General features: G+C 44.7%; 3 protein-coding genes across 3 annotated transcripts; 2 read left to right on the forward strand and 1 right to left on the reverse strand.

Moving 5' to 3' along the window:
- Positions 1–9860: 9860 nt before the first annotated feature.
- Positions 9861–13845, forward strand: LOC123399241. Its single transcript, XM_045093663.1, has 2 exons — positions 9861–10363; positions 10496–13845. The coding sequence occupies exon 2, from the start codon at positions 10566–10568 to the stop codon at positions 13572–13574; it is 3009 nt and encodes a 1002-aa protein (XP_044949598.1). The 5' UTR covers positions 9861–10363; positions 10496–10565; the 3' UTR covers positions 13575–13845.
- An 87-nt stretch (positions 13846–13932) lies between these two features.
- Positions 13933–15125, forward strand: LOC123399242. Its single transcript, XM_045093664.1, has one exon. It carries the CDS (start codon positions 14340–14342, stop codon positions 14979–14981), a length of 642 nt encoding a protein of 213 aa, XP_044949599.1. The 5' UTR covers positions 13933–14339; the 3' UTR covers positions 14982–15125.
- Positions 15126–16820: 1695 nt separating this feature from the next.
- LOC123399243 (probable WRKY transcription factor 2) lies at positions 16821–21252 on the reverse strand. The gene is made up of 6 exons (XM_045093665.1): positions 20697–21252; positions 19491–19971; positions 18819–18959; positions 17984–18711; positions 17707–17904; positions 16821–17582 (listed from the first exon to the last, which is right to left on the reverse strand). Exons 2-6 carry the CDS (start codon positions 19947–19949, stop codon positions 17078–17080), a joined length of 2031 nt encoding a protein of 676 aa, XP_044949600.1. The 5' UTR covers positions 19950–19971; positions 20697–21252; the 3' UTR covers positions 16821–17077.
- Positions 21253–72089: the final 50837 nt, after the last annotated feature.

The following is a 72089-nucleotide window of genomic DNA, read 5'->3' on the forward strand; positions in this document are numbered from 1 at the left end:
GGATTATAGTTTATATAATCTGGTTTTCAAACATGTCCACCTAGATTATTTTTATAAACCAGATTATATAATCTATCTTCATAATCCAAATTATCATAATCTATTATGGTTCCAAACAGGGCCTTAATTAACTTCGTTTCAGCAGTGAGCCATCCATTTCTTCTTCTTCCCAAAGTGCGATCCTCTTCTTTCATCTCTAACCTCTCGCTATTTTTTTGGCTATCTCCGCCATGAGCGCTACTGCCTAATACTGGCGCTTATGTGCAACACTCATCAGCGTTGCCGGTGATGCGACGCGGCACTTGTCGGTTGATGAGTTAATTTTTTACGCTCATCACACCGTTGTTTAATCTGGTTTATTTCATAAATTTTGTTGTATTTCATAAATTTTGATGTATTTCATCTGATATTGTCATAAATAACTAAAGAATACGTGAGACTGTGAAAATCATCTCTTTATTTTGTTTTTGCGGGAAAAGGGGCTATATCCTCTATAACACTAAGTTCCTTGGTTTTAAAGAGCCCACATTTCATTGACGTTTCTAATTAAAATTGGATCACCCGATTTTGGCAGGATCAACAATTTCTCAAAAAAAAATCATTCAATTATTCAATAATGTACATTAGGTTTTTTAGTTTGTAAGGCCTTTTATTTACTTATTTTATACCATACACTATGTTTTTAAATTTGTAAGGTCTCATAATTAATTGAGGTCTTCAATTTAGAATCGTGTCACCTGATTATAACTGGGTCAACAAATTTTTCAAAGATTTCTCTCCTTCAATTCTTTTAATTCCATGTGTTCAATTTTGGATTTTGTTTATGATTTTGACCGGGCCGACGGTTTTTCAAATCAATCAACGACAACCGACCTATAAATACATACCAATACCGCACAGCCTCCTACATTTTTCGAACCCACAAACATCCACTATAGGAACATATAAATTCCTATGACATGCACTTTGTATATTTTTTTGAATTAACAATTTTGGTTGGAACTCGTGAACAAGTCTTTTGCATAGGCGAACGTTTTTAAAATTCGGCAACAGTTTTTACAGAAACAATTTTTATTTTTGACAAACATTTTTTGAATTTTGTGAACCATTTTAAAACATTTAGGAATATTGTTTGAACCCGAACATTGCTCTATATATTTTGGAACATTTTCTAAAAATTCAAGAACATTTTTTTAGTTTACAAACACCTAGTTTTGAAATCAAAATCCATTTTGAACATTTTTTTTTAAAACTTTATGCACATTTTTTGAATTCACGAACATTCTTTCAATACATGAACATTTTTTAAAATCACAAATGAACCTTTTTTAGAAAGTTAAATTTTTTAAAACAATTGAAAATAAATACGGGGTATTATTTTCTGAAAGCTCAAAATTATTTAACTTTGGCCAAGTTCACGGCAAAAAATATTGACATCCACGATATTAAACAAAAGAAGTATGGAAACTCATTTCATGATAATTTAATCATAAAGATTTGATATTATGGATATCCATATGTTTATCTATCAATTTTATCAAACTTAACAGGTTTGACTTTTTCGAAAAAGTAACACGTCTTATATTTTGAAACAGAGTGAGTGATTTCTTTAAGAAACCCAACAACACCAAAGGCACAGCAAAGCACGTCCAACTCTTCTAGTATATGATGAAAATCAATCATATACTAGGCAATCAAGTGAGACGTGCACTACGCGATCCAGAGCAAAGACGGCGTGTGGTGCGAGAACAAGCACTCGTATGAGGTGCCTACGGCATCGAGGCGTCCACCCCTAACAATTTTCATAATGGGATGGTTCCTAATTTGTGAAGAGAAAAGGCGAGAATCTCCATATTGGCACCAGAAGCAATTCACAAACCCCATTCAGTGTCCTCTCCCATCTCATCTCCATAGCCACCACCATCATCACCACTCTAGCAATCCATCTTTAAGTTAGCTATATTTATAATCGTGCATCGCATCTGGTAATCACTATAAGACATATTATTGATACAATTTTCATCTTGAGGACTTCTTCAATTATTTCTTTGTGCGATACAATCATCATGTGTGAGTAATTCAGTAAGGCAATGGCTTAAGACATAGCTTTGCAACTTGGTGTATTTATATGAGTGATCGATGGAATGACTTTGAATGAACATCATGTATAGATGAAATAGATCTACATCGTAGTTGTCTCTTGTCTCTGTCTCTGCAAATACTCGGGATGACGGAGTTTGAGTCACAAGCAGGTTAGGAGCATGGAGAATGTAAAGCGTTATTCTGAACACCACCGAAAATATTCACTATGGTAGCATGGGTCCAATCTCTGGAGATATATGAGGTGTATTCATTAAACACCCAATATTTTGTTTGATTTGTTTAATTACCGAGGTAACCCCGTGCAACGGAAATGGACTACATCTGGACAATTGATTCTTGATGTAGGGCGCTCTGGTCAAGACGTAATTTGGAAACATCCCTCACCTTGAAGCGTTGCAAGCACATCACATCTTAACGGATGTCTTCCACAGAACAATTTTAGATCACGTGGATCTGTATATCAACATATGGTTGTAAGAATCAAGTCCTCATATCCAGAGAACAATTTAAGATCATGACGATCCGGATCGCAACATATGGTTGTAAGAATCAAGTCCTCACCCATGCATGTGTGGCATTATAAGTTTTTCTGTTGTACTTTGATTATGATCCGGTGTAAAAACTAAAATTAATATTGTTGTGAAAGCTTGGTAGAAACCCTTGTCACAAGTACACATCCTATCATGTGTTTGATGACTCATGGTCACTCCTTGGGCAAAGAGGCTGGAAATCTTGCTGCTATCCGCTACCGGATCACCAAAGGGAATCATCACTCATGTTGCAATGGATGTCGGATGCATTCCTCCCAGCCGCGAGAAGTGGGTCGTCCTCACTAGAATTGTGTATTACAAAGCAACATGATGTGTGTGAGCTGCCGCAAGGTGGTCGGTGATGTGAATGATCCGCAACCTCCAGTGATGTGGACCAAGGATTGGTGTTGTGGCCATTCATGAATGGTTGCGTCTCACACTGTGACGATTGTAGGATGCAATGGAGCGTCCTCGGGGGATCGTCACTGCTAGGTTGGAGCTTTGTCACATCGTGTGGTGCTGCCATGGAACTGCAATGGAGCATCACATAGGCTCGTCCCTGTTGGTAATATGCCCTAGAGGCACTAATAAATTGCTTATTATCATATTTTCTTTTCATGATAAACATTTATTATCCATGTTAGAATTGTATTGACCGAAAACTTAAATACATGTGTGGATATATAAACAATACAGTTTCCCTAGTAAGCCTCTACCAGACTAGATTGTTGATCAAAGAGTTAAAGTTTTCTGACCATAGACACGATTTTCATTTGATAATGAGATCGCATCATTAGGAGAATGATGCGATGGACAAGACCCAATTGTAAGCTTAGCAAAGATCGTATCACTTAGTTTATTGCTACAACTTTCTTCGTGTCAAGTATGATAGAGGCAAAGTTGTCCCTGTCTTTCGATGAGATCGTGGATATCGTTTTGGTAGAGTCGACTTTGACGATCCGACTACAAACGTGTGAGGATGTCGCGCCTTATCAATCGCTAAACCAACTCCGATAGGTTATTTACCACGCCAGAGCACGATCAACCTGACCACGAAGATCTGTTTCCTGCATGCAAATGAAGAACAAGCAAGAAACTAAGATGCAATCAAGATATTGCGAATATAAGAGGAAAGCTTTATTGATGAAGGTGGAGTTCTGTGACGCATTTGTCTGGTCGTAGAACACAAACTAAGAACGCGAAGTTGCAGCTATTGCGAACTTGTAATCTAAACAAAACCCAAGTCTAAACGATGCCATAAGGGTTGTATATATGAGGGAATAGAGATGCAATTTCGTGACCCTTGGAGGAGGGGTCCGAAAACAGCCCTAAACTCGGTTTCCCCACACATACGGACTCTAAAAATAGCCTATATTATGTTATTTCCAAATTACATGTGCCTGGCCCAAAAATAAGGTGGCGCAACACCTATAATAGCCTATGGACGAAATTTATAAAGTGACGTCTTGAATATTTCATCCAAAGCCTTCATGCTCTCCTTATGGTGGCTTTAAAGTGTAAAAATCACCAGTTGAAGCTCCATTGTTCTCTCCCGCGCGTGCACCTTCTTCTCCATGCTTGATCCCGCTCCAACGGATATCCCGACAGCATCATATGTTCACGAACATTAGAAGTATTCCCAATAAACGAAAGTACATGGTAATTCAATTGGCGTGCACGAGCTCTAGTAACTGGTCCAGTATGTATAGCAGCTGGGGTTGTGGGTGTAACAATGGTGTTGGTGTCCTCATCATCCTCCCCTTCTTGAACTAAAGTCGTCCTCGACGGAAGCTCATCTTCCTCACCCATATATGGCTTTAAATCTACAATGTCAAAAGTGGGACTAACCCCAAAATCTGCAGGCAGCTCAAGTCTATATGCATTATCATTTATTTTCTCTAACACTTTGAAAGGACCATCAGCACGCGGCATTAGCTTTGACTTGTGCAAATCAGGAAACCTATCCTTATGCAAATGCAACCAAACAAGATCTCCAGGTGCAAAGACAATATGTTTTGTACCCTTATCTCCAGCAAGTTTATATTTCGCATTCATGCGCTCAATGTTTTCCTTAGTTAACTCGTGCATCTTTAATATCAAATCAACACGTTCTTTAGCATCAAAATTAACCTTCTCCGAAGATGGAAGAGGTAACAAATCAATAGGTGCACGAGGTAGGAAACCATACACAACTTCAAAAGGACACATCTTTGTAGTAGAATGCATCGAACGATTATAAGCAAATTCAATATGAGGCAAAGACTCTTCCCGCAATTTTAGATTGTTCTTCAAAACAGCCCTAAGCATAGTAGACAAAGATCTATTGACTACTTCAATTTGTCCATCAGTTTGGGGGTGACATGCAGTACTAAAAAGCAATTTTGTCCCCAACTTAGCCCATAAACATCGCCAAAAGTGGCTAAGAAATTTAGCATCATGATCTGGAACAATCGTGTTTGGCACACCATGCAAACGAATAACACGGTATCATCACTTCTATGACAGGGTATAAAGTGTGCCATTTTAGAAAATCTATTCACGACAACAAATATGCTATCCCTCCCCTTCGTTGTTCGAGGTAAACCTAAAATGAAGTTCATAGATATATCCTTCCAAGGAACACTAGGTACAGGCGAAGGCATCACTTAATTACTGTGTATCCAAACATCACTCCTTAATTACTGTGTACAAGCAAAGGAATAAAAGTATGTGTTCCTTAGACCATGAGATCATGCAACTCCCTCGCATCATAGGAATACTTAATTACTGTGTATCCAAACATCACTTCTTAACTGGGTGATCATAAAGGTGCTCTACAAGTATCTTCGATGGTGTCTATTGGGTTGGCATGGATTGAGACTGAGATTCGTTACTCCGTATGACGTAGAGATATCTCTGGGCCCTCTTGGTAATATAACATCATAAGAAGCTTGCAAGCATGGGACTAATGAGTTTAGTCACGGGATCTTGTATTACGGAATGAGTAAAGAGACTTGACGGTAACGATATTGAAATTTGTATGGAAATACATACGATCGAATCTCGGGCAATTAACATATCGCTCGAGAAAGGGAATTCTATACGGGATTAATCAAATCCTCGACATAGTGGTTCAATACATCAATATATTTGTTGAATATGTATGAGTCAATATGGACATCCCGGTCCCGCTATTGGTTATTGATCGGAGAGGAGCCTAGGTCATGTCTGCATTATTCTTGAACCTATAGGGTACACTTAACGTTCGATAATGCTAGGGTAGTATTGATATATTAATTGCACGAACCTAATATTGTTTGGTGCCTCGGATGAGATTCATACATCATGAGGAGTTTTGGAGTGGTCCGGAGGTAAAGTTTTATACATAGAAAGTTATTATCAGGGTTTCGAAAAAGGTTTGGTTTTTCGGTATTGTATCAGGAAGCTTCCGAAAGATTCTGGAGGGTTCAGGAGGAGTCCGGAATTCCACAAGTGGATTCCACTAGTCCCTAGGGCATGCATGGGTTGTAGGGGGCGTCCTAGCCTTCTTGGGCCACACGCACTAGGACCAGAGGGCCCATGCGTCTGGGAAGAAAAAACCCAAAGTGGGAGGGAGTCCACTTGCCTTGAGAGACAAGTTTCATCCCTTGGTCGCCTCCCCTCCTTGGAGGAGGAGCTAGGGCTGCGCCACCATCCCTCCCACACCCCTATATATAGTGGGGAGGGCGCACAAGGTTTGGACACGCCAAACCCAAGCCTCCTCCCTCTCCATATAAGCCTCCACCTCGTTCTTTCAGTGCTTGGCGAAGCTCTGTCGGTGTTCCGTGATATCCCACAAACATAGGGGGTCAATTGTAGCCTTTATCGATAAGTAAGAGTGTCGAACCCAACGGAGAGCTAAAGGCAAAATTAATATTCCCTTCAAGTTTAATCGACCACAAAGACAACTCTAAGCACACTTAACGTTCGCTTTACCTAAAACAAGAATAAAACTACTTTGCGGGGATAAAACTAGAACTACTTTGCAAAAATAAAACTAGGAGTACTTTCCTAGAATAAAGCTAAAAATAATTTGCAATACAATAAAAGTTAGTTGTTTAGTAGGACGCTTTTTGTAACACAAAAGAAATATTGTCCATTGACAATTGATTATAACACGATAGATACTTATCATTTGCAATGAGGGAGAGGCATACACTAACACATTTTTCATACTTGGATCATATGCACTTATGATTGAAACTCTAGAAAGCATCCACAATTACTAAAGATCATTAAGGTAAGTAACAAGTCCTCTTTACTCCCATACTATTGGGGATATTCCCCCTGATAAGTTGGCGTTATAAGGCATGTTCATTCCAGGTGTGGCCGCAGGTATAAGCGAACCCATGTAGATTGAAACACGGTCAACTCGTTCTAAAGAACCGACCCAGGAGGCGTCGAGTCAAGGTCCTGGCAGTAGAAGCCGTCGGGGTCATGACCAGCTTAGGAAGATGCTTACTTCGATTAGGAGTAGGAATCATGCAAGAATCATGTGTGTTGATGTTGATTTTGTGCATCCTAATTATGCAGAGGTAAGATGTGTGCTCTTTGGGTTTAGTCAAAAAAATCACCATTTGCCAAAAAAATTTCAAAAACTAAAACTAATTAATAAATTGCCCTTTATTTTCCCTGATATATACTATGAAACCCTAGCCCTATAACCAAAACAAAAGGCACGAAGGAGGGAAGAACTTACTAAACGAGGTCAAAGGACGAGGCCCACTACTGGCTCCCGGTTGGAGTGACCTCAAGCGCACAAACTAAAGCTGACGTCGTCGCCTATTCTAGCGACGGCGGTCGTTTGTTGGTGCGAGTGTCTAGGGTTAGAGCGCCCACATAACTCATCCCACTTAGGGTCTGTAATAACAACATTGCTCACCTGCGTCGTCGTTGTTGCCGTCGCCATCGTTGGGAGCAAGAGAGAGAAGAGCGGGAAGGGAAAAAAGAGAACGAGCGGGAGTGGGAGGTGAAAAGTGATAAGGAGATGGGAACAGACGTCTCTGTAAGCGCCATCCAATTCAGTCTACATGAGCCGTTACACCATGTCAGTAAAACTAGGAGCCAACCTATCGCAAAAGCCACTAAAACACTATAACCTGCTAGGCAGTGATATTTGCACAAAGTTTATCATAGGCGTGGTGTTTTTTGCCGAAATTTTAGAAATGTGTTTCTTGCAAACTTAACCCCAACATAGGCCATTGATATTCACTAGGACGATGCTCTGCGCCGGCGCGCCGGTCGAAAGATTCGGCCGACCGCGCGCGGGCCGCGCCGTTAGATCTCCATGCAACATTTTTTCCTCGATGCAACAAATTTCGGCGCTATGCAGCAATTTTCATCAACGGTTACAAAAAAAAATTGTAGCAAAAAAAAAATATCTGCGTGATCGTAGCAAAAAAAAACCGAAGAAGATGATGCGTGGTAGCAAAAGTCAAACGTCGGTTGTAGCAAATATCTACGTGACGTGTATGCTACTTTTTTAGTGAACGGTTGCAGCAAAAAAGATGCCGGTTGTAGCAAAAAATAACACGGTTGTAGCAAAAGTCAAAACGCCGGTTGTAGCAAAAAACCAACAAACTCGATTTACAACCAAACGTATATGCAGTTTTTTTACTGGACAAATGTAGTAAATAAAAAACGCTTATAGCAAATATGAACGCTGATTGCAACAAATTTAGACGAGGAAAAAACTGCATGAAAAACGTTTGTATCAAAATAACACATGGTTGCAGCAAATTTAACGAAAAAATATTGCATGCACCTGCCAGCGAGGCCCGTGGCCCGCGCGTGACCCACCGAACTATTCGGCCGGCGCGCCTGGTGAAAGCGTTTACCTATTCACTAGGGCTCATGACTTAGCCGGCTGAGTATAGGTGAGTTTAATGGTCGGTGCAAATTGTGATTTGGTGCGGCAACTTCTTACCGTCTTGGCAGAGTGGCTGCAAAACGGTACGTGCATCGCCGGGGGGGCGCACATCCGAGGACTGATTTGCTGCTCAAATTCGATTCAGGGGCTCTGCTACATTTCAACCTGGCTGGATAGGGATAGGAATAGGATACCCATAGCACCAATCTCAGGTTTTCACCAGAGACGAGAATCCAATCCACCCATGAGCCGATGCCGATGGCACAAGGCAGTGCGATCTCTGCACCCTCCGATACATGTGCCGGAGCAGGGCATGTGCGAGGGGTCAGTGGCCGAGCCGGTTTCCTTGTCCCGTCGTCCGTCTCCGTCGGCGTCGTCGCACTCGCTCCGGCCTGGCCTTGAATGGGGAGGTCAGTACGATACAGTGCTGAATTTCCCGCCTCGCCTGGCCGCTCCGGCCCCGCCCAAAATCTGCTGTGCTGACCGCCCCAACATTCACGAGCATCTCATGCATGATCCCCCAAAGCAGTCAAGCCAGCCGTCCGTTGGAGGATCACGAAAGAAAGCCTTGGCGCCAGTCGTAGTTACTACGGCCAGATCTCCGTCTGCAACGCTTGGGGACGGGTTACACGGCAGGGTAGTGTAGGGCCAGCAGGGCGCCATGGCAGACGTAGTACTATACTAGCACTAAAACATGAATTTGCCCTGGCTCAGGGCATGTTTGGTTTCAAATAAGTCACCAACTTATAAATTAAAAAATGTAAAAAAATGATTTGTTTTGCCAAACAGATTCAACTTATAAATCATCCCAACTTATAAGTCATAAGTTGCTTCACCTCAACTTAAAACTTATAAGTCATCCACTTTTACGTGGGCTCCATCACCTTTTCGACTTTTATAACAAAAATGCTAGACATACAGGCTTTTACAGGGGCTCTACAGGTTCCTTCCAAACCTTTAAAACATGCCTCCCTGATTTCAACGGGGGTTGGCCCATGCCTCTGCTATTGACCAATTAGAACCTGCCATGACACCCTGTAATCCCTTCATCCCGTAATCCTCCTGTATGTGTAGCAAATCTCCTTTTATAATATAAAATGGGATGAGAAGGTATGGTCTGGTGACTTATAAATCAGATGACAATCAAACAAATGTGACTTATAAGTCACTGGTTTTAAATCACCTGACTTATTAAAATCAAACAGGCCCTCGGTATACATGAAGAGGCCACTGATTAATCTATCTATCTATCTATGCACACATGGCCATCCCACCCTCACCAGTGAAAACACTAATGAGGCGCATCCCAGTACTAGGTACTCCTCCATTTAACAACCCCTGCTTCATTCAGTACATTTCCTGCTTGTGCACAGGGTACAAACCATGCCCCCACCCCCCCTCCGAGCGAGTATCATCATCGGCGTTGCTGCTGCTGCTGCAGCCGGTCTTGGTCTTCTTTCCTTCCCAGCTCTCATCCTCTGGGACGGGCCCTGCCTGCCTTTTGATGTCATCTCCCCACCCAGTCCAGTCCATTGAGACTTTTGCCATCTCCATTTCCAAGGCAGATAGCGGTGGGAGTACTTGACAGTTCAAACGGCCACCGACTCCCAAAGTTTCTTTACTTGTACTGCCACTCCTCCTAGTACCTCATCCTTGACTGGCCGCTTGCTCTGGAGCAGGGACAAGATCACATAGAGGCGTAGGAGGGGGTAGGGCTACCATCCCATGCACCTCTCTGGATTGGAGCATATCAAAAGTTGACCATGTTTTCTCCAACGTCCTACAACCTCTCCTGTCCGGCTGGTGTTCTTGGAGCCTTGCTACTAGTTGAAAGATTTCTCTGGTAATTAACCTGCTCAATCCGTGCCCGTATGGTTTGGTCAAATAAGCTGCATGTTTCCTGCAACTTCATTTTTTGTTTGCTTCGTTTCAGAATTTAACAGATTGTTCCTTTGTTATTGGGGATTTCTGACAGGCAAAGGAGGACCGAATTCCTATGAACTTCTTGCCGCCGAGATCTCCAGCTTCCCATTGATTTCCTAACCATGGAAGGGGGGGAGCAAAAAGTCGCGTCATTTACTGGTGCGCCCAAACCCGAGGACGGCGTCCCCGCCGCCGTCAAGCCCCTCACCATCAAGACCACCGCCAATGCCGGCGGCTCCGGCTGGCCGAGCCCCGCCTCGCCCTACCTCGGCTCGCCGTCGCCGCCCTCCTCCGCCTTCGTCTCCGCGCTGCAGTCGCCCTACATCTCCCCCCGGATCACCGAGCCTCCTCCTCCTCCTCCTAATCCTCCGCCGCCGCCGCACCGAGAAGCCAGGGCCTCCCGGACCCCCGCGCTGCCCTCGCCGGCGTCCTGCTACCGCGCCGCCGGGTTCCGCTCGGAGGACACGGACGCGCCGACGAGCGCCTCCCGCACGCCGCCGTCCGAGCGCGGCTACGACTCCCGGTCCCAGTCCCAGGACCCGCGCCGGCGGTCCTCCGACGGCGGGCCGGCGCCGCGCGTGTCCTTCTCCTTCCCCGTGCCGCGCGTCTCGCTCACGCGGGGCGCCGTCGCGTCGCCTATGTCCAACGGCAAGCTCCGGAGCTGCGACGTCTACATCGGGTTCCACGGCCAGGGGGGGGCCCTCGCCAGGTTCTGCAGGTGGCTCAAGGCAGAGCTCGAGCTGCAGGGGATCGCCTCCTTCACGGCCGACCGGGCCAGGTACTCCGGCGCGCACAGCCATGAGGTCGCAGACCGCATCATCTGCTCGGTGGCCTACGGCATCGTGGTGGTCACCGTGTCTGGCTTCCTCAACCCGTTCGTCCTCGAGGAGATCCGGTTCTTTGCTCAGAAGAGGAACCTGGTGCCCATCTTGTTCGACGGCCAGGCGTCGGACATCGCCGGGCTGTTCGATGGCAAGCCTGAAGATAAGGAGGGCATGGAAGCGTTCGAGGGGCTGATGCGGTGCCATGAGCTGAAGCTCGAGACAGACGAGAGCAGCTGGAGCAGGTGTGTGTCGCGGGCGGTCACCGTGCTGCAGTCGAAGCTTGGCCGGGGCACGATTGCCGAAAAGGAGAGTGAGGGAACTGAGGGTCTGCCATTTCCGCGAAACAAGCATTTCATTGGAAGGGAGAAAGAGCTTGCTGAGATCGAGGGAATGCTCTTCGGTTGCGCCGGCGAAGTCGAAGATGTGGAGTGCCCAGGAGGAGGTAGCACCATGCCTAATTGTGTGTCTAGTGGTGTTTCAGATGGAGGATTTGCTGATGAGGACAGTGATAGGGTGAGGGCAAGTAGTGGCAGGTTTAGCAGCTTGGAGGTGCACAAGTTCAAGCAGCCAATGTTGGAGGCATCCGTTGATCCGGCGATCGATCTGTCGGCTGCGAAAGAGGTCGGTCTTCAGAAGCAGAGATCAAAGCTCAGGAAGTCAAGGTTCAGGTGCAACAGCAAGGATCATGTCAATGGCAATGTGGTCTGCATCAATGGCATTTCAGGCATTGGCAAGACGGAGCTGGCCTTGGAGTTTGCGTACCGGTACTCGCAGCGGTACAAGATGGTATTGTGGATCGGAGGCGAGGCGAGGTACCTGAGGCAGAACATACTGAATTTATCAGGGTATCTGGGGCTGGATATCAGCGCCGAGGCCGAGAAGGAGCACGGCAGGATCAGGAGCTTCGAGGAGCAAGAGTTGGACGCATTTCAAAGGGTGAAGAGAGAGCTTTTCAGGGATGTGCCCTACTTGCTCATAATCGATAACCTCGAGAGCGAGAGGGACTGGTGGGAAGGGAAGGACCTGCAAGATTTCATACCTAGAAACACCGGAGCGAGCCATGTCGTCGTGACAACACGGCTGCCGCATCTCATGAACCTTGAGCCAGTGCATCTTCCTCAGCTCTCGTTTCATGAAGCTATGGTCTTGATAAAGGGGAAAAAGAAGAAGGATTACCCTCCCGAGGAGCTGGAAGTTCTGAAGAAATTCGATGAGCAGCTGGGGCGAGTGAGCTTCGGGCTGTGGCTCGTCGGTTCGCTGTTGTCCGAGTTGATGATCGATCCTGGTATCCTTTTCGAGGCTGTCGAGCGCGTGTCGCTGAACGAGAACATGATTGTGCTCTGTTCCGGTGATGACAACTTATGGCAGAACAATTTGTTCCTGATCAAGGTGTTGGTCTTCTGCTTCGCGTTGATGGACCAGGTGAAAGGAGGCGGCCTTGCCTTGAGGATGATCACAGTAGGTTCTTGGCTAGCTCCATCGCCCATGTCATCGACCCTACTAGCTGCCATGGCCAGCAAGCTGCCAACAAAAGCCAATGGCATTCAGCTGTTGAGTGAATCACTTAAGGCAGCACTCTTGTGTGGCACACACTGCTTTCTACAGCCACAGGCAAGAAAAGCAGAGGTGGAGTCGGCGCATTTACTGGTAAAACTTGGCTTGGCGCGAAAAACAGCTCAGCGTCCAGGTTGCTGGATTCAGTTCCACCCGATCGTGCAGCTGTTCGGCAAGATCAGCGGCAGTCTGGCACCGGCATCGGCAGCGGTATCCGGTGTCACAAGGACCGGCAACATGTCCATGAACTCAGACCACATGTGGGCTAGTGCATTCCTTCTGTTTGGCTTCAAATCGGAGCCACCGGTGGTGCAACTCAAGCCGGTCGATCTGGTGCTCTTCATCAAGAAGATAGCGCTGCCCCTAGCAATCCAGGCGTTCATGGCGTTCTCTCGCTGCGGCTCGGCGCTGGAGCTGCTCAAGGTGTGCACCAACGTCCTGGAGGACGCGGAGAAGTCGGCTGCGTCGCGGATGCAGGACCTGAAGCAGGGACCGCTGTGCTGGAAGAAGAAGAAGCTGCGGTCGGACAACCATGCCGACGAGTTCGTGTGGCATGAGATGGCGCTGCTGAAGGCGACGCTGCTCGAGACGAGGGCGAAGCTGCTGGTGCGGGGCGGGCTGTTCGACGGCGGGGAGGAGCTGTGCAGGACCTGCATCAGCATCAGGACGGTCATGCTTGGGCACGACCATGCCCAGACGTTGGCGGCCCAGGAGACGCTCGCGAAGCTGGTTAGGTACCGCAGCAAAATCTGAGACGATGCAGAACCGTGCGGGCTGTTCGACATTGGTAGCGTCTAGATTTGGTATCTTGTTGTTCTTTGCTGTGTCTGCAATTCACTGCTTGATATTCCTGATCGCCGACACGTTTTTTGTTAGATCACAGAGATGATAGCTAGTCTGATTATCAGATCATGTGTAACTTGACAACTTAGTTAACCAACCTGCTGTGTACAGTCCTGTCTCCTGAATTCCACCTCTGGATTTTCTTTGATGAAATTCTGGGCAATATGGATGAATTCCCTGATGACACATGTGACCTGGAGATGTTGCTATGTCCTAGTAACTGCTGTGTGTTATTAGCTGAACATTTTAGAAGATAAGATAACTGTGCTTTGTGACCCCTTGTGCAACTGATTTGATGCAATGCAGTCTTCACCTTGCTATTCTGATGCTGAATTTCTCAGACAGCTCCAGAATTTGCATTGCCCCCATCTTTTTTAGCCTGTCATTTCACCAGCAAAGTTCTCCTGCACAAAATAGCCGACATGACAAACAATCAGGAACAAAATAGCCGGCATGCCAAATTTGTGAGATGGATGGGGGAAACGAAGGCCACTCTGCGTGATTAGCAACGGCTGAGGAATCTTGATATCATGCATCAAGTCTGAAGTACTCTCAGCTCTCTCTGCTGCAGGCCAATGGATGGGTGCTCACTGGAAATTCATGCTGTCTGGCAGCTGATCATTCATCAAATCCAATGTTCACACGCAATGCATTCTCATCCACGATATAAATGCCATGCGTTGGCTGGTCGTGCTGGGTGGGCGGCCGGCCATGGACGTGACCTTCGTGTGCTCGTCGTCGTCGGGGGAGGGGCCGTTCAAGATGGAGGTGGGCTTCTTCGACACCGTCCAGGACATCAAGCACAAGCTCCAGGGGCGCACCGGCTGGCCCGCCGCCGCCATGTCCCTCTTCCACGACGGCGACGCGCTCGTCGACGACGACAGCGCCGGCGCCGGCGTCACCGAGCGGTACGGCGTCGTGGAGGGCTCCGTCATCCACGTCGCCCTCGACGGCGACGAGAGGCGGCCGCGTCGGAAGGATAGGAAGGACGGGACCAGGAGGCCGGCCAGGTCGGCCAGGCGGGAGCGGGACGGCGCCGTCGCGCCGCCGCTGCGGGTGAAGGTGGTGTCGCGGTGCGGCGCGGGGCGGGTGGAGATGGCGGTGCGCGCGCGGGGCGCGGTGTCGGCGCTGCGCGGGGAGCTGGAGCGGGGCGCGGCGTCCGGGTCCGGGTTCCCGCTGCCCCCGGACGGCGGCTACTTCTTCATCCACGGGCAGAGCGTGATGGACGAGGCGCGGTCGTTCGAGTGGCACGGCGTGGCCGCCGGCGACGAGGTCGTCGTCTTCGAAGGCTCCGTCACCAGGGCGCCGGCGTGCTGAACCGAGACCGGCCAAGACGCGCGTGCGTGCGCGTGGCGCCTGGAGCAAATTTGTAGTTTGTTCGCGCGGGAAGAAGATCAGAACTGTGGCTTCGCTTGGTTCGTTCAGTATCGTCGTCAGAATGGCAAATCTTCCTTCCGAGTTGCAACACCTACCAGAAACAGCATATCATATCATACTGGTGCTCTTTAGAAAAAACATATCATTTTTTGTAATAAAAAAATTAAACATCTCACTTGGATGAGAGAGATCTTTGAAAAAATTGTTAGTTCAGTCTAAATGAGAATCAAGTTCGAGATCATGCGAGGTGGGCTGACGTGGGCGTTAAAGTGGCAAGGGTGTGTAACTGTAGGTGCCTTTTAAGTCCGTGATATACGGGGCCGCATATCACGGACTTAAAAGGCACCTGCAGTTACGACACCGAATGGGCCGCATATCACGGACTTAAAGGCACCTGCAGTTACGACACCGAAGCTTAGTCCTTGGGAGGGGGATATCACATAAAACAACATTCAAAGAAAATCATCACATTTCAAAGTTTTGAAAAAATTTGATACATGGGGTGGGCCTTGGGTCGAGTTAGGGGCTGCTCTGGGTTGTGTTTTATTTATTTTGTACTTTTCCCGTACTAAAATAAGTGCCTTAAAATTAATATAACTTCATACTAGAGGTAGTATAAAGTTAAGACAATTATTTTAGGACGGAGGGAGTACTTTGTTAGGAATGAATTAGAGTTTAAAACCAATCCATTCCTTTGGAAAATTCTACATAAACAATTAAAAACTAACAAATAAATATAATATTTGGAGTCTAGTTAAAATATTTCCAGCATATATTTCATTTACAAACTCAATATTTCATAAAATCTTATCGTGGGCTTTGTAAATATTCCCCAAAAATTTCTTAGGGTTCTAAAACATTCCCAAAATATTTTTAAACTCCCAGTAAAAAATAAATAATGAAAACCAAATAATTTTTATTTAAAATCCAAAAGCTTCAAATACTACTCAGATTCTCAAGAAAATATATTTAATTTATTAACTTTCCGAATCTTATTTTATTTTTTGGGATGTTACACCCCTCACGGCTTGGCATCCCCATGTGTGTCCTTCTTCCATGGAGGCCCTTCCCTTGTGCCCTTGTTATTCCTCGTCGAAAACCGACAAGATTCTTGAAAATCCGGTTTGAAAGTGTTATTTGGAAGTGCATCTTCATCCCCTAGCTACGAGATCGGGTGAACATCTCTCTTCCCCTCCCTCTAAATAGTTGAAGTTGGTTGTGTCTTCATTGGGTCGGCGCTGCTCCGAAAGCAACGACGCCGATCTGGTTATTCTGTCTAACTTGAGTGGGCCGTCTAGGCATATGCACCCATCTTTCACGAAGCAGACGACCCCTGCACCCACACCTGCCTTGCCTCTGGTGGCGACATCAAGCGTCGCCATCATTCCTGTCAGCTCGCCCTTGCTGGGGATGAGGCCGCCACCACCTCGGTTGCTTGTCCCAACATAGCCTCCAAATCAAGCCAATCAAAACGACAAAGATTTTCAGTCAACTGGATAATAATAGCAAAAACAAAGAAATAAACAGAATGCTACTCCCTCCGATCCAAAATAAGCATCGAAATTTTAACTAAGGTTAGTTCAATTCAAATTCAAAACTAGGACATTTATTATGGATCGTAGGGAGTTGGTGTTTGCAAATCAAAAACTAGTGCAGGTCAGGGCGTCAGAGAATGGCAACCAATGTTTCTTTCAGACACCTACGAAAAGCACCAGTTGTACTAGTGGCACTTCACAAGCACAACCATATGGGCTGCTTTGCTAACACCTCACCGATCGATTTAAGCAATTCCCAATTGGCATAGAAGCCATCCCTTTTCTTTCTGATATGATTCCAAACAAGAAAGATATGAGAACCGTCCTCTGCATCCTTTTCTTACAAAAAATGCCCACAAGATTTTTTTTTTTAGAAAAAAATTGGAGTGACCAAAAGAAGAACTAGAACGAAGCTATGCATGCTGTAGCAATCCTACCATGTATACAGGCAAGCCGGAGCACATCATCTATCTTTTCCTTTCTTTTGCATCCTATTATTATTTACATCTGGGGACCGAAGGGGGGCCTGCCCATCATCTGCTGGTAAGCCGACGCCGACGCGAAGCCGGACTGCTGGTCCGGCTCCGGCTTCATCTGCCCTTCCTGCATCATGAGGCCCGGGTAGCCCTGCATCATCGACGGAGGGTGACGGGCGGCGGGCATTGGTGGCATCGACATGCCTGGAGGGCCCATCCCGAAGTGGAAGTTGCCTGCCGCCCCCAGATGGCCTCTCGGCGGGAGACCGAAGGAACCGAAGGGAGTCGCGCCGCCAAACTGAGGATAGCTGCCTTGCGCTTGTTCTTGCCTGCGGTGCGAGATATTGGCCTGCGGTGCGGAGGGTTGGGCGCTGCCGGAGCCGGAGCCCCCGTTGCCGCTGTTTCTGGCTGCTGGAACTTCATGGTTGTGCTTCCCCTCATATGTCGTGATCACGGATTTCAGATCGTGCGACGCTCTTTCCACATGCTTGCGCACTGAACAGCCCTGGTGTGTACATTTGTAGTAGCTCCTGCAGGTAAATAAGATAAGATGGTGTTACAATCTTAGGGTTCAGGATGAATGAATACCAAGAGTTTCAAACATTGCACAAAATGATCAATTTGTGAGTGAAACATGAATGCCGTTGAGCTGACCTTGGATTTGGGTTTCCTTTGACAACCTTTTGACCATACTTGCGCCAGCGGTAACCATCATCAAGGATGTCAACCTCGCTTGTTGTCTGAACGACAACACGAGGCTCCCGGACAGCTCTTGACGCTGCAGCCACCATGTCAATCGAACTGGTGGTGGTCGCAGTAGGAAGGGTAACAGCAGCTAAAGCATCCAGTTTCCTGAAAATAACCAGGTTCATCAATGAATAGAAATATCATCATGGCTGTGTTAAGTGGTTAAGTGGAGGGGGACACTAACCTTCTTTTGGATTCAGTCTCATCTTCACCTCCATCACAGTCTAAAGAAATGGTGCCTTGTGTTGCTCTATCAATCTCATTGGACAGCGTTGACGACACATCAGCTGCATCTTGGGACTCCATGATAGATGTATCACCATATGCAGATACAGGAGGGCAAGCAGCCGATCTTCCCTCGACACCCTGCGCATCTTGGATGCACTCACTTTTACCATTTTCCCACAAAGATGCAGTATTGAGCCCTGCATGCAAACCGGGTCTCTCTAGGACATGGACTTGTGGATCATTGATTTGTGACGAAGGGATACCTGAGCGGCGGTTTGGAGGCGGCAAAGGGTGATTGTGAGAACTCTTGTAGACTATCTCTGTTATCTGACCATCTTGAGAGCGTTCCACCTTTTTCTTGACAGGACAATCTGGGTGTGTGCATTTGTAATAGCTCCTTGGATGCTCACTGCTCTTAACTTGCTTCTGTCCATATTTTCTCCAGTTATATCCATCTTCACCTGGGTTGCTATTTGTGGCAGAAGAGTATTCTTCATTTTGGTCTTCCTCGTTCTCTTCCTGTTCTTCAGAAGTGTGATTATCACTGAACATAGAATCAGATGTCTTCGGTTTAACAATCGCTTCATCAGCACTGTCCTTCACTGCAGTAAAGCTTGACTGAAGACTGGATCCCTGCTGATGCATATTTGACATCGACTGGTTTTGGTGGCAAACATTGTAACCCTGTATAACATTAAAAGAACAGGCATGTAAATGCATAGAAAAGTGGGGCAATAAAAAGAGTGAAGAGTAGAAGGCAAACAATAAGTGCTAACAATCAAGGATATTACCTTTTCCACATTTGAGTAACTTGTTGGCCCAGAGTGGGGTTGGAAGGAGAAAACATCGTTACTAAACGTACTATCTGGTGGCATTGTTGAGTTAGCCGCTGAAGCAACAAACAGTTTGCCAGTGGTTGGAGAAGGCTGTGCCTGTAACAGATCATAATCATTTCAGACACATTCACATAGCGAATATCATGTGGTGAGCACATATGTATTTGAACATTTGTGAGTGTTGAATTAAGATTATCGAGTTTGAAGTCAAGACATAGAACAAAATTTACAACTTTATAAATTTCTAAACAGAGATCATTTTTGGGACAGTAATATTCTGCATGATAGGAACTAAACAACATTGTAGTCACAGGTCTCTATACTGACAAAACCATATGCCACAGCACAACAAATGTTTTGTGCAAAAACAAGACAATGATAAATGTTCTTAATATACTTCAGGAAAACTAAATGTTTGGTAAATGGAACTTTCATGTGCTTACTGGTAATTACTAACGATTCACAATTGATTGTATCAGAATCTGAAACAACACGAAGGGTAATCGAGGGAAGAGCGAAAGCCCACGGACGGGCTCCCGTTGCCCTCCAGCCTATTAATCCCGGATGGAGGAAGTAATTATCGGTGTCATAGCACAATAGAAAACCAGTTATGAGAAGATGGCATACCATAGAATTGTAGAGAAAAACAGGTGACTCAAGAAGAGTAGTTGGACTAAGACCAGGTGGAATTGCTATGGGTGATCGAATAACTGTGGACGAACCCACACGAGATGTATCGATCTTGGGGATACTGAAACCAGCCCTCGAAGCCCTGCGCTCAGCTAGAGATCCCTGTGGGTTTGATTTCTGATTAGCATTGAACGAATTTGGTTGCAGGGAAAAATCCTTTTGGGGCATAGCTGTAGGTGGCTGAGCAGGCACTTGCTCCCTCAAATCCACAAGCTCTCCTCTCTTCTCTGATTGATCATGGGGCTTGTTGCTCACATGTTCGCCGAAAAAATTGGAGAATTGACCAGAGCTGAAGTCCTCGTTCAAGAAGCTTGACATGAGCGTTCTCGGGCTGGGCGTCGGGGGCATGGCCATCCAGTCCTCCATGAGGGATCCACGGTCGCTGGTGCCGGCCATGGGAGCAAGAAATCTTCCTCAGCTGAAACAACAAGGTGTACCATATTAGTACTGTCAAAATATTTTAGATGCTTGAGTGTAAAATTAAGCAAAAGCTTCCTTTTCAGTGTAGTACAGCTTACAATAAATGCTGATCAGAATCACTAAGCACAACAAATTATGCAGATGCTATGACATGAAAGGCAACCAATCATAAATGGGCAGTACACACTACACAGACCAACATAATTCTATTTTCTGCTGGGCTACATCATGGCAATAGGTACAGATGAAGAAATAAATTCAGGGGAACTGAAACCTTCATTAAACCACTGAACTCACACGGAAATGCTGTAAATTCTACAGGCATGGGCTCTGAATCCATGCACAAGAAAATAAACAGAGGACATAGATTTGACATGAAACGGAGAATCCAACCCGCTGCTCGTGACGAACTGAATCCCCGGACATGAATTACGAGATGCAATCTCGACGCGGAATGGAAGATTCCATAACTGAAATAAGAATCATTTTTTTTCTGTTGAGAAAAACAGGGGGCAGAAACTTATGGCTGGGTAAAAATTTGAAACCAAGATGCAAACTTTACAGGCAACCCGTCTCAGTAACCATCAATAACTCCCGGACGAGCAATTCCGGTGCCGAATCAGCCGCAAGGACGGAGGCGATGAGCGGAAACAAAGACAGCGAAATAAAGGCGGACGGAAAAGGAAGAAATGCCCAATCGGCACCTCCTCGAGCGGGCGGTACCTCGGATACCGGACGATTGATCCTTCCTCCTCTCCCCCAAAAATAGAAGGCGGGCGGGCGGACGGATTGGGGCGGTCAGAAGCCGATACAGATCATATGCTCCCACCGGCGACGGAGAAGAAACAACCTAATTTTTTTTCCCTGCAGAGACCGGTGAATTTCGGGCAGGGCTGTGCCGGTCTCGATCCTTTTTTTTCTCTCCAGCCCTCTCACCAACCAAGAAAGAAGAAGGGAGGGAGGGAGCCGCCGCAGACGGGGGGGGGAAACAAAGATCTTGCCGGGCGCAGACAGACGAGGGTAGGTCTCCACTGACCAAGAAGAGCTCCCCGGCCCCCGGAAAACGAGAAACACGCCGCAAGAAGCAGAGGAGGGAGGGAGGGAGGGAGGTTGATTGAGGAGGCGCCCCGCTGCCTCGATTCCCAGCCCCTGGGTTCTCCACTTTTTTTAAGGGGTGGGGTGGGGGATAGAGAAGAGCGAAAGGCGGTTTGACCAAGGCGAAGGCGAGGAAGAAGGTGGGGTTGGAGGGGAGGGGAGGGGAGGAGAGGAGAGGAGAGGATGATTCCGTTGCTGCCAGTGCTCTGCTCCCACTCTACTAATTGGCAAAAAGCTGTCCTCAGTTCAGCCTCGGCCTCGCTCCAATTTTTGTTTGTTTGTTTGTTTTCTCTGCTCTAAATGAGAAGATTTACTCCGCAACTTTGTATTTTTTGTACTAGTGCTGTATACTGGCATGGATGGATGGTCGTTGGTGAATGGCGTTTTACATGGTGGAGGCTGATTTTTGGGGGCTGGGTTAATGCTGATTATTTGTGGTTTTACGGAGCGATTAGCGGGAAACGGCTCCCTACTTTCGCTGGAAAGCAAAGGGGACGGCAGTTGCGTCAACCATTTCTTGCGCAGCATCGGCGGGGCGGAGAGGAGAGGAGAGGAGAGCGGTTTGACTGACCAGGTGAGTGAGCGTGGCAGGAAAACAAAACAGGGGCAACGGGGTTGCAAAGGAGGCGCGCGTAGTAATGAGTTAGTAGTGTGATTTTGTGGTCGTTGGCCGCGCCATCGCAGCGCGTGGTTCTTCATGGGAAAAAGTCTAAAATGAACCTTGAACTCGTAGAGGCTAGCGAAATCGAACCCTAATGTCCAAATCCCTGAAATTAGCACTCTGAACTCTTAAATCCCAGTCTAAATTAAACCCTGAAGGCATTGCCAAACAAACAGAGCCGGGATTCTCTTTTTTTTCCAGTTAGGCAGGATCAAACTTGGCCGGCCCACTGAGAGAGCCCGTCTACTCGGGTTTATGTAGCCTTCTAGTCCAGTCGAAGGAGCCCGAAGCCCATCCAACTTAGAAGTCCAGGCGTCGCCTCCCCTGCTTTTCCTCTGCTACGGCAGCGACAATGGCGACAGGCGGATGATCGACCGCAGCGACGACGATCGGAACGGCGAACTGCGACGAGCAACGAGAAAAGGTATGCCCCCGAAATCTTGCTGTTCTTGGCTTCGTCTGGAGGTCTCTGTTCGTAGCATTAGGGTTAGGGTTACAAGGGGAAAAGAATGGGGTTTGTTAGATTTGAAGTCGATTTTTCTGTTTATATGGTATTAGTATCGCAGAAGACTGATATGGTTGTGTTTATTTTCAGTAAACCATGGACCCGACAGAGATTTTAAATGTTAGGTTTCATTTGGGTGGCGAGTTCATCCGCATTGGTCCCAAGTTAGATTATGTTGGAGGTAATGAGGAGTATTCAGAAATCAAGAGGGACAAACTATCATTGCAGGAAGTAAAAGGGTACTTGAAGGATCATGTGCAGCTGAAAGAATCAATGAAGATTTATTTTCTCATTCCTGGGAAAGCTCTGGCAGATGGATTGGTATTCTTGAATGATGACAGGAAGTGTGTTGAGATGGGTGAGTATATATGTGTTGGAGGAGTGGCTGATATTTATGTTGAGTATCATGGGGAGGAGGATACTGAGGATAGTAGTAGCTGCAGTGATTTTGAGGATGAAATGCATATCAGTGATGATCAACCTCCTGTCATGACTGTTGAAGCTGACTCTGAAGATGTTGTTCTAGTTCCTAATGACAGAGGTGTTATTACTGAAATAATTTCTAGTCCTGTGAAGCATTCAACAGCAAGGAGACATCCAGTGGCCACTGATATTGATGAGCCTGTGTTTTCCCAACTTTGCAATCCAAGTCAAACTTATGTTTCTGATACAATGCCACAAATTGTTGATGTAAGCCTAATTCCTGTTGCTGCACAACAACCTTTGATGTCAGCTCCAGTTGCTGACAGTGAACATAGTGAGGACAGTGACAGTGACCCTGAATACATGCCTCATAGTGAGGACAGTGGTGAAGGTTCAGAAGTGGTAGAGCTAAGAAGGCATGCCAGGAAATTTAAAAAAAAAATGAAGGATACTAAAAGCTGAATTGGAAGAGATCTCACTGAAGCAGTCCCAATTAATTTGATTGCAAACATGGAGGAACAGCTGGATGGAGATGAGAAGGACTGGAACTATGATTCATCAGATGAGGACTACTCTTACAGTGAAGATTCAGATGGAAAGTCAATGAGGAGGAAGAGCAGGTTTCCAAGATACAAGAATGACACAGAAATTCCAAAGTTTGAGTTGTCAATGGTCTTTAGAAGCAAGAACCAATTTGTGAAAGCACTGAGGAGATATGGGCTGGTGACAAAAAGAAGCATTGTGTTCAAAAAACCAGAGTCAGACGGAGTGAGGGCCAAGTGTGTCTGGGATGGCTGTCCTTGGTTGATTTATGCAGCAAAGACATCAAGGACAAGCAGATTCCAAGTCATTACATTGAATGATGAACACCATTGTGCCCAAAACAGAGAGAACAAACTTGTGACCTCCAAGGTTATTGCACAAAGGTATGAACACTTTATACTTGCAAATCCAATGTGGAAGATTGACAGCATGAAAGCCACTGTGTTTCAAGATATGTTTGCTGATGTATCCACCTCAAAATGCAAGCATGCAAAGAAGATTGTTATGGACAGACTAATGTGTGGGTTGAAGAATGAATACACCAGGGTTTTTGACTATCAGTTGGAGCTTCTTAGGAGTAATCCAGGTAGTACTGTGGCTGTGTGTTTGGATCCAAAAATCATGGATCAAAATGTTTTCCAGAGCTTCTATGTATGCTTTAAGGCATTGAAGGAAGGATTTAAAGCTGGTTGCAGGAAGGTACTTGGATTAGATGGATGTTTCTTCAAAGGAGCTGTGAAGGGTGAACTACTTTGTGCTATAGCCAGAGATGCCAACAATCAGATGTATCCATTGGCTTGGGCTGTAGTTGAGCAAGAAACAAATGAGTCATGGAAATGGTTTATTGGACTACTTATTAAAGATCTGGATATTAACAACAATGGAGATGGTTGGGTATTCATCTCAGATCAGCAAAAGGGACTGATAAATGCCATGAGTGATTATCTGCCAAATGCAGAGCACAGAATGTGTGCTAGGCATATCTATGCCAACTGGAGAAAGAAGCACAGGGCACATGAGTGGCAGAAATTTTTTTGGGCAGTTGCCAAAGCAGCTAACATCCAAGATTTCAACTACTACAAAGCCAAGCTTGCACAAGAAACACCAGATGGTGTCAAGGATATGATGAAAACAGAACCCACACATTGGGCTAGGGCATATTTTCCTGTTGGTTCCAAGTGTGAATTAATGGACAACAATTTGTGTGAGTCTTTCAATCATGCAATTGTGGATGCAAGGTTCTATCCAATAATTTCCATGCAAGAGAAAATAAGAAAGAAAATATTCACTAGGATTCAGGAGCAGAGGGAAAAAGGTGAAAAATTTCAAGGAAAAATATGCCCTAGCATATTGAAAAAATTGCAAGCAAGCATAGCAAGAACCCAGTTCATGGAGGTGCTCTGGAATGGCAAAGATGGGTATGAAGTCAAGTTGCTCATTGGGAGAAGAAGGCAATACACAGTCAGTTTGCAGAAAAGAACTTGCTCTTGTGGTTACTTCCAGCTCTCTGGCCTACCTTGCTCTCATGCCATAGCATCAATATACAAGTGCAAGAAACAAGTGGATGACTACATTGATCCTTGCTACAACATTGAAACATTCAATAGAATTTATGACCATTGCTTGGAACCTGTGGAGGGTGAGGAGATGTGGCCTATTTCTGCTAATCCTAGGCCACAAGCACCTGGTTATGTTAGGATGCCAGGGAGGCCCAAAAAGAATGCAAGGAAGAGGGAAGAGCATGAGAAACCAGTGGGCAAGAAAATGAGCAAACATGGCACAATTATAGTCTGTTCAATGTGTGGCACAACAGGGCACAACAAGTCTGATTGTAAAAAGAATCCAGAGAAAGGCAAGAAGAAAAATGTCCATCTAGTGAAGACTGCCAAGAAAAGATCCAGAATAGAGGTAATATAACTATTTTCAGATGATTTTTCATAATTTTTCATTGCTGTGAATGACTGACATTACTGCCAATGTTTCCAGGACACTACTGGCAATGTTACTAGCTCTCATGTTCGTGGATCATCTAGCTCTCAACCTGCATCTCAAGCTCCAGCAACAACAAGGCAGTTTAAACCTCCAAGAACTGCAACAGGTCCTTCTCAAGCTGCTCCAACACCAAAAACTGCAGTTGTGAGAGGCAGAGGAAGAGGAGCAAAGAGGGGAAGATCTGCTTCTTCAATTCCATCTTACTCATACTTCACTTGCAGTGGCAACTACTGATGTAACACTTGATGCTTTTGTGGTTGTAAGAACTGATGTAGCACCTGATGCTTTTGTGGTTGTAAGAACTGATGCAAGCCTGATGCTTTTGTGGTTGTAAGAACCTGATGGAGATCATATTATGTATTGCAGACTCTATTGTTCATTGCACCTATCTTGTTTATGACTCATATATCATCTGTTGTTCATTTCAATTCATAAACCAGTACACATTACACACTGCAGTTCATTGCACATTACACACTGCATAAACCATCACTTATCTTGCATAGAACCAGTACACATTACACAAACCACACACACTGCACTTGCCAGTTCACAAACTCCATTACAAAGGGCACAAATTCATTAAACTACATATTTCCCTAACACCAAACCAAGGACAAAGATAATGAACACATAAAACAGATTTATATATTTGTTTTTTATTGCATCCAACTCTGCATTCTTCATCTTCAACTGCTCTTGGAGATTCTTCATAGCAAGCATGTTTGCTCCTGCTTCATCTTCATCCAATGCAGGAACAAATGCATCTTCAGCCCGAGCCAGACGACCATCACCCTTGAGCTTCCTCACCTCATTCCTCAAATCCCCAATTAAATCACTAAAAAACTTTGGCAATGGAGGATCATGCCATTCAACGAAACCACAACCACCATGCTATTCAATTGCAAAACAAATCAATCACCAAATAGACGAAGAACACAAATGCTAGCAAAAATTGTGGGAAACTGACCATTGCATCCACGCACGCATAGTACCGCCACCCTGGATTCGTCTCGCTCCACGAAATCCATCTGGGTGCCTTCCTCCTTGGGTTGCAGTGGCACATCTTCGCCGGCTCATACTCCATAGCTCCCTGGCGGTATGGGACCGGCGACCTCGCATCCATGCCCTGCCTACCAGACGCACGACGGAAGCCGGGGGCAGAGGAAGACCCCGATGACCACGACATCGCGCTGCCCACCGCCGTACGCCGACGAGAAATCCCCAATCGCCCCTGTCACCGCCGTGCAAACCCTAGCTGAGAAGAGAATCCCCAATTGCCCCTGTCGCCGCCGAAGAGAAATCCCCAATCGATTTATCCCACTTACAACGGTCCCATCTGTCAGCATGGGCCCATCAGTCAAAGAATCCCGGTTGACTATGCCACGTAAGCGTATTTCTGCCCAAAACCACTCCAGGGTTTAATTTAGACTGGGATTTGAGAGTTCAGAGTGCTAATTTCAGGGATTTGGACATTAGGGTTCGATTTCGCTAGCCTCTACGAGTTCAAGGTTCATTTTGGACTTTTTCCTTCTTCATGGCATGTGGAAAATAAAGACGCAAAAAAGAACTCATGCGACGAATTTCATATTTTATCACGACAAATGGTCGAGCAAAATCGTGCGCACGTGGCACATACCGTGGATAGACAACTTGCGGCATGTATGCAATATCACCGGTCTTTGATATACTGTAGGCATGCAATCCGTAAATAGCCATATGTGTTTATGGAAAGAACTTGCATGTCATTTTTTGTTCTACCCTTTCATAACAATGGGGTTCATAAGAAACTAAGGGATATTAAGGCCTATTTTTAATAAAGAACCGGAAGAAAGCATAACACATAGTGAACACATGAACTTCTCATACTGCGGTAATCATCGGAAAGAGTCTCAATTATTCTCACTCTGGAGTATGCGGATCCTAACACATAGTACGTGCATATAACTTGCAACATCGGATCTAGACATAGATATAATGGTGAAAACATAAATGGTTCGAATCTGAAATCATGGCATTCGTGCCCTAGTGACAATCATTAAGCATGGCAAAATCATAGCAACATCAATCTCCGAACATAGTGGATACTAGGAATCAAGCCCTAACAAAACTAACTCGATTACATGATGAATCTCATCCAACTCCTCGCCGACCAGCAAGCCTACGATGGAATTACTACTCCCGGTGGGGAGCATCATGGAATTGGCGATGGAGGAGGGTTGGTGATGACGAAGACCGAAGATTCCCCTCTCCGGAGCCCCAAACGGACTCCAGATCTGGCCTCCCGATGAAGAACAGGAGGTGACGGCGGCTCCATGTCGTGAAACGCGATGAAACTTCCTCTCTATATTTTTCTTTAAAAATAGGATTTATACTCCTGGAGTTAGGGTCAGCGGAGCCCCGAGGATCCCACTACCCACCAGGGCGCGCCAGGGTGGCGTGCCCCGGTGCCTAATGGCCGCCTGGGGCACCCCTTCCAGTGGGTCTTGGTTCTACTATTTTTCTTTTATTCAATAAAAAATCTTGAGAAAGTTTCATCCAATTATGAGAAAATTTATTTCCGCACAAAAAAAACATCATGGTATTTCTGCTTAAAGCAGCGTCAGTCTGGATTAGTTTCATTCAATCATGCAAATTAGAGTCTAAAACAAGAGTAAAATCGTTAGAAAAAGTAGATAGATGGAGACGTATCAACTCCTCCAAGCTTAACCCATTACTTGTCTTCAAGTAATTCAGTTGACAAACTAAAAATGATAAAAAAAACTTTTATGAACTCTTTTTTTCTTGTTTACATATACACGCTGAGAGAGCACACATGTTTTTAGCATAAATCATGACTAATCATATCAGCAATAACCCTTAGAAATTATATTAGCTCATATCAATGGCATAATCAACTAGTGAGCGATAATAAGATAACTCAAACGCTAACACTTTGTCAAAACAATCATGATATAATATGACAAGAATGGTATCTGGCTAGCCCTTTCTAAGACCGCAAAACATAAATGCACAACACCTCCAAAGTTCAAGCGGCGCCAAGACATTTTATTTCATGGTACAGGAGATCCAGTCATGCTGCAAACAAGGTTTAACTAGACACAAAGCATGAGGATGACACGAGTGCTCTCAGGTCTGGTATTTATGAGAAGGTGATAACTCAGAGTAAAAAAAACATGAAAGTAAATCGAAAGTCCCTTCGCAGAGGGAAGCATGGATTTGTAGTGGTGCCAAAGCTCACAATGAAAGTCAGAGAAAACTTATTTTGGGAGGTACACCCCTCCTGTCAACGTTACGACGAAGAGTTATTGGTATCTTCCATGCAAAATAAATTAGCGGCAGTTCCCAAGCGGTAAAGGTAAAGGTTTACTCCCCCTCCACCAACAAACACACTCCATGGCTAGCCGAATCCATGGGTGTCGTCCATACCAACAACAATCCAAGGGGAGTTTTGTTTAATTATTTGTGATTTATGATTTCGGGACTCGGAATCCCTTTTTACCAGCCCCTCTTGTGCAAGGACGAGTGAATAAACACTCATCATGAGAATAAGCTGCTTAGCATGGAAGATACTGACCACCCCTTGTCGCTCCATGAACAGCTCAGGCACACAAAACATAAGCTCATTTGAAATATTAGAGGTGGCACATGCAAATTTACTTGGAACGACTGGGTAATACCGCATATAGGTAGATATAGTGGACTCATCTGGAATAACTTTGTTTCAAGGATTTTGATGCACAAATAGTATTCCCGCTTAGTACAGGTGAATGCTAGCAAATAGGTTGGGAAGCGACTAGCTAGAGAGCGAAGACGGTCATGAACATGCTTATGAATAATCATCGTTGCATACTAGCATGAGTAGGATATAAACACCATGAAAATAAATATCATGGAGGCTATGTTGGTTTTGATTCAACTACATGCGTGAACATGTGCCAAGTCAAGCCACTCGACCATTCAGAGGAGGATACCATATCATCATACGACATCACAACCATTTTAATGCATGTTGACATTCAAGATAAATCATTATCCAATCCTAGCTACTTAAGAATGGCATGAACAACTATAATCTCTAATTGTCCTCGCAAACATGTTTGGCCATAATACGCTAAATCATGGATACTGGTCTAAACATATTTAAATTTTTTTAAGTTGAGTTCATACTCGCTTCTCTCTGCCACAGTCACTTCATCAAATGTCGTCATTATTGCCTTTCACTTGCACCACCGAACGATATGAAAATAAAAATAGTGCCATAGTGTTGCGGACTAAGTTGTATCTATAACAGTTTATTCAAAAGGAGAAGATAAAGTAATATGGGCTCTCTATTGGATCAATAACAATGCATATGAGAGACACCCAATATTTTCATCGAGGTCTTCCCCTTGGGTACAACTCAATAAAGGGGAAAAATTAGAGAAACACACTAAAATATTTTTGGAGTTTTTAGTTTTTCTAGAAGGAAGCAAATTAAAGAAGGGAAAACTAAAACGAGAAAAACTATTTACACGAGAAAGCTCCAAATAAACAAACAAAGAAAAGAGAAATCTTTTTGGGTTTTCTGCAAGTTTTTCAAACACACAAGAAGAAGGCAAGAAAATATAAATCTAACATGGATAATACAATGAAAAAGTGTGAACATTCACAACTAGAATCTGTGAGCATGAATGTAAAGTCGATGGAAACACGTACTCTCCCAAGCTTAGGCTTTTGGCCTAGCTTGGTAATCACCACTCGTAGTAGTCGTCCGGTCTCATGTCGAAGTGTTTGGGTGGCGGTACCCGAGAATCCCACTCTTGGGGTCCTGCTCAGCCGCTGCCTGGGCATTCCGGTAAGCAACAGTGTCATCACGCATGATCCTGTATCTGTTCCTGGCAATAGAATCAAACACGACACGTGAAAGCTACAGAACAACATCACGGGTAACCTCACTAAAACCAAGTTATAATGAATGTTATCCAAGGAATCATCACGTTCAATAAAGTGGTGAGACACCATAGACTGATGGTCGAGATAAGCTCATGGTAAAAGATAATCATCATGACGAAAAGGGATGTTAAAGCGTTTCTCTAAGCAAGGTCAGGAGCACTAAGTATACTACCCTTCTCCCTAGAAGTTAAACACTTCGTGACAAATAAAGGAAAGTAATGCACCAAAGGAAACTGCAGGCTAGTGGCAGTGGCTTTCGACACGCCTCTTCCCTCACCCACCGTTAAAGTGAGCAGGAAGTCCTCAAACTCGGCGGGCTTGGGCTCTCTTAACTCCCCATCAGAGGGAATTAAGCATATCTCATAGAATTCAGTAAGCGGCATTTCGCGGGTTTCAGCATATAAGTTAAATCACACTGAAGGTGGGTCATGCCTATTCAAAAAATAGAATTTTTGCACGAAGGAATTAGTGGGGGTATGGTATTGGTCAGACTCATCTATGATGAGGTCGGTTAACCCAACATTTTCTATTAATTGTGTGAACTCGTGGTGGAATCCAGCTTGTTCCATGAAGGGAATGTGTGGGCATTCGCACGACCGGACCTCCGTCAATCGTGGGGTGGTGAGTCCAGCAGCAAATGATTCACCAACAACCCCTTGGCATTCTTTTTGGATCAACACCCCGTGAAGAGATTCATTTTTCTAAGAACAAATTTATGAAAAAATTGGGGTCACAACATAAAGTTAACAAGAATTCACATGAATTAGAGCAACTAATCATAAGTATTCCTAGAGCCTAAAACAAGCATTCAAACTACTTGGAACTTCAGGAATTCAACGTGCAAGCTCGTCTACAGCAACACCTAGAGTAGCTAATGTTGGAATTATGCCCTAGAGGCAATAATAAATATAGTTATTATTATAATTCCTGTATCAAGATAATCGTTTATTATCCATGCTATAATTGTATTGAATGAAGACTCATTTACATGTGTGGATACATAGACAAAACACCGTCCCTAGCAAGCCTCTAGTTGGCTAGCCAGTTGATCAAAGATAGTCAGTGTCTTCTGATTATGAACAAGGTGTTGTTGCTTGATAACTGGATCACGTCATTTGGAGAATCACGTGATGGACTAGACCCAAACTAATAGACGTAGCATGTTGATCGTGTCATTTTATTGCTACTGTTTTCTGCGTGTCAAGTATTTATTCCTATGACCATGAGACCATATAACTCACTGACACCGGAGGAATACTTTGTGTGTATCAAAGGTCGCAACATAACTGGTGACTATAAAGATGCTCTACAGGTATCTCCGAAGGTGTTAGTTGAGTTAGTATGGATCAAGACCGGGATTTGTCACTCCGTGTGACGGAGAGGTATCTCGGGGCCAACTCGGTAATACAACATCACACACAAGCCTTGCAAGCAAAGTGACTTAGTGTAAGTTGCGGGATCTTGTATTACAGAACAAGTAAAGAGACTTACCGGTAAACGAGATTGAAATAGGTATGCGGATACTGACGATCGAATCTCGGGCAAGTAACATACCGAAGGACAAAGGGAATGATATACGGGATTATATGAATCCTTGGCACTGAAGTTCAAACGATAAGATCTTCGTAGAATATGTAGGATCCAATATGGGCATCCAGGTCCCGCTATTGGATATTGACCGAGGAGTCTCTCGGGTCATGTCTACATAGTTCTCGAACCCGCAGGGTCTGCACACTTAAGGTTCGACGTTGTTTTATGCGTATTTGAGTTATATGGTTGGTTACCGAATGTTGTTCGGAGTCCCGGATGAGATCACGGACGTCACGAGGGTTTCCGAAATAGTCCGGAAACGAAGATTGATATATAGGATGACCTCATTTGATTACCGGAAGGTTTTCGGAGTTTTCGGAGTTACCGGGAATGACGAATGGGTTCCGGGAGTTCACGGGGGGGGGGGGGGGGGGGCAACCCACCCCGGGGAAGCCCATAGGCCATAAGGGTGGCGCACCAGCCCTTAGTGGGCTGGTGGAACAGCCCAAAAGGTCCCTATGCGCCATACAAAGGAAAATCAAAGAGAAAGAAAAAAAAAGGGAGGTGGGAAGGAAGGGAAGGACTCCCACCCACCAAACCAAGTCATATCGGTTTGGGGGGGGGGGAGCCTTCCCCCCTTGGACTCGGCCGACCCCCTTGGGGCTCCTTGAGCCCCAAGGCAAGGTCCCCTCCCTCCCACCTATATATACGGAGGTATTGGGGCTGATTTGAGACGACTTTTCCACGGCAGCCCGACCACATACCTCCACGGTTTTTCCTCTAGATCGCGTTTCTGCGGAGCTCGGGCGGAGCCCTGCTGAGACAAGGTCATCACCAACCTCCGGAGCGCCGTCACGCTGCCGGAGAACTCTTCTACCTCTCCGTCTCTCTTGCTGGATCAAGAAGGCCGAGATCATCGTCGAGCTGTACGTGTGCTGAACGCGGAGGTGTCGTCCGTTCGGTACTAGATCGTGGGACTGATCGCGGGATTGTTCGCGGGGCGGATCGAGGGACGTGAGGACGTTCCACTACATCAACCGCGTTCTCTAACGCTTCTGCTGTACGATCTACAAGGGTACGTAGATCACTCATCCCCTCTCGTAGATGGACATCACCATGATAGGTCTTCGTGCGCGTAGGAAATTTTTTGTTTCCCATGCGACGTTCCCCAACAGTGGCATCATGAGCTAGGTTCATGCGTAGATGTCTTCTCGAGTAGAACACAAACGTTTTTGTGGGCGGTGATGTGCGTTTTGCTGCCCTCGTTAGTCTTTTCTTGATTCCGCGGTATTGTTGGATTGAAGCGGCTTGGACCGACATTACTCGTACGCTTACGAGAGACTGGTTTCATCGTTACGAGTAACCCCGTTGCTCAAAGATGACTGGCAAGTGTCGGTTTCTCCAACTTTAGTTGAATCGGATTTGACCGAGGAGGTCCTTGGATGAGGTTAAATAGCAACTCATATATCTCCGTTGTGGTGTTTGCGTAAGTAAGATGCGATCCTACTAGATACCCTTGGTCACCACGTAAAACATGCAACACCAAAATTAGAGAACGTCTAACTTGTTTTTGCAGGGTATGCTTGTGATGTGATATGGCCTATGATGTGATGTGATATATTGGATGTATGAGATGATCATGTTGTAATAGAAAATATCGACTTGCACGTCGATGGTACGGCAACCGGCAGGAGCCATAGGGTTGTCTTTATACTAACGTTTGTGCTTGCAGATGCGTTTACTATTTTGCTAGGATGTAGCTTTAGTAGTAATAGCATGAGTAGCACGACAACCCCGATGGCAACACGTTGATGGATATCATGGCGTGGCGCCGGTGGCAAGAAGATCGTGCCGGTGCTTTGGTGATGGAGATCAAGAAGCATGTGATGATGGCCATATCATGTCACTTATGAATTGCATGTGATGTTAATCCTTTTATGCACCTTATTTTGCTTAGAACGACAGTAGCATTATGAGGTGATCTCTCACTAAAATTTCAAGACGAAATTGTGTTCTCCCCGACTGTGCACCGTTGCTACAGTTCGTCGTTTCGAGACACCACGTGATGATCGGGTGTGATAGACTCAACGTTCACATACAACGGGTGCAAAACAGTTGCGCACGCGGAACACTCGGGTTAAGCTTGACGAGCCTAGCATGTGCAGACATGGCCTCGGAACACATGAGACCGAAAGGTCGATCATGAATCATATAGATGATATGATTAGCATAGGGATGCTTACCACTGAAACTACACTCAACTCACGTGATGATCGGACTTGAGCTAGTGTAAGTGGATCATGAACCACTCAAATGACTAGAGAGATGTACTTTTTGAGTGGGAGTTTAGCAAATAATTTGATTAAGTTAAACTCTAATTATCTTGAACATAGTCTAAGTCCACTTTGAATATATTTGTGTTGTAGATCATGGCTCACACGACAGTCATCCTGAATTTTAATACGTTCCTAGACAAAGCTAAGTTGAAAGATGATGGAAGCAACTTTGTAGACTGGGCTCGTAATCTTAAGCTAATCTTACAAGCTGGGAAGAAGGATTATGTCCTTAATGCTGCGCTAGGAGATGAACCACCCGCTACGGCTGATCAGGATGTTAAGAACGCTTGGTTAGCACGTAAGGAGGACTACTCAATAGTTCAATGTGCAGTCTTGTATGGCTTTTAACCGGGACTTCAACGTCGCTTTGAGCGTCATGGAGCATTTGAGATGTTCCAGGAGTTGAAGTTTATCTTTCAGAAGAACGCCCGGATCGAGAGGTATGAGACCTCCGATAAATTCTATGCTTGCAAGATGGAGGAAAACTCGTCTGTCAGTGAACATGTGCTCAAAATGTCTGGGGTACTCAAACCGTCTAGCTGAGCTGGGGATTGAACTCCCGCAAGAGGCTATCATTGACAGAATCCTTCAATCACTGCCGCCAAGCTATAAAGGCTTTGTGTTGAACTACAACATGCAAAGGATGAACAAGTCTCCCGGCGAGTTGTTTGCGATGCTGAAAGTCGCAGAGTCTAAACTCCGTAAAGAGCATCAAGTGTTGATGGTGAATAAGACCACTAGTTTCAAGAGAAACGGCAAAGGCAAGAAGGGTAATTCGAAGAAGAGCGGCAAGCCTGTTGCTAATCCGACGAAGAAACCCAAAGCTGGACCTAAGCCTGAAACGGAGTGTTACTATTGCAAGGGTATGGGTCACTGGAAGCGCAATTGCCCCAAGTATCTGGGAGATAAGAAGGCGGCCAAAGAAAAATCAGGTATATTTGATATACATGTTATTGATGTGTACTCAACCGGCTCTCGTAGTAGTGCCTGGGTATTCGATACCGGTTCTGTTGCTCATATTTGCAACTCGAAACAGGAACTGCGGAATAGACGAAGGCTGGCGAAAGATGAAGTGACGATGTGCGTAGGAAATGGTTCCAAGGTTGATGCAATCGCCGTCGGCACAGTTTCACTTCAGTTACCATCAGGATTAGTGATGAACTTAAATCATTGTTATTTAGTGCCTGCGTTGAGCATGAACATTATATCTGGATCTTGTTTATTGCGAGACGGTTACTCTTTTAAGTCAGAGAATAATGGTTGTTCTATTTCTATGAGTAACATCTTTTATGGTCATGCACCTAATGTGAGAGGATTGTTCATATTGAATCTTGATAGCGATACGCATATACATAACATTGAGACCAAAAGAGTTAGAGTTAACAATGATAGCGCCATATTTTTGTGGCACTGCCGCTTCAGTCATATTGGTGTAAAGCGCATGAAGAAACTCCATGCTGATGGACTTTTGGAGTCACTTGACTTTGATTCACTTGACACGTGCGAACCATGCCTCATGGGCAAGATGACTAAGACTCCGTTCTCCGGAACAATGGAGCGTGCAAGTGACTTGTTGGAAATCATACATACCGATGTGTGTGGTCCAATGAGCGTGGAGGCACGCGGCGGATATCGTTATTTTCTCACCTTCACTGACGATTTGAGTAGATATGGTTATGTCTACTTGATGAAGCACAAGTCTGAAACATTTGAAAAGTTCAAGCAATTTCAGAGTGAAGTGGAAAATCATCGTAACAAGAAGATCAAGTTCCTACGGTCTGATCGTGGGGGTGAATATCTGAGTTTCGAGTTTGGTACTCACTTAAGACAATGTGGAATTGTTTCACAGTTAACACCGCCTGGAACACCACAGCGTAATGGTGTGTCCCAACATCGTAATCGTACTCTATTAGAGATGGTGCGATCTATGATGTCTCTTACTGATTTGCCGTTATCGTTTTGGGGTTATGCATTAGAAACAGCTGCATTCACTTTAAATAGGGCACCATCAAAATCCGTTGAGACGACACCATACGAACTGTGGTATGGCGAAAGGCCAAAGTTGTCGTTTCTTAAAGTTTGGGGATGTGATGCTTATGTCAAAAAGCTTCAGCCTGAAAAGCTGGAACCCAAAGCGGAAAAATGTGTCTTCATAGGTTACCCAAAAGAGACAGTTGGGTACACCTTCTATCTCAAATCCGAGGGCAAAGTGTTTGTTGCTAAAAACGGAGCTTTTCTCGAGAAGGAGTTTCTCTCGAGAGAATTGAGTGGGAGGAAGATAGAACTTGACGAGGTTGTCGAACCTCTCATCCCTCTGGATGGTGGCGCAGGGCAAGGGGAAACCTCTGTCGTTGCAACGCCGGTTGAGGAGGAAGTTGATGATGATGATCATGAAACTCCAGTTCAAGTTTCTGTCGAACCACGCAGGTCGACGAGACCACGTGCTGCTCCAGAGTGGTACGGTAATCCCGTCTTATCGATCATGTTGTTAGACAACAATGAGCCTGCAAATTATGAAGAAGCAATGGTGGGCCCAGATTCCAACAAATGGCTAGAAGACTTGAAGTCCGAGATAGGATCCATGTATGAGAACAAAGTGTGGACTTTGGAGGTACTACCTGAGGGCCGCAAGGCTATTCAGAACAAATGGATCTTTAAGAGGAAGACAGACGCTGACGGCAATGTGACCGTTTATAAAGCTCGACTTGTGCCAAAGGGTTTTTCACAAGTTCAAGGAGTTGACTACGATGTGACATTCTCACCCGTAGCGATGCTTAAGTCCGTCAGAATCATGTTAGCAATAGCTGCATTTTTCGATTATGAAATCTGGCAGATGGATGTCAAAACGGCGTTCCTTAACGGTTTCCTTAAGGAAGAGTTGTATATGATACAACCCGAAGGTTTTGTCGATCCTAAGAATGTTAACAAGGTGTGCAAGCTCCAACGATCCATTTATGGACTGGTGCAAGCATCTCGGAGTTGGAACAAACGCTTTGATGAGGTGATCAAAGCATTTGGGTTTATACAAGTGGTTGGAGAATCTTGTATTTACAAGAAAGTGAGTGGGAGCTCTGTGGCGTTTCTAATATTATATGTGGATGACATATTGCTGATTGGAAACAACGTGGAGTTTTTAGAGAGCATAAAGGATTACTTGAATAAGAGTTTCTCTATGAAGGACCTAGGAGAAGCTGCTTACATTCTAGGCATTAAGATCTATAGGGATAGATCAAAACGCCTGATAGGACTTTCACAAAGCACATACCTTGATAAAGTTTTGAAGAGGTTCAAAATGGAACAGTCTAAGAAAGGGTTCTTGCCAGTTTTACAAGGTACGAGATTGAGTAAGTCTCAGTGCCCAGCAACTTATGAAGATAGAGAGCATATGCGCTCCGTCCCCTATGCTTCAGCCATAGGTTCTATCATGTATGCAATGCTGTGCACTAGACCGGATGTTAGCCTGGCCATAAGTATGGCAGGTAGGTTCCAGAGTAATCCAGGAGTGGATCACTGGACAGCGGTCAAGAATATCCTGAAGTACCTGAAAAGGACTAAGGAGATGTTTCTCGTGTATGGAGGTGACGAAGAGCTCGCCGTAAAAGGTTACGTCGATGCAAGCTTTGACACAGATCCGGACGACTCTAAGTCGCAAAGCGGATACGTATTTATTCTTAATGGGGGTGCGGTAAGCTGGAGCAGTTCCAAGCAAAGCGTCGTAGCAGATTCTACATGTGAAGCGGAGTACATGGCTGCCTCGGAGGCGGCTAAGGAGGGTGTCTGGATGAAGCAATTCATGACGGATCTTGGAGTAGTGCCAAGCGCACTGAATCCAATAACCTTGTTCTGTGACAACACGGGTGCCATTGCCTTAGCAAAGGAACCGCGGTTTCACAAGAAGACTAGACACATCAAACGACGCTTCAACCTCATCCGCGACTACGTCGAGGGAGAGGACGTAAATATATGCAAAGTGCACACGGATCTGAATGTAGCAGACCCGCTGACTAAACCTCTTCCACGGCCAAAACATGATCAACACCAGAACTGTATGGGTGTTAGATTTATTACAATGTAATTCACATGATGATGTGAGGGCTGGATTATTGACTCTAGTGCAAGTGGGAGACTGTTGGAATTATGCCCTAGAGGCAATAATAAATATAGTTATTATTATAATTCCTGTATCAAGATAATCGTTTATTATCCATGCTATAATTGTATTGAATGAAGACTCATTTACATGTGTGGATACATAGACAAAACACCGTCCCTAGCAAGCCTCTAGTTGGCTAGCCAGTTGATCAAAGATAGTCAGTGTCTTCTGATTATGAACAAGGTGTTGTTGCTTGATAACTGGATCACGTCATTAGGAGAATCACGTGATGGACTAGACCCAAACTAATAGACGTAGCATGTTGATCGTGTCATTTTATTGCTACTGTTTTCTGCGTGTCAAGTATTTATTCCTATGACCATGAGATCATATAACTCACTGACACCGGAGGAATACTTTGTGTGTATCAAACGTCGCAACGTAACTGGGTGACTATAAAGATGCTCTACAGGTATCTCCGAAGGTGTTAGTTGAGTTAGTATGGATCAAGACTGGGATTTGTCACTCCGTGTGACGGAGAGGTATCTCGGGGCCCACTCGGTAATACAACATCACACACAAGCCTTGCAAGCAAAGTGACTTAGTGTAAGTTGCGGGATCTTGCATTACGGAATGAGTAAAGAGACTTTCCGGTAAACGAGATTGAAATAGGTATGCGGATACTGACGATCGAATCTCGGGCAAGTAACATACCGAAGGACAAAGGGAATGATATACGGGATTATATGAATCCTTGGCACTGAGGTTCAAACGATAAGATCTTCGTAGAATATGTAGGATCCAATATGGGCATCCAGGTCCCTCTATTGGATATTGACCGAGGAGTCTCTCGTGTCATGTCTACATAGTTCTCGAACCCGCAGGGTGTGCACACTTAAGGTTCGACGTTGTTTTATGCGTATTTGAGTTATATGGTTGGTTACCGAATGTTGTTCGGAGTCTCGGATGAGATCACGGACGTCACGAGGGTTTCCGGAATAGTCCGGAAACGAAGATTGATATATAGGATGACCTCAATTGATTACCGGAAGGTTTTCGGAGTTACCGGGAATGTACCGGGAATGACGAATGGGTTCCGGGAGTTCACCGATGGGGGGGGGGGGGCAACCCACGCCGGGGAAGCCCATAGGCTATAAGGGTGGCGCACCAGCCCTTAGTGGGCTGGTGGGACAGCCCAAAAGGGCCCTATGCGCCATACAAAGGAAAATCAAAGAGAAAGAAAAAAAGGGAGGTGGGAAGGAAGGGAAGGACTCCCACCCACCAAACCAAGTCCAACTCGGTTTGGGGGGGGGAGCCTTCCCCCCTTGGACTCGGCCGACCCCCTTGGGGCTCCTTGAGCCCCAAGGCAAGGTCCCCTCCCTCCCACCTATATATACGGAGGTATTGGGGCTGATTTGAGACGACTTTTCCACGGCAGCCCGACCACATACCTCCACGGTTTTTCCTCTAGATCGTGTTTCTGCGGAGCTCGGGCGGAGCCCTGCTGAGACAAGGTCATCACCAACCTTTGGAGCGCCATCACGCTGCCGGAGAACTCTTCTACCTCTCCGTCTCTCTTGCTGGATCAAGAAGGCCGAGATCATCGTCGAGCTGTACGTGTGCTGAACGCGGAGGTGCCGTCCGTTCGGTACTAGATCGTGGGACTGATCGCGGGATTGTTCGCGGGGCGGATCAAGGGACGTGAGGACATTCCACTACATCCACCGCGTTCTCTAACGCTTCTGCTGTACGATCTACAAGGGTACGTAGATCACTCATCCCCTCTCGTAGATGGACATCACCATGATAGGTCTTCGTGCGCGTAGGAATTTTTTTGTTTCCCATGCGACGTTCCCCAACAGCTAATTACTTCTAAGCTAAACCAGCAAAGCAAAAACTAGTTGGAGGAGTGGGGGAGTTACTTACCAAGGAGCAATCCCCCAAAACAGTTTCAGAAACAAAGTTTCGAGCAATGAGATCGAAATCCACGGGGTTGAGAGCAAGAACACGGGAGAAAGAGGTACATAGATTTTTTTAGAGGTAAGTGATGAAGTGAGGTGAAGGGATAAGTGAGGGGCCCCGAGGGTCCCACTACCCATCAGGGCACGCCTGGTGGGGGTGGCACACCCTGGTGTCCAGTGGACACCTGGAACACCTCCGTGTGATGTTTTTAGTGCCACATATTCTCAAATATTCAAAATAAATCATGTGAAAATTTTAGGTCATTTCAAGAATTTTATTTTTGGGCACTTTTTTATTGCACGAAAATTGAGAAAAGAGGATAAACATGGCATTTATTGTATTTAACTAAGAATAACGAAAAATAAAGTGGGTAGAGAAGGTTGTGCCTACTGAATTCATCGACATCATGCCTCTCGAAAATGATCCATTAACAAGGTTGATCAAGTCTTATTAACAACCAAATCCAATTAGCATGAACCCAAAATTTTTCATAAAACACTAAGTTACCTCAACGGGGATGTGCATATCCTTAACTAGAAGTATCTCATATTTATTTTTGGCAGTAGGTGGAGGTAGTTGAAAACTTCCATTGGTGATAGTCGGAGAGTTTTCAATAACATTAACTATTTGAAATATGCCCTAGAGGCAATAATAAAGTGGTTATTATTATATTTCCGAGTTCATGATAATTTTCTATTATTCGTGCTATAATTGTATTAACGAGAAACCGTAATACATGTGTGAATATATAGATCACAATGTGTCCCTAGTGAGCCTCTAGTTTGCTAGCTCGTTGATCAATAGATGATCATGGTTTCTTGATCATGGACATTGGATGTCATTAATAACGGGATCACATCATTGGGGAATGATGTGATGGACAAGACCCAATCCTAAGCATAGCACTAGATCGTATTGTTTGTCTGCTAAAGCTTTTATAATGTCAAGTATCATTTCCTTAGACCATGAGATTGTGCAACTCCCGGATACCCTAGGAGTGCTTTGGGTGTATCAAACGTCACAACGTAACTGGGTGATTATAAAGGTGCACTACAGGTATCTCCGAAAGTGTGTGTTGGGTTGTACGAATCGAGACTGGGATTTGTCACTTTGTGTGACGGAAAGGTATATATTGGCCCGCTCGGTAATCCATCATCATAATGAGCTCAATGTGACTAAGGAGTTAGTCACGGGATGATGTGTTGTAGAACGAGTAAAGAGACTTGACGGTAACGAGATTGAACAAGGTATAGGGATACCAACGATCGAATCTCGGGCAAGTATCATACGCTAGACAAAGGGAATTGCATACAGGATTGATCGAATCCCAGACATCGTGGTTCATTCGATGAGATCATCATGGAACATGTGGGAACCAACATGGATATCCAGACCCTGTTGTTGGTTATTGACCGGAGAGGTGTCTTGGTCATGTATACATGTTTCGCGAACCCGTAGGGTCTACACACTTAAGGTTCGATGACGCTATGGTTATATGGGAATAGTGTACGTGGTTACTGAAGGTTGTTCGGAGTCCCGGATGCGATCCCGGATGTCGTGAGGAGTTCCAGAATGGTCCAGAGGTAAAGATTCATTTATAGGAAGTGAGGATTTGATCGTCTGAAGTGTTTCGGGCGTCACTGGTAATGTACCGGGACCACCAGAAGGGTTCCGGGGGTCCACCGGGAAAGGCCACTAGCCCCGAAGGGGTACATGGGCTAAAAGTGGTTGGGAACCAGCCCATAAGTGGGCTGGTGTGCCACCACCATCATCCCAAGGCGTAAGGAGAGGGGTGGTGGGGTAACTGTAGGCATGATGGGCTTGCCCACCCTAGGGCGCCACCTCCTCCACCTCTTGGCCGCCGCCCCCTTGCCCATCTAGGGCTACCGCACCCCTTAGGGTGGAAACTCTAAGGGTGGGCACCCTCCTCCCTCTCCTCCTATATAGTGGAGGGTTTGGGGCTGTTTTGAGACACAATCTCTCTCTCTCTCTCTCTCTCTCTCGGTGCAGCCCTACTACTCGTCCTCCTCGTCCTCCGTAGTGCTTAGCGAAGCCCTGTCGGAGTGCCACGTAGCTCCACCGTCACCATGCCGTCGTGCTGCCAGAGCTCTCCCTCAACCTCTCCCCCCTCCTTGATGGATCAAGGCATTGGAGACGTCACCGGGCTGCACGTGTTGTGAACGCGGAGGCGCCGTTGTTCGGCGCATAGATCAAAATCCACCGCGATCTGAATTGCTGCGAGTAAGACTCCATCAACCGCGTTCTAGCAACGCTTCCGCTTAGCTATCTTCAAAGGTATGAAGATGCTCTACCCCTTTACTCATTACTGGTTTCTCCATAGATAGATCCTTGTGTGACGTAGGATTTTTTTTAATTACTACGTTCCCCAATAGTGGCATCCGAGCCAAGGTTCTACGCGTAGATTCTATGCACGAGTAGAACACAAAAGTTGTGGGCGCTGATTTGTCAATTGCTTGCCGTTACTAATCTTATCTTGATTCGGCGACATCATGGGATGAAGCGGCCTAGACCGAGTTTACACGTACTCTTATGTAAGACTGGTTCCATCGACCGACATGCACTTGTTTCATAAGGTGGCTAGCGGGTGTCTATCTCTCCCACTTTAGTCGGATCGGATTCGATGAAGAGGGTCCTTATGAAGGGTAAATAGCATTGGCATATCAACGTTGTGGCTGTCACATAGGTAAGAAGCGTTCTTGCTAGAAACCCTAACCAGCCACGTAAAACTTGCAACAACAATTAGAGAACGTCTAACTTGTTTTTGCAGGGTATGTTATGTGATGTGATATGGCCAAAAGGATGTGATGTTACATATGTGATGTATGAGATTGATCATGTTCTTGTAATAGGATTCACGACTTGCATGTCGATGAGTATGACAACCAACAGGAGCCATAGGAGTTGTCTTAATTTATTGTATGAGATGCAACACCATGTGATTACTTTACTTTATTGCTAAACGTTAGCTATAGTAGTAGAAGTAATAGTTGGCGCGACAACTTCATGGAGACACAATGATGGAGATCATGGTGTCATGCCGGTGATAATGATGATCATGGTGCCCCGAAGATGGAGATCAAAGGAGCAAGATGATATTGTCCATATCATGTCACTATATGATTGCATGTGATGTTTATCATGTTTTTATCTTATTGCTTAGAACGACGGTAGCAAAGATAAGATGATCCCTCATTAAAATTTTGAGATATGTATTCCCCTAAGTGTGCACTGTTGTGAAGGATCGTTGTCTCGAAGCACCATGTGATGATCGGGTGTGATAGATTCTAACGTTCGCACACAACGGGGGTAAGACAGTTTACACACGCAAAACACTTAGGTTGACTCAACGAGCCTAGCATGTACAGACATGGCCTCGGATACAGGAGACCGAAATGTCAAACATGAGTCGTATGGTTGATATGATCAGCATGGAGATGCTCACCATTGATGACTAGTTCGTCTCACGTGTTGATCGGACATGGGCTAGTCGACGTGGATCATGTAACACTTGGATGACTAGAGGGATGTCGATCTAAGTGGGAGTTCATTAGTAATTTGATTAAATGAACTTAATTATCATGAACTTAGTATAAAACTATCTTTACAAATATTGTAGATCCAATGGCCAACGCAACTGTCTCATTCAACTTCAGCGCGTTCCTAGAGAAAATCAAGCTGAAAGATGATGGGAGCAACTATGCGGATTGGGCTCGTAACTTAAAGCTCATCCTCACTGCTTCCAAGAAGGCCTATGTCCTTAATGTACCGCTAGGTGATCCTCCCGTTCCCGCGGCAACCCAGGACGTTAGGAACACCTAGCATTCCCTGAGTGATGACTACTCCCTGGTTCAGTGTGGCATGCTTTACAGTTTAGAACCGAGGCTCCAACGGCGTTTTGAGCAACACGGGGCATATGAGATGTTCGAGGAGCTGAAACTTGTTTTTGAAGCTCATTCCCAGGTCGAGAGATATGAAGTCTCCGACAAGTTCTTTAGTTGTAAGATGGAGGAGAATAGTTCTGTGAGTGAGCACATACTCAGAATGTCTGGGTTGCACAACCGCTTAACTCAGCTGGGAGTGATGCGGTCATTCACAGAATCCTCCAGTTGCTTCCACCTACCTATAAAGGCTTTGTGATGAATTACAACATGCAAGGGATGTAAAAGACTATTCCCGAGTTGTATTCAATGTTGAAATCTGCGGAGGTAGAAATCAAGAAAGAACATCAAGTGTTGATGGTCAAGAAGACCACCGGTTTCAAGAAGGGCAAGGGTAATAAAAACTTCAAGAAAGACGGAAAAGCAGTTGCCACGCTCGGTAAACCAGTTCCCAGGAAGAAGCCAAAGAGAGGACCCAAGCCTGAGACCGAGTGCTATTATTGCAAGGGAACCGGTCAGTGGAAGCGGAATTTCCCTAAGTACTTAGTGGACAAGAAGTCCGACAACGTCAAAGGTATATATGATATACATGTTATTGATGTGTACCTTACCAACGCTCGTAGTAGCTCCTGGGTATTTGATACGGGTGCTATTGCTCACATTTGCAACTCAAAACAGGAACTGCAGAACAAGCGTAGGCTGGCAAAGGACGAGGTGACGATGCAAGTCGGGAATGGTTCCAAGGTCGATGTGATTGTCGTCGGCATGCTACCTCTACATCTACCTTAGAGATTAGTTTTAAACCTTAATAATTGTTAACTTGTACCAACTTTGAGCATGAACATTGTATCGGGATCTCGCTTGATGCAAGATGGCTAATCATTTAAATATGAGAATAATGGTTGTTCTATTTATATGAGTGGTATGTTTTATGGTCATGTCCCGGTGGGCAATGGTTTATTCCTGGTGGATCTCAAACGTGATGTTACACATATTCATATAGTGGGCACCAAAACATGTAAGGTTGATAATGAGAGTCCCACATACTTGTGGCACTGGCGCCTTGGTCATATCGGCGTCAAGCGCATGAAGAAACTCCATACAAATGGACTTTTGGAGTCTCTTGATTTTGAATCATTTGACACATGCGAACCGTGCCTCATGGGAAAGATGACCAAGACTCCGTTCTCTGGAACAATGGAGTCATCGAGGCCAAATGGTTCATCAAGGCTAAATGGTTCACCGAGGCTAAATGGTTCTCTGGAACAATGGAGTCACCGAGGAAAAATCGGAGTCACCTGATACGTCTCAAACGTATCTATAATTTTTTATGGTTTCACATTGTTATCTTGTCTTCTTTGGTTGTTTTATGTACCTTTTATATATTTTTTTGGCACACTGAAAGGTCGCCTGCTAGCAAAATGGTGCACGCTATAGAAGAGATTAACTCACTTAGTGCTAAGATGGACGAGTTGATGAATTTGGTTGCTAGTAGAAACGCTACCGTAGATCCTAATGACATGCCACTATCTTATTTTATTGAGAGTAGCAACGCTAGTTTGGACGTGAATTTTGTTGGTAGGAACAATTTTGGCAACAACAATGCTTTTAGAGGAAACTATGTTCCTAGGCCTTTTCCTAGTAACTCCTTTAACAATTATGGCAATTCCTACGGCAACACTTATGTAAATCACAACAAATTACCCTCTGATTTAGAGAGTAATATCAAAGAGTTCATCAACTCTCAAAAGATTTTCAATGCGTCCATAGAGGAAAAACTACTCAAAATAGACGATTTGGCTAAGAGCGTTGATAGGATGTCTTGTGATATTGATGCTTTGAAAGTTAGATGCGCTCCTCCCAAGGTCAACTTGGATGAAACTTTGAAAGCTATGCGTATCAACATGAATGAGAGCAAAGAAAGAACCGCCCAAATTCGCGCTAGACATGAATGCTTTAAAAGGGTGCTTTCCAGTGATGCAAATCACGAAGATCTTAAAGTGCTTGGTGTGTCTCCTCTTGAATCTTTGTTTTCGCGTGTCAAACCTACTTATGGAGGGGCTGGATATGAATCCACTTTGGTTGAAAAACGCCCCAATGATTCGGAGTCCACCTATCTTGATGATAAAGGTGTGGAGAGTGGAGTAGAAGAAGTCAAAATTTTGGGTAGTAATGAAACTCCCACTTTGGATTTCAAGGAACTCAATTATGATAATTGCTCCTTGTTTGAATGCATTTCTTTGATGCAATCCATTGCAAACTCTCCACATGCTTATAGCCAAAGCAAAGCCTTTACCGCGCATATCGTAGATGCTATGATGAAATCTCTTCAAGAGAAGCTCGAACTAGAAGTCTCTATACCTAGAAAACTTCATGATGAGTGGGAACCTACTATCAAAATCAAGATCAAAAACTATGAGTGCAATGCTTTGTGTGATTTGGGTGCTAGTGTTTCCGCGATTCCAAAGTCTTTATGTGATATTCTTGATTTTTCATGCGATTGAAGAGTGTTCTCTTAATTTGCATCTTGCAGATTCTACTGTCAAGAAACCCATGGGAAGGATCGATGATGTTCTTATTGTTGCAAATAAGAACTATGTACCCGTGGATTTCATTGTACTTGACATAGATTGCAATCCTTCATGTCCCATTATTCTTGGTAGACCTTTCCTAAGGACTATTGGTGCTATCGTCGATACGAAGGAAGGGAATATTAGATTTCAATTTCCTCTAAAGAAGGGCATGGATCACTTTCCTAGAAAGAAAATAAGATTGCCTTATGAATCTATGATGAGGGCTACTTATGGTTTGAGCACCAAAGATGACTATACGTGATTCCATCACCTTTTGCCTAGCTAATGGCGTTAAACAATAGCGCTTGTTGGGAGGCAACCCAACGAATATATCCTTTTTCTTTCTGTTTTGTGTTTTCCACACTTTCATAATTCTGTTATGATTGTGTTTTTTGTGTTTATTTTTGCGTTTGTGCCAAGCAAAACCGTTATGATTAGTCTTGGGGATGATCGTTTGGTCATGCTGGAAAAGACAGAAACTTTCTGCTCACGAAAAGAATTTTCATTTTTTTTTCTATAAGAGCTTTTGAGTTGATTCTTATTGCTGCTGTTTAATACGCAAATTCTTCAGACTCCCGTAATTTGTTAGAATTTTTGAAGGACCAGAAGTATACAAAGTATACAGATTGCTACAGACTGGTCTGTTGTTAACATATTATGTTTTTGTTGTATTGGTTGCTTAATTTGATGAAACTATGGATAGTATCGGGGGGTATTAGCCATGGAAGATTGAAAATACAGTAACCCAACATCAACATAAGTAGAATTTAAGTTTTCTACAGTACCTAAGGAAGTGGTGGTTTGCTTTCTTATACTAATGTTATCACGAGTTTCTGTTTTAGTTTCGTGTTGTGAAGTTTTCAAGTTTTGGGTGAAGTTCTGATGGACAAAAAGATAAAGAGTGGCAAGAGATCAATCTTGGGGATGCCCAAGGCACCCCAAGATGATTCAAGGATGCCATAAAAGCCTAAGCTTGGGGATGCCCCGGGAAGGCATCCCCTCTTTCGTCTTCAATCCATCGGTAACGTTACTTGGGGCTATATTTTTATTCACCACATGTTATGTGTCTTGCTTGGAGCGTCTCTTATTCACCACATCGTAGGAGTCTTTTGTTCTTGTTGTTTCACAATCATCCTTGCTGCACACCTAGAGAAAGAGACATGCACTCAACGTGATTTTGTCGAGCTTCACTTATATCCTTTGGTTAGACAATTCAGCTCGCATGTGCTTCACTTATATCTTTTGAGCTAGATACTTTTGCTCTATGTTCTCCACTTATATCTTTTAGAGAACAGCGGTGCGTGGCTTGGTAGTTGATCTATGCTTTGAAAGTAGTCTCAAAAGGGGTAGTTATCCAAAGGGATATGAAAACTTCCACCTTCATGTGCATTGAATAGTTAGAGAAGTTTGATTCATCTCAATTAGTTTTGAGTTGTGGTTGTTATGGTAATATTAAAGTCATGCTAGTAAGGTGTTGTGGATATAGAAATACTTGTGTTGAAGTTAGTGATTCCCGTAGCATGCACGTATGGTGAACCGCTATGTGATGAAATCTGAGCATGATTAGTCTATTGATTGCCATCCTTTGCGTGGCGGTCGAGATCGTGCGACGGTTTATACCTACCAACCCTTCCCCTAGGAGTATGTGTTGAATGCTTTGTTTTGATTACTAATAAAACTTTTGCAAAAAGTATATGGGTTCTTCATGACTAATGTTGAGTCCATGGTTTAGATGCAGTTTCACCTTCCACGATCACTATCTTCTTAGTGCCGTGCAACTTTCGCCGGTGCACAAAACCCACCATTAGCCTCCCTCAAAACAGCCACCATACCTACCTACTATGGCTTTTTCAAAGTCATTCCGAGATATATTGCCATGTAACTACCACCATGACATGTGCCACCACGTCTACATCGCCATTGCATGATCATAAGATAGCTAGCATGATGTTTCCATTGATGTCTATGCCATGCTAGATCATTGCCACGGTACACTACCGAAGGCATTCCATATAGAGTCATCATTACTCTAAGTTTTGAGTTGAAAGTGTGATGATCATCATTAATGGAGCATTGTCCCATGTGAGGAAATAAAAGAGGCCAAAGAAGCCCACCAAAATAAAAAAAAAGAGGCCAAAGAGCCCACCAAATTAAAAAAAATGAGAGAAAAAGAGAGAAGGGACAATGCTACCACTTTTTCCACACTTGTGCATTTTAAGCACCATGATCTTCATGATTGAGAGTCTCTCGTTTTGTCACCACCATATAGCTAGTGTGAAATTTTCATTATATAACTTGGCTTGTATATTCCAATGATAGGCTTCCTCAAAATTGCCTTAGGTCTTCGTGAGCAAGCAAGTTGGATGCACACCCACTAGTTTTCTTTAAGAGCTTCCACATTCTCGTAGCTCTAGTGCATCATTTGTATGGCAATCCCTACTCATTCACATTGATATCTATTGATGAGCATCTCCACAACTCATTGATATGCCTAGTTAATGTGACTATCTTCTCCTTTTTGTCTTGCAACCTCCACTACATTCGACACCATCTATAGTGCTATAACCATGGCTCACGCTCATGTATTGCGTGAGAGTTGAAAAGGTTTGAGAAAGTAAAGGTGTGAAACAATTACTTGACCAATACCGGGGTTGTGCATGATTTAAATTCGTTGTGCAATGATGATAGAGCATAGCCAGACTATATGCTTTTGTAGGGATAACTTACTTTTGGCCTTGTTATTTTGAAAGTTCATGATTACTTTGCTAGTTTGCTTGAATTATTATTGTTTCCACGTCAATAGCAAACTATTGTTTTGAATCTAATGGATCTGAACATTCACGTCACATAAGGGGAATTACAAAGGACACCTATGCTAGGTAGCATGAAAGCATCAAAAATTCATTCTTATCACTTCCCTACTCGAGGACGAGCAGGAGTTAAGCTTGGGGATGCTTGATACGTCTCAAACGTATCTATAATTTTTGATGGTTTCACGGTTATCTTGTCTTCTTTGGTTGTTTTATGTACCTTTTATATATTTTTTTGGGACTAACTTATTAATTCAGTGCCAAGTGCCAGTTCCTGTTTTTTCCCTGTTTTTGACTCTTTTCAGATCTTATTTTGGAACGGAGTCCAAACGGAAGAAAAACCCCGAAATGATTTTTTCCCGAACGGAAGAAGATCAGGGGGCCTTTAGGCCAAGACAGGTGGGCTCCAGGGAGCCCACAAGCCCCCACTCCGCCACCAGGGGGAGGCGGCGGTGGGCAGGGTTGTGGCCTCCCTGGCCGCCCCCTGACCTAGGTCTTTGGCCTATAAATTCCCAAATATTCCGCAAAAAATCATGGGAGCCTTGAAAATACTTTTCCGCCACCGCAAGCTTCCGTTTCCGCGAGATCTCATCTGGAGACCCTTCCCGGCACCCTGCCGGAGGGGACTTTGGAGTTGGAGGGCTTCTTCATCATCATCATCGCTCCTCCAATGACTCGTGAGTAGTTCACTTCAGACCTACGGGTCCGTAGTTAGTAGCTAGATGGCTTCTTCTCTCTCTTGGATCTTCAATACAAAGTTCTCCATGATCTTCATGGAGATCTATCCGATGTAATCTTCTTTGGAGGTGTGTTTGTCGAGATCCGATGAATTGTGGATTTGTGATCAGATTATCTATGATATATATTTGAGTCTTTGCTGATTTCTTATATGCATGATTTGATATCCTTGTAAGTCTCTCCGAGTCTTGGGTTTTGTTTGGCCAACTAGATCGATGATTCTTGCAATGGGAGAAGCGCTTGGTTTTGGGTTCTGCCATGTGGTGACCTTTCCCAGTGACAGTAGGGGCAGCAAGGCACACATCAAGTAGTTGCCATCAAGGGTAAAAATATGGGGGTTTTATCATTGGTTTGAGATTATCCCTCTACATCATGTCATCTTTCTTAAGGCGTTACTCTGTTCTTATGGACTTAATACACTAGATGCATGATGGATAGCGGTCGACGTGTGGAGTAATAGTAGTAGATGCAGACAATATCGGTCTACTTGTTTTGGACGTGATGCCTATAGAAATAATCATTGCATAGATATCGTCACAACTTTGCGCGGTTCTATCAATTGCTCGACAGTAATTTGTTCACCCACCGTCTACTTGCTTTCATGAGAGAAGCAACTAGTAAACACTACGGCCCCCGGGTCCATTCACATCCATCGTTTACATTTCCGCTTTTACTTTGCTTTGTTACTTTGTTGCTTTCATTTCTCACTTGGCAAACAATCTATAAGGGATTGACAACCCCTTCATAGTGTTGGGAGCAAGTTTTTGTGTTTGTGCAGGATCTTGAGATACTCCTCCACTGGATTGATACCTTCGTTCTCAAACTGAGGGAAATACTTACCACCGCTACGCTACATCACCCTTTCCGCTTCGAGGGAACACCAACGCAAGGCTCCAAGGCCACGGGGGAAATCCTTTGCATACTTGCCTAGGAAGTCCCTTAAGGCGTAGCCACAACAGAAAGATCAAGCCAAGTATTCTCCCGTCGACGTGCCTATTTCTGGCACCGTTGGAAGGACTTTTGTTGTAGTAGCATCACCGAGGCTAAATGGTTCAGTAGAACCGAGTATGATATTCAGGCCTCTTGGTGATATTGGTTGGACCGAGTTTCCCAATTCGGTGAAACCGAGTTGCAATGATAGTCAACTCTTTAACAGAAGAATAGGTTGGTCGGAAGTTTTGTTTCAAGATTCCAATTGTAAAAGAAGGTACTAATTGAGAAATAGAAACAAAAGTAGAAGAAAAAACAAAGGTACTAATTGAAAATATGAGACATATACATACATGTGGATGAGAGTTGAATGGTTCTAAGAGAGTGAAAGGTCAAATGTGAACCATACAATGATCTCCATCTAGATGTGGGGCGGTGACAAGGTCACCTATATTAGAGTATTTGACTTGAGAAGTCAAGCAAAGATGCTTTATCATAGGTCATACTCATCGTTAAGCGTGAAATGGAGTTTCCATTTTTCGATTAAGCTTTTCAATGTCTTTGTATCACTTGAGTTGCTTTATTCCATGAATTGATGTAGAGCTTTATCAAGGATATGAGTACTACCTTCGAATGATGTTGATGACATGGCATGTAGGTGAACTTGTTGTGGATGCTCAAGGTTGATGAAGATCATCTTGAGTTGGGAGCAATTGAGGTCGTTTTTATTAACTTTTCACCTACAATGGTTAGTCATGCAAGGAAGACCATAATATATCCAAGTGACAAGAGTGAATGACTTCATCAAATGATAGTCAAGGATATGATTATGTTGTCTTCTTCCTTCATCCTCGAAGATGGGTTGTTGATACTTGGCCATGTCAGGATTGCTTTTGATTGGAGTTGATGGCAATCTTGTGGTGTTTATTTCTTCCAAGTACCTACAAAAGGTTATATGCAATACAAGGGATCATAGTTTTCAAGATATAAGATAATCAGATCAAATGGCATCAAGGATTAGTCAGTCAAGCTCATGCCCTTGCATGCATCCGAGTGAGTCTAGCTCAAGTATTAAGCATCAATGATGTTCAACTCACTCCTCGAATGACAGAACACTTTCTCATCAAGTGGTTTGGTAAAGATATCAGCTAGTTGTTTGTCAGTACAAACATGCTTGAGATCGATATCTCCTTTAGCAACATGATCACGAACGAAATGATGTCGCACTTGGATGTGTTTTGTTCTAGAATTTTGCACAAGATTATAGGCAATATTAATAGCACTTTCATTGTCACACAACATTGGAACTTTTCTAACATGAATGCCATAATCCTTAAGCATTTGAGTCATCCATAGTAATTGAGCACAACATGATCCAGCGACAACGTATTCAGCTTCGCTAGTGGATAAGGATACCGAGTTTTGTTTCTTGGATGTCTAAGAGACAAGAGATCTCCCAAGAAATTGACATGTACCCGAGGTGGATTTTCTATCAACCTTGTCTCCAACATAGTCCGGGTCAAAATAGCCAACACTATTAAAATAAGATCCCTTGGGATACCATATGCCAAAGTTTGGTGTATGCATAAGGTCTCTCACTATCCTTTTCGGAGATAATAGATGACACTCTTTAGAAGCAAAGATATAACAATGAACCAATCATTGATCGCTAAACCTTTTGATCAACGGGTCTGTCCTCCTTAGTGAGGTCAAGATGTCCACTAGTAGGCATGGGGGTTCTCATACCTTTGCATTCTTGCATGTGGAACTTCCTGATCAAGTCCTTGGTGTACTTGGTTTGAGAGATAAACGTACCTTCTCTCGATTGTTTTATTTGCAATTCAAGGAAGAACTTTAGTTCACTCATTATATCTATCTCATACTTCTCTGACATCAGCTTTCCAACCTTTTCACTAAAATGTGGGTTAGTAGAACCAAAGATAATATCATCCACATATATTTGACAAACAAATAGTTCGCCGTTAACTCTTTTAGTGAATAAGGTTGCATCAGTTTTACCAATCTCAAAACCCTTTTCGATGAGAAACTTTGTTAGGCATTTGTACCAAGCTCTAGGTGCTTGTTTAAGACCATATAAAGCTTTATGAAGTTTGTAAACATGATCAGGTTTCTTAGGGTTCACAAAACGAGGAGGTTGTTTAACATAAACTTCCTCTTCAATTTCTTCATTGAGAATGTCACTTTTAATATCCATTTGGTAAAGAGTAATATCATGGTGATTGGCATAAGCTAGAAGAATACGAATGGCTTCAAGTCTAGGAACACGAGCATAAGTCTCACCATAGTCCATACCTTTGACTTGTGTGTATCCTTGGGCTATGAGACGTGCTTTTTTGCGTTCAACTTGTCCGTCGTCATCTTGCTTATTCCGAAACAATGATACGTCCCAAACGTATCTATAATTTCTTCTTGTTCCATGATCTTTTGGGTGACATTGTTATATGTTTTGCTACACTGTTATATCATTTTACACATATTTGGACTAACCTACTAACTAAGTGCACCGAGTGCCAGTTTCTGTCTGCTGATGTCTATTTTGCAGGAACTTTTACCCAATTTTCCGAAGCCCGAAAAAATCCAGAAAAAATATATAAAAAATCAGCAAAACAGAATCTTTGGGGTCACCGAAGGAGGGCCAGAGGGGGGCGAGGGGCCTCCCAGGTGGCCTGCTCGCGCGGCCAGGCCCTAGGCCGCGCCAGGAGGTCTCTTGGGTGGATCCCACCTCCTCCGGTGCCCTCCTTAGGCCTATATTTAGTGTTCCGTGAGGAAACCCTCGCAGACTTTCTGGAATCGCAAATTTCTCCATCGTTCTGCCGACGCAGCGCTTCCAAGATCGGGAGCGTCACGAGACCTCTTCCCGGCACCGTGCCGGAGGGAGGATTGACCTCCGGGAGCTTCTCCACCGCCATGGACGCTTCCCAGACGTGCCGTCAGGAGTCCTCCTTGGACCATGAGTCTACGACCAGTAGTTATGTGATGTCGTCTCTCCAATCTTGTGCTTCAATGGTTAGTCCTTGTAAGCTGCCCTACATGATCAAGGCATCTATGTAATCTTCTTGCTTTTGCTATGCTCGGTTTGTTGGGATCCGACAAATTATGAGATTATGTTCAGATTGTTATGAGTTATATATTTGATTATCCTTTTATATTATGTTCCTTAGTGATTCATGCATGTTCTTCGTTGCTTTTTATTGCTTTGGCCAAGTAGTAGATCGTAACTCCAAGAGGGAGAATTATGCATGATTGTGGGTTCGGGCCCCTCGATGTCTGGCTTGAGTGACAGAAACATGAGACTAGGGGATGTGCTTGTTGCCACCAGGGAGAAAACAACGGTGCTTGTGACCACAGTTGCAAGGATTGTTTACCTTACGCATAGTTCGTTAATGCAGTTGTCCGTTGCTTTGAGTTTACACTTCGGGTGGGGCTCGCAACTTAATACCAGAGAGATGTTCTGGATAGATATCTCAAGGTGGATAATTAGTAAGTAGATGTAACGACTAAGATGCGGCCCTTTCCTATTTTGGGGGCGATGCCCCAAAAGGGAAAGAGGCGCATCTAAGCGTTTCACAAGCGAGATAATCATAGCAATACATAATCGAAGAATGATAAATAGGGCATACATTTGCCATCTGACATAGATAATTTAAGGTTTACATCCACACAATTATTCAGACAACTTAGTCCCGCTACGGACTACATGAAACAAGGAAAAGACTATGATATCCCGCATGCTGGCCACGATCACGACCACAGCCTCAGTCCTCCGGATAGTTCACGTACAGTCGGTCGTTCTCCTCATCGTACTGCCACGCCAGCTGCGTGCCATCAGGATCTCCTGCGTCGGGTGTACCTGTACCTATTGGGGTGTTGTAGTAAACTGTGAGCCACGGGGACTCAGCAATCGGATGACCTTGGTACCGAAACTAGTCAAGTTATTAGGTAAGGAAGGTTTAGTGTATAGGTTGCAGCATCCTAAGCATATATGGTGGCTAACTTACAAAGATCAGAGTTATTGATATGGTGGTCTACGCGAGCGGTCGAAGACTAGGTGATTACTAAGTGATCCTGAACACCTACTTACGTCAAACATAACCCCACCGTGTTCTCAATCGAAGAGAGGTCTTCGAAGGAGACAGTCACGGTTACGCACACGATTGGCAGTTTTATTAGAGTTAATTCAAGTTATCTAGAACCATATGTTAACAAATTATCCATGTTTGCCACATAACTGCGGGCACGACTTTCCGAAAGATTAAACCCTGCAGGGGTGCTCCAACTAGTCCATCACAAACGGTCACGGGCCGCAAAGTAATCCTCTATCACGAATCTCGTGATCTCGTCGGATTCCTTAGAGGAAAACCTCAACTTTGAGGAGACCCAAAGTTTCATCGGGATTCCTATACGCTAGATATATCGCTAAGGTAAGACAAACCTAGCAGGACCTCCCATCGTGTCGACGACCCCGATAAGAGCCGCGTATCTCAGTCTCAGGACACGACGGATGAGCTACGCGCACGATGGCCTGATAGAAATCACTCAAGTTTCCCTGAGTTGGCCCCGCACAGTGCTCTAGTTTGGACCAACACTCATGAGGAGCACTGGCCCGGGTTGTTGATTAAATCCTCGGGGTAGCTATTCCCTATGCAAATTATTATTAGGTGATTAGCAAATTAAAACCAATGTTGGGTCCTGCCGGACAAGTCTTAACACTACACGATTTATCAAGGGGGTCCCCATAACAACCCTGAACGTGTTAGGAGCGATCAATTATGGAATCAAACACCGGTAGCCGAAACTAAGGCGACAACAACGGAACAAATCGCCCGACAAAAGGCTAGGCCTTCCGTCATTTACCAAGTATATAGGTGCATTAATTAAATAGCAGTTTAATCATAATGATATAAAATTACTCATGTTATCACATGAGACAGCTGGCACCTACAACTAGCAAAGCTATACATTAGAAGCTAAGAAAGCCTACTTAGCCAAACAACATTATCTAGGAGGGGAAGGTGTTTGGGTTCCATGGCAATGACATGTGGCACTTTATCAAGTGGTAGGCAGCGAGCATATATCGAAGGAAACATGATTCTAAGCATAACAAAGCTAGATACAGTATCAAGGTCACGGTCATCTTGCCTGTGATGTCTTCAGCTTGGAACTGCTCCTGATCGTCCTGCACGTACTCTCCAGAATCCACGTACTCGCTCTCCGATCCCGATGCTACCCAAGATAAACATAAGAGCCAATGAACACAAACACAACATGATGCAACAAACGATATGATGCATGAGATGAGAAGGAAGCATGCATCACTATTCTAGTCCCTTTCATATGCATGGGATGAGAAGATAAACTTCTGGACAGAACTTCACACTAGGCTATCTTGACATGCATGAAGATGGCATGAACAGGTGCATCACGAGAAAACGATGCAAAACATATAAAGAACGTAGAGATCGGAGCTACAGATGAACCGGAAACTATGAAACAAGATATGGGGTCCTACGGTTCAAATCCACCACAAGCACACTCCAATGGCACTCTTCTGGTGTTCCCAGGTTTCCACATGATCAAACAAACTAATATAAGTGGGGTGGTGCAAAGAAACACACCACACCATCAACAATGTTCACACAAGCTTCAAAACAACTAGAACATGCAATCTGTCCTAAACAACATCATAGCAGTTTGTCTACAACATTCAAAGTACCTACAACCACCCAAATGAGCCAAACAAGATATGTGGCAAAAGCCATTCAAAAGCTCTACAAGCCTGAGCAAGAAGCTACTGCAAAGGCATCACACATGGTCTATGGACACAAACTTGGACAAAAATAACAGATTCTGGGACTTAGTGAAAATCTCAGATTTTCACCAGCTGCTTATGTTCTGAAGCATTTTGGCAGCCTCCAAAATGGTATCTACAGGAAGTGAAAGAGCATGAAATCTAACAGAGAGCTAGACAAACACAAAAGCTCACAAACCTTAGTTTGTTGCATGGGCTGATTCCCAACACATGAGCTTGTGCAACCACATCAACAAGGGAAGAAAATAACAACAGATTCTCAGACTTAGTGAAAATCACAGATTTTCACAAAGCTGACAGTTTCAGCCAAGTGACAACTTTGACAAGGCACAACAAGTGCATACAAACTCCTATGTATAAAACAAAGACTCCATGGTGTAGATGCGTTCACCCACTACTGCCACATCAATGATTCATCCTCATAGGCCCAACACACCACATGACACTAAGCTCTAAACATGGCATCAAGACAGAAAAACGAAGTTGCTCCAAAGTGAAGTCTAATACCACCAGTGGATTCCTGGGATGATTCTACCCCAAATCCATATATAATACATGGGTACTTGCATGGAACAAGTAGGCACAAAGCTAGCTCTAAAAACAACATAGAAATCAACATGCTTATATAATTCATCATCACATGTGTAGAAATCATATGTAGAAACCCCTACACCTACACATACACACACACAAAAGCCCATCCATCACCACATCACACCATAGTGGCAAGCATGAGGGGTTAGCCCTCATGCACAAGTGCATATGTGCACTCATCCCCCCACACACACATGCACACATGCATATCCACACACAAATGCATACACTCACAAAACTACCACATACACACACTCACACATACCTAGGTGCTCAAAAGAACACCCCATGGTTTACTAAGGCAATCAAGAACACAACTGCTCATGTGTGTGTGACACACACACACACATACACACATGCACTACCACTACACACCCAAGGGCATACACAAGCACTTGCACACACACTCACATACTCATGAGTTTGTGCAAACTTGCACAAGTATGTGGGGGTAACCCACACACATACACACATGCACACACTAGTGCATATGCTCTCATGCACACATACACACAAACACTACACACCACCACCCACATACACACACTAATGCACACACCTCCTACCCAAACTAGTGCACTCACATACATGCATACCCCTAGGTAGTAAGAATAAACCACCACAAACTCTAGCTAAAGGAAGCACTAAGCTTGCTGCCCAAGCAATGAGTAATGCAAACAAAAATTAAAACAACAAAATGAAAAATAAAGGGGGGGGGGTGCTCTGGGATCGAACCCAGGATCCCTGTGGTGCACAACCAGCACACCAACCACTACGCTAGCCCAATCTCTTCGACACAGAGGAGGAGGGAAACATGGTATCATCTCCTGTCGAGCTACTGCACCACAATACAACAAAATAAAAGGGGCGCCACTGGGACTCGAACCCACGACCACGTCTGTGCAAAACCAGCTACACACCACTCTACTACATGCATGGCACTTAACAGAGAGGGGGCGTTGCTCTTTTGAGCATCCCCCTCTCTACCTTCTACAGATCGACGGCGACCGAAACAGGGGAACCACGCCGGCGTAGCTACGGCCAAAATTGGCAAGGGGGAACTTGCGGGGAGGAACAGGAGACTCTCGGGGATCCATTCCCGTGCCAACCGCAGCAGGAGGAGGCCCACTACGGCGGCGCACCAGAGCACCTCAACACGGCGGCGACGGTGACAGGGACGGCGATGCTACGACACCTGGAACTCTACGCACGGGGGGAAGAGGAAGGAGGGGATGATCTGCTCACCCTGGAGTGCTCGGGGAAGGCTTGCTACCACATAGAGGAAGAATATGAAGCACACTCCACGACGGCTGTCGTGGTTTTGTCACGACAGATGTCCTCGTGAAAGGACTTATAGATGGAGCCATCACACCTTGGTGGCGACTCGAAGGGGGTGAGCGAAAGCAAGACTCGGATTTACCCAGGTTCGGCCCCTCGTGAGGAGGTAAAAGCCTACGTCCTGCTTTGTGTAGATTAATGGTGGTTTCGATTACAAGGAAGGCGTAACTCGCCTGACCTAGCTCTCAATTTTGTCTAACTCACCTCACCTCTCCCTGGGACTCGCCTTTATATACAGGTCGAGGCCCTAGGGTTTACAAAGTCCCGCTATGCTACTCTTTGTGGCTTTCCTTATCTCTAAGTCGCCGTGTCCTCCACGACCAGGAGCTTTCTTGGTAACCCATCATCCACACGACCTCTTGAACCGCCATCTACCTTCTGGGCCACGGGACGCGCGGTAAATGGTAAGTCGCCCCTTTCTGCGACCCAACCCACTAAGGGCGGGTTACCCACAGGTAATATCCCCAACATTAGGCCCGAGATTGTCCCGAATTCATTTAGGTCAATAAACTCCCATCAATTTGGGGCGACTCTTACCATTTCTATCCTTCGACGAATGATAAGTCGCCACCCGTTGTAACTTGATCTGAGTCGCCGTGTAGTCTTGGATGACATCACCTCATCCCCTTAGTTCCGGGGTTTTTAGCACCGCAACCATCAACGGATCTTTTGTTCATAATCACTTATCCCGAAAATCTAGGCGCCATCATTGCAGTCTCTGACTTGTCGCCTCGATCTCCGCCTCGACAGCCTCGATTTCCGTTCCTGCCCTTTAATAACAAGATAAATGGGGGGGAGGAAACCCCATCACCTACCTCCATCTCTTCCTTGTCTTCCTCGCGCACTTCCTCTTCAAGCACCAGCGCCCCGACATCGTCACCGGCTCCTGGAGCTCCTCCATCGACCGTGGTCTTCCGGGCGCCAAGAAGCACGAAGTACTGCGCGTTCGTCTCCGGCATCGATCTCCTTCTCCTAGGTACACACATTCCCTCCATTTAGGGTTAGGCCGAGAACATCATGACCTTAGTTTCCTGCGAGCTAGCTTCCGCGATGCGACGAACACTCTTACCTGCCTTAGGTCCATTTCACGTTTTCGCAATAGACCTTAGGCAGTAGCAGGCTTCGGCCACTTTATCACGTCTTTTCGTTAGCTTAGACCTTCATGTCGTAGATCCAATGCTGTCGCTGCGTTATGTGCATAACTCTCTATCATTATTTCGAGCAATATCCTTCTATTTTGATCCACTTGTAGATCCATAGTTTACTGCCTGTTTTTAGAAGCATGTTTGCTCGTCTCTCGAGAATATCCCTAAGGAAAAAGAACCCCTGAGAGTCGCCGTTTAGCTCCAGCTTCCATAGCGACTTAAACTTATCACCATAGCCGTGACCCTTCTCTTTCCAATTTAAAGGGCGAGTTACCATACCTCAAAGATACTTCCATGAATCGCCCGAATAGCGGGTTATGATGTATGTCTCCCATTTGGCGGGTCACTAAATCCTTTTCGAACATATTGTAGACCAATACCGGCGAGTTAGAATACTTTCTTGTTGTTACTGAGCCGCCTCGTTCCCCTCTCTTTTGTAGTCATGGCCATTACGAAGTGCGACTCGTTACCAACAAAAAATGATGATGCCACGCTCGAGAAGTTTGTTAAGGCGGGTCTTCTCGACAATAAGGAAACCATTGGTTGGAGAACCTCCCTGGGCGAGTTGACTCGCAACCCCGTTGCAGGAGAAGTAGTCATCTTTACCGATTACCTTGAGCGAGGTTTTAAACCGCCCGGGTCAAAGTTTTTCCGGGACGTCCTGCATTTCCTTAATGTTCATCCTCAAGATCTGGGTCCCAACTCCATCAACAACCTATGTCAGTTCCAAGTCTTCTATGAAGTATATTTGCAAAGAGAGCCCGCAGTTCCTTTATTTTGGAAATTTTTCCATTTGAATCGCCAGACCGAGTTTCCCAACGGTCCCAACCACGAGCTCGGAGGAGTCAATATCCAAAGACGCCGCGAACGTGGATTTCCAACAGTTTTTCTGCCCAGCCATCCCAAGGGCTGGGTCGAGTGATGGTTTTACTGCCGGGATACCTCTCCACCTGGCGAAAACCCTCTTCCGGGCTTCAGATCAGATTGCCTGCCCATGGACTTCAAATTGCCCGAGAAGCTCACAGAGGAAGAAGAGTCGGAGTTTATCCCCATTTTCTCTGAGTTGAAGTCTCTGACCAACAACGGGCTCATCGGGATCGATCTATTCCGCTGCTCGATAGAATGGAACATCCTTCCCTTGAGTCGCCGAGACGGGCTGATGTATGAATATGATGGTAGGATAGACCATCCGCAGTGCTTCATTCGCAAAAGACTCTTGGAGAGCGAAATTGTCGGAGTCATCAAGAAACAAACCGTCGAGACCTTGGAAGAATGTGCCAAGATTGGACTCAAGGCCTTCTGCCGCTCCAACCCGGTGCTGCCAGTAAGAATCCAAGCCGCCTTTCGTCTTCTTTATGCTTAACAATGCTCTTGGTTTGAAATTTGCTTCTATTCATCAGAAAACTGACGCATTTGGGCGAAGGGGCCCCAAAGTGACTGCCCTGAAGTCCACCAAACCGCCACCAAAAAAGAAGAAGACGATAAGCAAAAAGAAAGCCGCCACCAAAGATTCATCTTTTGTTGGCGAGTCACAAGCTGACGAAGCGCACTCAGAGGTAAGGCTTCCCCCTCACTCATTATCTACGTATTCTGACTTACCTTTATACCATGCGTCCCTGTGTGTAGGGCGAGGACAATGAGAGCCAAGATGATGCGGTCGAGGTAATTTCCATTTCTTCCGACTCACCTTCTCCTTCTCCTGGACCAGCCAAGCGGATATGTGGAAAAGTGCCCATGTCTCTCCCATATGCTTATATGGACCCTGATTTCCTTTTGAAGAAAGAAAGATATACCCCCAAGTGCAAGACCCGTAGTTTTGGCTGAGACTGATGAAGAGCAAATGGCGGCTCATGATATTCCCGCGGACGATATTCCCGAAGCCCGGGATGACTCGCCCGTTATTTTGAAGGAACCCGTTGATAAGAGTAACCCGCCAAGCCCTCTCAAGGCGACTGACGATCCAGATGACGTCGTGGTCACCGGTACTGGCTATTCCACTCCTCCAATTGCAGTACTTTCCAAGCATACCTCCAAGGCAACTCGCCCTTCTCCTGATGAAGACATAGACAAATTCAAGCTCCCCCAATATGAGAAGCTGGAATTCGACCAACTCTGTTCCGGCTTCACAAGTCATCTAGAGAGGGATTATGAGATGAACAAGAGCTTGATTCGTCTTATGAGGATTAGGCATGAGGTACGCCTGTTTATGTATTTTCCTTCACCCATTAGCCTTCCAAGGGCCGGCTCATCTTTTGAAAGATGAGCCGGGTCTTTGAATATAAAAAATCTTCAACCTGTAGCCCCCAAGGGCTGGGTCATCTTTTGAAAGATGAGCCGGGTCTTGAATATAATAAAAATCTTCAACCTGTAGCCCCCAAGGGCCGGGTCATCTTTTGAAAGATGAGTCGGGTTTTGCATTAGATAAAAAACTTCAACCTGTAGCCCCAAGGGTCGGGTCATGTTTTGAAAGATGAACCGGGTCTTGCATTAGATAAAAACTTCAACCTGTAGCCCCCAAGGGCCGGGTCATCTTTTGAAAGATGAGTCGGGTCTTGCATTAGATAAAAAAACTTCAACTGTAGCCCCCAAGGGCCGGGTCATATTTTGAAAGATGAGCCGGGTCTTGCATTAGATAAAAACTTCAACCTATAGCCTCCAAGGGCCGGGTCATCTTTTGAAAGATGAGCCGGGTCTTGCATATGGTATGATTTTGAAGAAAATCATACATTAGCCCCCAAGTATCAGGAGTATTTATTGCAGTAATGCTGACAATTGTCTCCCCAAATTTGATGTGCAGGAGTCTGTGACACAGACTGAGTCGGCTGTAGCCGACTTAAAGAAAAATCTGGCTGAACAACAAGATGCACACTCCGAGTTGGAGAAGAAATTCCGCTTAATTCAGGCTGAGCTGGAGAAGATGAAGGCTGACCATCAAAAACTTGAGAAGAAAGCCAAAGCTGACCAAGCCGCCATTCTTAAGCGTGCTGAGCAGGCTTAGGAAAAATTGGAAGCCGCCCAACAAGAGCTAACCGGCTTAAAGAAGCATGTGTCCAATATGACCGTCGCTATGTTTGGTAAGTGTTAACCCTTGACTGTTGATTAACTAATCTGGTATAAAAAATTATCAAATACTGATGTGCCCTTTGCAGGTGCACGAGCCGCCAATCTTCCAGACGACTGCCTGCTTAAGTTAAAAGCTATATATACCTTCGCTTAGCAGCTATACATCGGGGGCGTGCTGACGATCAAGGCAGTGATGGGCAGCAAGGAGCCAGTCAGAACTATCAAGCACATGCTCGGCTTTCTGTCCACATTGCCTCCTCAGATAGAAGAACTAAAATAGTCAGCCGCCCGAAAGGGAGTCTTGAACACCCTGAGTCGGTGCTTAGCCTATGCCCCGGAGCTCAAACCGGAAGAAATAGCCGCCGGCTACCCCAAGCTGAAGGATGACGGGTCAGAATTCACTGAGGTGGACTATCACCGAGTTATCATAGAATCTCGCTATGCAGCGACTCAACTGGCAGCCAGTTTGGATTTGAGCAAATACCAAGCCACCTATGACGAGAAGAAAAAGAAGGTGACACCTCCCTCATATGAAACTGCTAGCTTGGTTCCTAGTCGACCCAATAATCCTTTTGATCTTGACATGGACCTGTCTCTCTTCCTTGATGATGAAGACGAGTTCGTTTCCTGTCCAAGTGTAATTGGAAACTGGGCGACTTATGAATCGAAGGCGGGGAGAGCTCAAGGCAAGGTGACTCGGCGGTGACCTGATTCGTCCATGGATCCTTCTATCACTGGGGGATGACACCCATTTTGCCCACGCGAGCCATGTAATAGCTTTGTTAGTGTTTGTGGAACAACAATCAGGCAGTAGTACCTTTTGATGGAAACGCTGTTATTCCTTGAATCTATGCATGACTCGCCTTTTGATGGAACCACTGTTAGTCCTTGAATCTATGCATGACTCGCCTGCAATTTTGATAAACCAGGGAATGTCATAATTTTGACAAACGACTTTTTTCCTAATGTGTTAGGAAAAACAGCAGCCGACTCAGTGAGTGCATGGCAAATAGACCAGCCCCCTGGATTATGGCAAAAAATAGATCAGCCCCGGGGCTATGTCGAGAAATAAATCAGCCCCCGGGTTATGGCAAAAAACAGTTGAAAAAATGAGTCGGGGCGAGTTATAATCAAAAGCTGACTCAAAGATATTTTTTAAGAAACCTTGTGGTCTTGCCAACAAGAAGTAAAATTTTATCGACTCAGTGAGTTTCGATAGGATAAGACGAGTTTGCAAAATTCTAGTGTTACCCTTAAAAAGCTTTTGCAAAAAGCCTTGTTATTTTAGACCGGCTGATGAGGCGCGAGTCAAGCTTCCGTGAAGCAGGTTCAATGAACCAATGGTTTCTCGATCTCCCATGTGCGACTCTGGCCGGTACCTTTTATGTTTTAACCAAGGCGAGTTCAGGGTCGAAATAACGGATTGACTCGCCCTGAGTACATAGGTCCATGTGGCGACTTGTTCAACACATAGTCCAGTATAACTATTTGTAATGCGGTAATTTTTCGCTAGCCAAGAGGGTATTCAGGCTGAACTCAATGAGTGGAAGCACCCAAGTGACCTATGATTTAGGAAAAAACCATGCATAGGATCACAGAAGCGTATACGCTCTTACTGCGAAACGACTTGGGGACTATTAGCCCCTGTTTCCTCCCCGGCAACGGCGCCAGAAAAGAGTTGCTTCCAGTTGATCAACAATTAGCAATTGTCTTGCAATGGCCCACCAGCGTGTGGGATCGCGGCAATTTTCAAGGGTAGAGTATTCAACCCAAATTTGTTGGTTCGACACGATGGGAGTGAAAGGATATTCTCCAGTATTAGCAGTTCAGTTGTCGGCTCAATCACACCTGAAAGATTAGTATCTGCAAGCAGGATATAAGCAGCAAAGGTAGTATGATAGCGACGTGCTAGGAAAGAATCTGTTGACGGCAGATTATTCCTAACTGAAGTATCAATGGCGCCAGAAAAGTATTGTAGCAGGTAGGAGCAGTGTAACGAGTAACAGCAGTGGCAAGGAACAAAAGTAGTGACAGAGTAACAAGTACCAACAGTAGCAAGTAACAGCAGTAGCAAGTAACAGTAGCATCAACAGTAGTGGCAGCAGCAGCAGGACAAAGCAAGTAACAGTAGCAGTAACAACAAGTAACAGTAGTAGCAATAGTAGTGGCAGCAGCAGCAGGACAAAGCAAGTAACAGTAGCAGTGGGACAAACTCGTAGGCAATGGATCGGTGATTTGTTGGATGAAATTCATCATGCAACAGTTATAACACGGCGAGATATGTGACTAGCTCTCGTTCGTCAATGTGATGTAGGCATGCATTCGGTGTGTAGTCATACGTGCTTAGGGAAAAGAACTTGCATGACATCTATTGTCCATCCCTCCCGTGGCAGCGGGGTCCAAATGGATACTACGGGATATTAAGGTTCTCCTTTTAATAAAGAACTGGACCAACGCATTAGCACTTGGTGAACACATGAACTCCTCAAACAATGGTCATCGCCGGGAGTGGTTCCGGTTATTGTCACTCCGGGGTTGCCGGATCATAACACATAGTAGGTAACTACAACTTGCAAGATCGGATCTAAAACACACATATATTGGTGACAACATAATAATTTCATATCTGAATTCATGGCACTCGGGCCCTAGTGACAAGCATTAAGCATGGCAACGTAGTAGCAACATCAATCTCAGAACATAGTGGATACTAGGGATCAATCCCCGTCAAAAGTAAGTCGATTAGATGATAGATCTCATCCTACTCATCACCGCCCAACGAGCCTACGAATAGATTACTCACGAACGACGAGGAGCTCTATGGAATTGGAGAGGGAAGAAGGTTGATGATGACGATGGCGACGATCTCCTTGATCCGGAGCCCAAAACAGACTCCAGATCTACCCTCCAGGGCAAGAACGGGATGTGGTGGCGCCTCTGGATCGTGAAACGCGATGAACTCTTCTCTCTTGATTTTTTACGGGATGAAAGGGAGTAAATAGCGCTGGAATTGGGGGCGGCAGAGCCACGTGGGCCCCACAAGTCTGGTAGCCACGGCCAGGGGGTGCAGCTATAGGGCTTGTGGCCCACTGGCCTGTCCCCTCAGGTGGATCTTTGCGCAGGTATTTTTCATATTTTCCAGAAATATTCTCCGTAAATTTTCAGGACGTTCCGAGAACTTTCATTTCTGCACAAAAACAACACCATGGCAATTCTGCTGAAAACATCGTCAGTCCGGGTTAGTTCCATTCAAATCATGCAAATTAGAGTCCAAAACAAGGGCAAAAGAGTTTGGAAAAGTAGATACGATGGAGACGTATCAACTCCCCCAAGCTTAAAACCTTGCTTGTCCTCAAGCAACTCAGTCGACAAACTGAAAGAGAAAGAAAAACTTTGACAAACTCTGTTTGATCTTGTTGTTGCAACTATGTCTAACTCATAACCAAAATTTCAGCAAGATCACAAGTTAACCACATAAGCAAGTGACACAAAGGTCTCACGGTAAACTAATATCAATGGCATAATCAGCTAGCGAGCAAATAATAATGAGTTTCAGATACCAACAATTCAATCAAAACAAGCATGAAGCAATATGAATAGGTGGTATCTTGCTAGCTCTTTCTGAGACCGCAAAACATAAATGCAGAGCACTTTCAAAGATCAAGGGCTGACTAAACATTGTAACTCATAGCAACGAAGATCCAGTCATAGTCTTACTCAATATCAATCAAAAGCAAAGCATAAAAATGACAGAGGTGCTATCTAATTGGTGCTTAAATAAGAAGAGGATGACCCAACAGGAAAATAAATAGACACGCCCTTCGCAGAGGGAAGTATTGATTTGCAGAGGTGCCAGAGCTCAAGCTTTGAAAACAAAGATAATAATTTTGGGTGGCATGCTTTCATTGTCAATGCAATGACCAAGAGTTCTCAATATCTTCCATGCTACTCATGCTATAGGCGGTTCCCAAAGAGAAAAGTAAAGTTTTAACTCCCCCACCACCAATCAATCACACTCCACGGCTAGCCGAATCCTCGGGTACCGTCCATACTAACATCAATCCGGGGGGAGTCTTGTTTTACAGTTATGTTTTCGATTTAAGCGTGGAACCGGGCATTCCAATTACCGGCCCCTTTCTCGTGAATGACAATGAATAAACACATGTCGAGGATAACATGCCTAACATGGAAGATACCAATAGCCCCCTGTCACCACATGAGCGGTTCGGGCATGGAAAACAGATTATTTCTTGAAGGTTTAGAGAATGGCACATGCAAATTTACTTGGAACGGCAGGTACATACCGCAAATAGGTAGGTATGGTGGACTCTCATGAAAAAACTTTTGGGTTTATGGAAGTGAATGCACAAGCAGTATTCCGCTCTGTACAAGTGAAGGCTAGCAAAAGATTGGGAAGCGACCAACTTGAGAGCGACAACAGTCATCAAGATGCAATGAGTTTGACTAATATTGAGTGCAAGCATGAGCAGGATATAAATCACCATGAACACGAACATCATAGAGGCTATGTTGATTTTGTTTCAACTACATGCATGAACATGCGCCAAGTCAAGCCACTTGAATCATTCAAAGGAGAATACCATCCTATCATACTACATCATAGTCATCTCAAAATCTATGTTGGCATTCAAGACAAACCATTATAAGCTCCTAGCTAATTAAGCATGGCATCAGAAACTAGGATCTCTAAGTTGTCATTGGAAACATGGTTCTCTCTCAACAAAGTTGAATCTGGGACGACAAGCTAGTCATATTTACAAAAAAAAATAGATAGAGTTCATACCATCTTTTCCAGTCTCAGTCACTTCATCATATATCATCATTATTGCCTTTCACTTGCACGATCGAACGATGTGAACAATAATAAGAGTGCTCGTGCATTGGACTAGGCCGAATCTGCAGGCAAACACAAAGGAGAAGACAAAGTAATATGGCTCTTTAACAAATGAACAGGTATGCATGCGAGAGCCACTAAACATTGTAACCATGGTCTTCTACCTCGACTCAAAGAAAAACAAAACTATTTACACGGGAAAGCTCCCAACAAGCAAAAGAAGAAAGGAAAATATTTTTGGGTTTTCTCAAAAGGACAAAAAACTAGAAGACGAAAATAAACTAGCAAGGATAATACAGTGGCAAAGTGTAAACACCGACTAACAACGTGAAAGCATAAGCATGAATGTAAAGTTGGTGCAAACATGTACTCCCCCAAGCTTAGGCTTTTGGCCTAGCTTGGTCTACTCCCAAGGCTGGTCCGGGTGATACCCAAAATCATAATGTGGGTTGTACGGGAGCGCTGCAGCCACTGCATGAATAGCTTCTTCACGGAGACGAGAAGTCTCAGCCTCCCTCTCATACTCCTCTGCTTCTCCAATGGTTATATAATGTGTTCGTATAACCTGAAAGTCAAAGAAGGCAGGAGCAGGAAGCGTAATATGAAAAGCACGCTGCCGGTTAAATACTAACCGGTAAACGAGGGATTACTCATCCCTCTTGAGAAACTGATAGTGTGTCAGAGCGACACGATCAAGGTAGGCTGTACGGAGAGGGGGATCTGTTGAACGGATGGGTACTCGAAGAAAATTTTCTAAGCGATTAGCATAATTCCCACCAAAGAAATCCCCATCAATGGCATTATTATTCAGCCTCCTTGCTATTATAGCTCCCATGTTGAAGCTCGTGTCACCTGTTACTACGCTCTTAAGGATACTAAGGTCGGATGCGCATAGGTGACAATGTTCAACCTTGCCGTTAATGCATCTACCTATGAAGAGCGCAAACTAGTGCAAGGCAGGGAAATGAATGCTTCCTATGGTAGCTTGCGTGATGTCTCTACTTTCTCCAACAGTTATAGTAGAGACAAAATCTCTAACCGAAGACTTAGCAGGATCATTAAGACTACCCCCATCGGGTATCTTGCAAATCCTATTGAAATCCTCCAAATCCATGGTGTAGGATTTCTCATACAGATCAAACAGTATGGATGAGTCACAACCAACTGAAAATTTAAATCTACGCACAAAAGAGGCAGTGAGCATAGCATACTGTTCACATTTATCTGAGAGGAATTCTTCTAACCCGGCATTGCGGACAAGTGTATCAAACTCATCCTTGAAGCCTGCTTCGATCATGAACTCATCGGAAGGCCATTCACATGGTTGTACCGGTGCGTCCCTTAGTTGATAAGGATCAGGCTCCCGAATAGAAAGACGGGGACCCTTTTTACTTGAGGAACCACCATGAAACTTCCTCCTAAACATAATTTATTTTTGCTGAAATTTTTGAAGTTCAAGAGAAAAGTGAATAAAGACCAACCACACCTTGTAGAAACTACTCCTATTAGTGCCTAGAGACCGTATCACGCGTTAAAACAACTTGGGACCAGCTAAAATCAACATTTCAAGCTCATGAACAGGGTCACCAAGGTATCAAGAATACGTGAAGGATAAAGCACTAGAGTAGAAACTAATTGGACCAATGGAGGAGTCACTTACCAAGGAGTAGTTTCCCCAGAACGGTTCGGAGAATGGTGCTTTGAGCAAGGAGATCGAAAATCACAGCCAAATGAGCAAGAACACGGGTTTGAGTTGCGAAACGATTTTTTCTGGAGGTAGAAGAAGAGGATAGGAGCTGGAATGAGTGGAGGGGGTCCCTGTGGGCCCCACAAGCTTGGTAGCCGCGGCCAGGGGGAAGGCCGCGGCTACAGGGCTTGTGGCCCCCAGGCCAGCTCTCAGTCCCAGTATTTTTCAAAAAATCGTGTAAAAATCATATTTGATTTTCAGGACCATCGGAGAATTTTATTTTCGGGGTACTTTTCTCCGGGACGCTAAAACAGAAAACAGGAAAAACTAAACTAAATCTATCATTTTTCTTCTAAGCAATAGAAGTGAAAGCTTAAAACAAAGGTATGTGACTCTTTGATTCATCCATTTCATGGTCATCGAAAGAAATCCGTCAATGGGGTTGATCAAATCCTCATGACAAAACTTCTTCAAATCGCAAAAGGAAACGGAGAATTGTCGAATAGCCACTAAGTCACCTCAATGGGGATATGAATCTCCCCAACAAGCAAATCATACTTCATCTTAACACGAGGAATAGGGCATTCAAAGCTCCCAATAAGAATCGATGAAGTTTTTTCGATAGCATTGATGCAATGTACTTGATATCGTTTCTTCGGAAAGTGCACTGTATACTCATTACCGTTGACATGGAAGGTGACATTGCCTTTGCTGCAATCTATAACAGCCTTTGCGGTGTTTAAGAACGGTCTTCCAAGAATGATTGCCATGGCATCATCCTCAGGAATATCCAGGATAACAAAGTCTGTCAAGATAGTAACATTAGCAACCACAACAGGCACATCCTCGCAAATGCCGACAGGGAAAGAAGTTGATTTGCCGGCCATTTGCAGAGAGATTTCAGTGGGTGTCAACTTATCCAGTTCAAGTCTACGATAAAGAGAGAGAGGCATAACACTAACACCGGCTCCAAGGTCACATAAGGCAGTTCTTATGTAGTTTCCTTTAATTCAGCAAGGTATAGTGGGCACTCCGGGATCACCAAGTTTCTTAGGAGTTCCACCTTTGAAAGTGTAATTGGCGAGCATGGTGGAGATCACAAGATCTGGTATCTTCCGTTTATTAGTCACGATATCTTTCATGTACTTGGCATATGGAGACATTTTGAGCATATCAATTAACCGCATCTGCAGAAAGATGGGTCTCAACATTTCAATAAAGTGCTCAAAATCCTCATCATCCTTTTTCTTGGATGGCTTAGGAGGAAAGGGCATCGGTCTCTGAACCCATGGCTCCCTTTCTTTACCATGCTTCCTAGCAGTGAAGTCATTCTTATCGTATCTCTTAGGTTGTGGATTATCAGGATTAACCATAGGTTCAATCTCCACATCCTTATCATTGCTAGGTTGAGCATTATTATGAACATCGCTGTCCATATTGTCACCAGGTTCATGTTCATCACCAGATTGTGTTTCTGCATCAGACGCAGAAATATCATTTGGTACTTCAGGTGTAACTGTATTTGGTGAACTGACATGTAGGTTTCTATCATCCTTCTTCTTATTCTTAGGATGACTGGGTGTATCAGCATTAATTCCTTGAGAATCTTGATCAATTCTCTTAGGATGGCCTTCATGATACAAAGGTTCCTGAGTCATTTTGCCTCCTCTAGTAATGACTCTGACAGAGTTGTCATTTAATTCATTGAGCAAGTCATTCTGAGCTTTAAGTACTTGTTCTACCCGAGTAGTAATCATAGAGGCATGTTTACTCAAAAGCTTCAGATCATTGACATTTCTGTCTACACAAGCACTTAAATGACTAAGCATACGAGTACTTTGTTCCAATTGTCTGCTAACATAATCATTGAAACTCTGTTGTTTGGCAACAAAGTTGTCAAATTCTCTAAGCATAGGCTAGCAGGTTTGTCAAAAGGAATATCACTCTCATTGAATCTACGTAGAGAATTCACCTCTACTACTTGTATCGGGTTATCGAGACCAAGGATCTCTTCGATAGGCGGTAGATTTTTGACTTCTTCAGATCTAATGCCTTTCTCTTGCATAGATTTCTTGGCTTCTTGCATATCTTCGGGACTGAGGAATAGAATACCTCTTTTCTTAGGAGTTGGCTTTGGAGGTGGTTCGGGAATAGTCCAAGCATTATCGTTGATCAAGATGTTATTCACTAGAATCTCAGCTTGTTCTATAGTCCGTTCCCTAAAAACACAACCGGCACAACTATCTAGGTGGTCTCTAGAAGCATCGATAAGTCCGTTATAGAAGATATCAAGTATCTCATTCTTCTTAAGAGGGTGATCAGGCAAAGCATTATGTAGCTGGATGAGCCTCCCCCAAGCTTGTGGGAGACTCTCTTCTTTGAGTTGAGCAAAGTTGTATATTTCCTGCAAGGCAGCTTGCTTCTTATAGACAGGGAAATATTTCTCACAGAAGTAATAGACCATATCCTGGGGACTACTCACACATCCAGGAGCAAGAGAAGTGAACCAGGCTTTAGTGTCATCCTTTAGAGAGAAAGGAAACAACTTAAGGATATAGTAGTGGCGGATCTTCTCCTCA

This window comes from Hordeum vulgare, chromosome 5H (assembly GCF_904849725.1).
Source record: "Hordeum vulgare subsp. vulgare chromosome 5H, MorexV3_pseudomolecules_assembly, whole genome shotgun sequence".
NCBI lineage: Eukaryota > Viridiplantae > Streptophyta > Magnoliopsida > Poales > Poaceae > Hordeum > Hordeum vulgare.

What these genes read in the sequence shown, in the direction of transcription:
- LOC123399241 (XM_045093663.1), top strand. Translation starts at nt 10,566, where the DNA reads ATGGAAGGGGGGGAGCAAAAAGTCGCGTCATTTACTGGTGCGCCCAAA.
- LOC123399242 (XM_045093664.1), top strand. Translation starts at nt 14,340, where the DNA reads ATGCGTTGGCTGGTCGTGCTGGGTGGGCGGCCGGCCATGGACGTGACC.
- LOC123399243 (XM_045093665.1), bottom strand. Translation starts at nt 19,949, where the DNA reads ATGGCCGGCACCAGCGACCGTGGATCCCTCATGGAGGACTGGATGGCC. An exon ending in TTTTTCTCTACAATTCTATG is followed by an intron (nt 18,960 to 19,490) that starts GTATGCCATCTT and finishes GATCTGTTACAG; the next exon opens with GCACAGCCTTCTCCAACCAC. An exon ending in AAAGGAAACCCAAATCCAAG is followed by an intron (nt 17,583 to 17,706) that starts GTCAGCTCAACG and finishes ATTTACCTGCAG; the next exon opens with GAGCTACTACAAATGTACAC.